Source organism: Triticum aestivum, chromosome 5D, assembly GCF_018294505.1.
Source record: "Triticum aestivum cultivar Chinese Spring chromosome 5D, IWGSC CS RefSeq v2.1, whole genome shotgun sequence".
NCBI lineage: Eukaryota > Viridiplantae > Streptophyta > Magnoliopsida > Poales > Poaceae > Triticum > Triticum aestivum.
The window spans coordinates 136,573,092-136,644,690 of NC_057808.1; the positions used below are offsets into that span (position 1 = coordinate 136,573,092).

A 71,599-nucleotide genomic window follows, 5' to 3' on the forward strand; every position below is an offset into this window, starting at 1 on the left:
AACGCCTTAAGTAAGATGACATGATGTAGAGGAATAAACTCATGCAATATGATGTAAACCCCATCTTTTCATCCTCGATGGCAGCAATTCAATATGTGTCTCGCTGCCCCTACTTTGTCACTGGTGAAATCACACAAGATTGAACCCAAAGCTAAGCACCTCTCCCATTGCAAGAAAAACCAATCTAGTTGGCCAAACCAAACCGATAGTTCGAAGAGAAATACAAAGATATCAAATCATGTATATAAGAATTCAGAGAAGATTCAGATAATATTCATAGATAAGCTGATCATAAGTCCACAATTCATCGGATCTCGACAAACACACCGCAAAACAAGATTACATCGGATAGATCTCCAAGAACATCGAGGAGAACATGGTATTGAGAATCAAAGAGAGAGAAGAAGCCATCTAGCTACTAGCTATGGACCCCGTAGGTCTATGGTAAACTACTCACGCTTCATCAGAAGGGCAATAGGGTTGATGTAGAAGCCCTCCGTGATCGAATCCCCCTCCGATAGGATGTTGATACGTCCATTTTGTATCATGCTTTTATATTGATATTTATTGCATTATGGGATGTTATTACACATTATATCACAATACTATGCTTTTTCTCTCTTATTTTATAAGGTTTACATGAAGAGGGAGAATGACGGCAACTGGAATTCTGGACTGAAAAAGGAGCAAATATTAGAGACCTATTCTGCACAACTCTGAAAGTCCTAAAACTAAACGGAGAATATTTTTGGAATATATAAAAAATATTGGGCGAAGAAAGTACCAGAGGGGGGCCACCAGCCAGCCACAAGGGTGGAGGGCGCGCCCTACCCCCTGGGCGCGACCCTCGTCCTTGTGGGCTCCCTGGCAGGCCTCCGACGCCCATCTTCTGCTATATGGTGTGTTTTGACCTGAAAAAAAATCAGAAGGAAGCTTTCGGGATGAAGCACCGCCGTCTCGAGGCAGAACCTGGGCAGAACCAATCTAGGGCTCCCGCAGAGCTGTTCTGCCTGGGAAACATCCCTCCGGGAGGGGGAAATCAAAGCCATCGTCATCACCAACAATCCTCTCATCGAGAGGGGGTCAATCTCCATCAACATCTTCACTAGCACCATCTCCTCTCAAACCCTAGTTCATCTCTTGTATTCGATCTTGGTCACAAAACCTCAGATTGGTACCTGTGGGTTGCTAGTAGTGTTGATTACTCCTTGTAGTTGATGCTAGTTGGTTTATCCGGTGGAAGATTATATTTTCAGATCCTTAATGATAATTAATACTCCTCTGATCTTGATCATGAATATGCTCTGTGAGTAGTTACGTTTGTTCCCGAGGACATGGGAGAAGTCTTGTTATAAGTAATCATGTGAATTTGGTATTCGTTCGATATTTTGATGAGATATATGTTGTCTTTCCTCTAGTGGTGTTATCTGAACTTTGACTACATGACACTTCACCATTGTTTGGGCCTAGGGGAAGGCATTGGGAAGTAATAAGTCGATGATGGGTTGCTAGAGTGACAGAAGCTTAAACCCTAGTTTATGCGTTGCTTCATAAGGGGCTGATTTGGATCCATATGTTTCATGCTATGGTTAGATTTATCTTAATTCTTCTTTCGTAGTTGCGGATGCTTGCGAGAGGGGTTAATCATAAGTGGGAGGCTTCTCCAAGGAAGGGCAGCACCCAAGCACCGGTCCACCCACATATCAAATTATCAAAGTAACGAACACAAATCATATGAGCATGATGAAACTAACTTGACAACAATTCCCATGTGTCCTCGGGAGCGCTTTGCTTTATATAAGAGTTCGTCCAGGCTTGTCCTTTGCTACAAAAAGGATTGGGACACCTTGCTGCACCTTGTTTAGTTTTGTTACTTGTTAGCCATTATGAATTATCTTGTCACAAAACTATCTGTTACCGATAATTTCAGTGCTTGCATAGAATACCTTGCTGAAAACCGCTTGTCATTTTTTTCCGCTCCTCGTTGGGTTCGACACTCTTACTTATCGAAAGGACTAAGATAGATCCCCTATACTTGTGGGTCATCAAGACTCTTTTCTAGCGCCGTTGCCGGGGAGTGAAGCGCATTTGGTAAGTGGAATTTGGGAAGGAAACATTTATATAGTGTGCTGAAATTTACTGTCACTTGTTACTATGGAAAATAATCCTTTGAGGCGCTTGTTCGGGTATCTTCACCTCGACCGGAAGAGAAAAGAGTTGCTCCTCAACCTACTGCACCTACTGAAATTATTTATTATGAAATTCCTTCGGGTATGATAGAGACACTGCTAGCTAATCGTTCTGCAGGAGATGGAACATTACATCCCGATATGCACCTAATCTATGTGGATGAAGTTTGTGGATTATTTAAGATTGCAGGTATGCCTGAGGATGTTGTCAAGAAGAAGGTCTTCCCTTTATCTTTTAAGGTAAAGGCATTGACATGGTATAGGCTATTGGATGATGTTGGATCATGGAACTCCAGCCGATTGAAATTGGAACACTGGTACAGCGAGATGCTATACAAACGATTTTTAACCCCTTTCCGTGACGGCGTTCAGAACCGTCACCTAGTGAGTGACTGTGATAGGGGGGTCATTCCCACACGACCCAAAATCCGTCGGGGATATGCCCTCCTAGCACACACGCTTGGCAAAATGAGGTCGTGTGCGACCGGTGAGCGACCAAATACGGTTATACGTACGGTAGTGCTAAAAAATACAATTATACAGGTGAAATCATTTCCGGTCGTAAGTACATCCCACATAGTCAGTCCCAGCTAAACGTTTCCATTAGTATATACATCCCACACAGTCACTCCAAGGAAAACCTTTGCGCAAGGTGGCGTTACGCAAACAGTTTTCAAGAGAATGTCGTGTGTGATTGTTCATTGGTCCAACACAGTTTATTCCTAGAAACTGTGTGCGTTGCCTGAGGTCATTGCCAACGGTGTTTTCTCATTAATCGTTTGCAATAGGAAAACCCAATTAGCAAGCTAATTGGCCAATTAGCGGGCTAATTGCCCTATTATTAATAATCCATTTACTAATCTAATTGACATTCATATTAAGCACATAATATATTCCATTTCCATATTAAGGAAGCAAGATTTCATAATTGAAATACATCGTAGTACAACATGATATAGCTTCAGCACTCAGCCACCCCATTACACAACTGCACCGGCAGCAAGTTTCACATGCAACATCTAGAACCTTTCAAAATTAGCATCATAGACGGTACATAGAGAGATGCATCTCATCTGGAAAACTGCTGAAGCGGAAGGCGAATATTGAGCCTTCATTCATGTTGAAGGTCTTTGCAACTTTAGGCCAGTGCCTGTCGATGATTGACCGTCCATCCTTAGACCTCTTCAGGAACACTTCAATATTGAACTCTTGGGTGTTGTATGAAAACTTTCCTCGCCTCCTGACCACAGAGGTGGTTTGAGAGGTTATCATCAGTGAAGCCTGAAAACAAGGATGTGCATAAATATCTTCTCTATATTGGAAATGGGGCAAAGGAATAAAAAAAGGCAAGGTATAATAGTTAGTACCATCTTGTAAACCTCAGTGCTTCCCATTGTTTCCCTGCAACACAAATAAGGTAGTTAGTCATCAGGTTAAGTAAGGGTTCGCATGCTATCAGTAAAATATGTTGATGAAAAATAAGCACATTGCAGATTCATCAGATTAATTCAATCCACATGGAAAACCCATTTATCCAAACCAAGCATGACTAAGAACTAGGAAATATAGCACTTGTATATGTTTCTCATGTATTAAGTGCAGCAAAATTCGATTTATTCCTCACATGGTATACAATAACAGAATCCAGCCACAACAATTGAACATCGCATTGCAGAATTGAACCAAGCAGTTAACTAAACACCACAACAAATGAACCAAACGTTAACTGAGCACCACATTGCACAATATAACATACTCCTAATAGAAGATCAGACAGTGAACTAAACCAAGCATGCCTAACAACTTGGAAATATAGCAATTGTATTTGTTTCTCATGTATTTAGTACAGCCAAATTCGATTTATTTCTCACATGGTATACAATAACAGAATGCAACCTCAACAATTGAACATTGCATAGCAGACTTGAACCAAGCAGTTAACTAAACACCACAACAAGTGAACAAAATGTTAACTGAGCACCACATTGCACAATATAACATACTCCTAATAGAAGATCAGACAGTTAACCAAACCAGGCATGCTTAACAACTTGGAAATATAGCAATTGTATTTGTTTCTCATGTATTTAGTACAACCAAATTCGATTTATTTCTCACATGGTATACAATAACAGAATGCACCCACAACAATTGAACATCGCATTGCAGAATTGAACCAAACAGTTAACTAAACACCACAACAAATGAACCAAATGTTAACTAAGCACCACATTGCACAATATAACATACTCCTAATAGAAGATCAGACAGTTAACCAAACCAAGCATGCTTGACAACTTGGAAAATTGCACCATGAAGAATTGAACATCACATTTGGAGAATTGAACCAAACAGTTAACTGAACACCACATTGCACGACATATAGAACATATACACTAGAGAAGAAGATTGCATGGTAAAAGTAGATAGCACAATTCACTAGAATTTGTTAAGGAAAGGCAATAGTTGGCAAACTGAACATGGGTCAGAGATATCGATGACGATTGGCTCCTTGGACATGGAAGAGGGCGAGGCCTCTCCATCGTGGGTGCCCTCGTCGTAGTGGTGAGTTCCTGAGCCGCTCCGGGCACCAACCTGCTGGCTCTCGAGATGAGGTAAGCACGCGCACACTGAGAAAACACCTCGTAGTCTTCGTCGAAGGCACCGACTATGGCCTCGAGAAAACGCCATGAACTGTCGTTTAAAGTAGCCAACCGCGTCGTGGCATTGGCGCATGAGGCGTCAACGGTGGCCTCGACGGCGAGGTGCTTCTCCAAGATCTGGGGGTTGGCACGAATGGCAGCCATCGCGACCTCATCCGCGCATGCGGTCGTGATTTGCTTCTCCGCTGCCCAATGCTCCTCGAGATCCTGGCTATACGTCGTGCACCATGGCTTAGGGCGGCGCTTATTTGGTGGAGGGGTCGATGATTTGGGAGGAAGGTGCCGTGCTCGCGCCGACAGTCGGGGCATGTGGGATGTGGAAGGAGGAGGAGGATGGGGGTCGGGTGTGGATTACCTGCCTGGATAGATGAGGCCGGGCAGTGTGAAGGAGGGTTGCCGATGAGGAGGCGGCGCTACAAGCAAGGAGTGAAGGTTTCATCTTGGAAAGAAAGGCGGAAATAGGGGAAATGTGGCTTTTGGTAAGGGGGAGGGGCGGGGAGGTAGATATTTCCGCAGAAGCCGAAAATTTGGAATCACTTCAGCAAAAAAACTGGCGTGCAAAGTGTCATCAGACACGGTCCCTTATTCAGAGCGGGCCGTGGACTGTAGCCGTCGCACCTTCTCGCGTAAGCCGTATGCGTACTATACTCCGACGGTGCTCCAAGATATTTTGTGCTGCATCGCACACGGTTGATTATAATAAACTATGTGGGATCTACTTGATTTTTCTTCTTGATTTGAATTACATAACGGGGTCACAGTGGCAATGGACGGTGTTTGAAAATTCAAATATGTGTCCTTGGTTGCATGCTTAGGTCCCATGCAAGAAATGGGAATGAATGTCAAACACCCTGCCACCGTCACTTGGCCGCAAACATTGAGATACATGGTTTTTAAATTCTAGTAAATCCAAAACTTGTCTGAAATTCATGAAACTTGGCATGCTATCATGGAGCGGCACCAACATGCCGTGGTAAATTTTTTGTCCCTTTTGGGGCAGGTTTGGCTATATGCTTCTCACAAACCAGAGCTTCTCACAACAAGCATGATGGTTTCGGTAGGGAACGTCCCACCTTTGGGGACGAAACGATATCCATTGCCTCTTATTGCTTTCAAAAATTTTCTTGTGTCAACATAGAACAACAGGAGTGTTGTGTCATTTTTTGGGATTTTTCGGGGTTCGTTTGGACATTTTTATGTATTAATTGAGTTTCCAATGCATTTATGCGCATAATTCAAATTTGAACTACATGCACATGCTCCAGTGCATATAAATTGGTTGAAAAATCAAATCTTTGTCCTTGGGTGCATTCTTCGGTCCCATGCAAGAAATGGGAATGAATTTCAAACACCAGGGCACCATTGATTGCCGACAAAATGTTGAGATACTTTGTTTTTAAATTCTAGTAAATCCAAAACTCGTCTGAAATTCATGAAACTTGGCATGCTATCATGGAATGGCACCTGACATGCTGTGGTATTTTTCGGTGTCCATTTTGAGAGAAGGCGCACTCGAATAACAGCCAATAAAGGAATTTTGAAAAAATAGCTGCCACTTTAATATCTCAAACGTTTGTATAATTCAAACCATGTGCATTCTGTTTACCATTCACGTGACACCACATGTCTTGGTTTTAGTGGCTCTTGATCGCAAACGTTTTAGACAGAACACCCGTATGCAAAGTGAGAGCAGGATTTGTGCATCTCTTCAACGCAAACGGTTCTTTCGGATGACCCGTGTGCAACCACTTACGAACAATTTGGTAAGATTTAAATCTGTCATATTGGGTATGTTGCCATTTGTCAAATTGGAAAGATTGACATTTGTTGATCTAGTAACATTGCCATTTGACAACCTTGTAACACTATGATTTGTCAAAATATGAAGCTAAAAATCACTAGCAGTATCTAACTTTTGCAACCAAAATTCAGTAATTATGCATAGATGGAGGCGAGGATGTGTGTTTAGCCGGGCGTGCAGCGGGCGGCGCAGTGCTATTTGATTTGACAACGGGCGTCGCAGTTCCCGATACGGCTTTAATGCAGACGAGGGAGAGGGTAGCGGTTCCCGAAATGTTGAACTACCAATGATGCATCCTCCTTCAATTAGCATCGCGAATGCATGAGGGAAGTAATGGGAGGAGGACCAGGAAAAGAGGCAGCACGATGTGAATGCAGCGCAGTTTGCACTCATATAAAGGCGCCTTTCCATTCCAATGCATGTACCACATCGTACGCACCTAAGCATTTGCCTAAGCACCTACACTAAGCGCAAAAGTGCTCACTCCAAACCCATGGCGGCAATGCGCGCGAGCGGCTAGCGGCTGTGCCAGATGGTCCACGACGCCAGCCTGCAGCATGGCACAGAGGATCGTCTCCAGACGGTGTTGGCGACCGGCAGGTGGAAGGCCGCCGTCGATGCCAGCTACGACTCTCAGTTGGACGAGATGATCGTTGCCACCACCAACAAGTTCACCGTCATCAAGAAGCTCGCGGACGACATCGCCGTAATCTTCCAGCCCGCGCGCCCGGGCTCCGCATTGCCTGCCACCCTAATCGGTCTCCATGGTCGGAACCTCTTTCAAGTAGTAGTGGCCCTGCGACTGCCCACCGATGCCACGAAGAATGTCCACCTGGAGGTCGCGCTCGCCGCGCGAGAATTCGTCGACCTACACATCCACATGTCCAAGCAAATCATGTACATAGGTATCTACAAGGCCAGTGAGGACGCTACGACGTTGGCCTTCTTCAACCGGCTGGAAGCCTTGGATGCCTTTGCTGAGAAGCACCTTGACCTCGCCACAAAAGTCACCGCTCCTTAGCCACCGGTGGGTGGCCCAGTGCACTGAGTTGAGGAGGAGGAGGTCGTATGTTGATGGATGCATCTTTCTTCTTGCCTCGTGTAACCACCACTGCGATTGCATCATCATGGCCTTAACTCTTATTGTGCTATTGCATTCTTGTTCCAGTCAATACAGACATGTGCGATCCCTTTGCTTAATTATAGGCATCACTGTAACTAGTACTCCATCCGTCAATTTATAAATTGTGCTACCAGTGTTTGGAGGCGGCGCACGACACAATAAGCACACCCACGATGACACATACAGAGGGGACATCCAGCGGTTCCAATGGCGATCCCCGTGGCTCAATGGCGCTCCCAGCGGCCGACGACGACAACATCGGGTAGTTCACCACGCATCACGTAGTGGACACCCATGTGAGGGGAAGGCCTTCTCGGTGGTGTACACGAATGATCCGGTCGGTGGAGAGCTCCATCCAAACTATGGAGCAGTTCCTTGTCGAGGACAAGTACCAAGTGGTCGGCTTCGACCTCGAGTACACCATGGGTCGTGCCGGGCACATTCGCGGGGGACGTGGCATTTACCATTGGGCGGCAACAGTCGGTCATCCGGGTGCCCAATAAAGGATGCAAAGAGGGATCCTACAGCAGCAAGGACCAGCTTCCCTACCGATAGCTCATCTAACAGAACTCCCAAGTTAACTGTGCTGAGGCTTGAGTAGTCATCAGATGGGTGGCCGGATGGGAAGTGGCCTCGATGTTAAATTAACTGATGTGATGGGCCACTGTAAACATTTAATTGCGTTGAATGTATATAGTGCTCCATCATATTAGTTGAATTAACCTCGAGGTCCTTGTTTTGTAATTTTTGACATTTTTTTTGTACACGTGTTGATTGGCTTGAAGAAGGTCTATCTCGTTACTTTTTGATAATTTTTGTTTTTTTAACACATGTTGATTGGCTTGAATGAAGGTCTATCCCGTTACTTTACGACATGTTTCCAAAACATGGACCTCGAGGTTAATTCAACTAATTGGATGGAGCACTATATACATTCAACGCAATTAAATGTTTTCCAAAAAAAGTGATATGATTTCTGTGAAACTTATAAGTCATGTATGTCAAATTAACCTCTGTGTACTTGTTCTCGAATTAACATCCGGGCCTTTTTCCCGCGTTGTCAGGACCCCGATTCCAAGTCACATCGATCTAGCCGGTAACACCTCATATCACTTTGCGGCCTCACGCACGGTATTCCCATGGGTGTCGCCTTACCATGGCCCGGGACCGTTTGCGCCTTTTGGCTCACGTATATGATAGTGTCACTAGCATCCATATGACAGAGAACCCGGGCCGACATGACTAGTCGTGAACCCAAAGTGGCACTAACTTACGGGGACAGGCATACATGAATCAACATCGAGCATGTCGGTCAGCAGCGTGTGAATCCGGGCTGTAGCACTGGGCTAACAGGACTCCGGGAACTCGGGCTGTAGCAGGCTAGGCAGGACTCCGGATGTCACCGCGTGACATTTCCCCGAAGGGACAGACACAGGAACGAAGTGAATCACATGCCGGCCAGTCAAGTGTTCGGAGCAGTAGTGCTGGGCTAGCAGGACTCCGGTGAACCGGGCTGTAGCGGACTACTATGGCTCATGGAAGCACAAGACTACATTTCCCCATAAGAGAGGCTACCAAGGATAAACAACTAGGTTGTCGGATCCCACACATACCAAGCATTTCAATCATACACATAATATGCTCGATATGTGCAAATACAACATGGCATCACAACAAGACTCTACGACTCAGAGTATTTATTCATTAGGCTCCGAAGAGCCAGATATTACAAACATGGGTCTCATGACCCAACATTCAGAGCATACAAGTCAAACACATGCGGAAGCTTAACATGTCTGAGTACGGACATCTACAAATGAAAAAGGCTGAGAAGCCTGACTATCTACCAGATCCTACCGAGGGCACAAGATCGTAGCTGAGGTATCAAGCTAAACGACGAAGTCCACACGGAACTACTAGCGAGACTGACGTCTCTCTGCAAAACATAAAATAGGCAAACGTGAGTACAAATGTACCCAGCAAGACTTACATCAGAACTAGCTACATATGCATCGGTATCAACAAAGGGGGGTGGTGGAGTTTGACTGCAGCAAGCCAGCTTTGACTCGGTGGCTATCCTAAACTATGACTGCAAGTAACTCTTTTGAGGTGGCGCACACGAGTCCACATATTCACCATATCAATACACCACTATGGATCCGCTCCCGTCTCCCTACGAGAACGCCATCCATAGCACTCACGCTTATCTTCCGCATTTTAGAGTACCCACTTTCACTTGTCTATGAACTGTACAGGCAACCCAGAAGTCCTTTACCGCGGACACGGCTATTCGAATAGATGATGTTAACCCTGCAGGGGTGTACTTCGTCACACACGCTCTCGCTACTTACCACCATGTACACGTCGTGTACCTCGGCAACCTTCAAGCGGAAGCCTGGCGAGGGAGTCGGCCACGACCTGACTAACCACACAAGTCTCTAGTCCAGGTTTATCGCCTATTCGGGTTCCATCCGCAAGGAGATCCGGCCGGGGTGTCGCTCATGGCCCCAAACGATGTGTGCAGGGTTCCCGAGCCCACCATCCGGGTGCCACTCGGTACACCAGGCCACGTGTGCCTAGTCTGTCCCAAGCCCACCTGTACCGGGTGCCACTTGGTAGACTACTAACACTACCTACAAACACCAGAAACTAATTGCAACTCCTGGACAGAGATCATGTTGATTAATAAGTCGAGAGGGGCACTTAAGCATTCCAATGCGTGGTAGTAACTGTTCATGGATCACAAACACAGAGCTCAGTTCCTGAGGACGGTTTCAATGAGACAACCCACCATGTACTCCTACATGGCCTCTCACCGCTACCTTTACCAAATCGTGTTCACACACTTCGCTCTCACACAGTAGGACATATTCACAACTTTCCAATTCATTCCCGATGAATCAGACCTGACACAACTCTAAGCAATAGCAGGCATGACAAACAAGCATGAATGAGTAGGCACATCAGGGCTCAAACAACTCCTACTCATGCTAGTGGGTTTCATCTATTTACTGTGGCAATGACAGGTCATGCAGAGGATAAAGGGGTTCAGCTACCGCAGCAAGTAACAGATGAATCGTTGTTGTCCTAATGCAGTAAAAGAGAGCAGGAGCGAGAGAGTGGGATTGTATCGGAATGAGAAAGGGGGTTTTGCTTGCCTGGCACTTCTGAAGATAGCATTGAGTCTTCATTAGTGTCAACGATCACAACGTCGGAACAGCGTCTACCGAGGGGAACAAATACCGGCAACAGAGAAGGAAAACACAATCAATGCAATGCACAATATGATGCATGATCATGACATGTCAATATGCTGTGTTTTAAGCTAATGCAACTAGCAACATGTTAAATGGAGTTGGTTTGAACCCTAGGTTCAAATTCAAACTCCATATGTGAGGGTTTAAATGCCATTTATATGATTTGGCCTAAACAGCAGCCATAAGTTGTTCTAACATGCATGAAAATGGTACAGATGGATAGATTGGATTTTTCTGATCATTTTTCATATATAACTTGTTTCATTTGGAGTTATGGTTGAATTACTATGAATTTTAGAAGTTTACAGCATTTTCTGGAATTTCCTGTATAAGAATAAGTCCAGAAAATCTATTACTGCGTCAGCGTTGCGTCATGCTGACCTCAGCAGGTCAACAGGCGCCATCCAGGTCAAACCTGACCAGTGGGTCCCACTTGTCAGTGTCACGGTGCTAGTTAGGGTCATTGACATGTGGACCCAGTCAATGGCCACGTCAGCATGGTCAACGCTGACGCGTGGGGCCACTGTGATTAGTTAAAACTAAATAGAACCTAATCTAAGTTTAATTAGTCAGTGGGGCCCTGCTGTCAGTGTCACTAGGTGTTGACTAAGTGCGTCATTAGCCCTAACTAATCTGCCACGTCACCCTCGCCGGAGTTACGCCGGCGGCGACCAAAACGCGGCGGAGGCGCACTGGAGTGACTCGGGTTTCGCCTACAGGCCACCGTTTGACGTGCGGAAGGGCGCGTTTGAAAGAGGGAAGCGAGGCGCATCTGTGGGTGGTCGTGGTTCGAGTGGGGGTGGACGGCGTCAACGGCGGCGAGCTCTTTTGCGGCCGCCGGAGTTCGGGCGTGCACCGAACCGGTGCTACGGAGCACGGCGTGAAGATTTGGTGGGTGTGCTCGGACCCTGGGAGTGCTCTGAGTGCAGCGGTGGGCTCGGACGCGTGCTTGCACGGCAGTAGTCGCGGTGGCGACATGACCGGCGGCGAGGAGCTGTCGGCTCCGATGGCCACGGTGGCTAGAAGGCGCGGACGAGCACGGGGAGAGAGGGGAAAGAGGCAGGGGCTCACGGCGAATCCAGTAGAGGCAACGGCGAGGCCGGGGAGGGACTGGAGCGCGCGAATCCCCGAAGAGTTCGCCGGCGGCCAGAGGTTGAAGACGATGTCGGGGACGACGCTGTAGGGCTTCCGGCGGGGCGCGGCTCGGTGGAGATGAAGAGCGGGTCGAGGCGGAGCCTCTGGGCCGGTCAGAGGAGTGAGGGGGAGGCGATGGCTTCAGCTACGGCGAACGGCAGCGTCGGCTGCGCTCGGTGTGGTGGGGATCAACGAGGCAGAGAGCAGGGGGAGAGTGAAAGGGTTCGAGCGGTTCGGGACAACGCTGGGGCGTTCACCCACGCGTCCAGAGGCTCGGCGGCAAGCAGGAGGAGGCGTGGCGCCTCGCGCGCGCGTGCGCTGTCCCGCCTCTGCCTACTGGTAGAGGTTAGGGATGACTGGCACCAGGCGAGTGGGCTGGGCTGTCCACTGGGCCGGCCAGGTCAGTTCTCTCTCTCTCTAACAATAATTTTTCTGCTTTTCTATTTTTGTTATTTTGTTTTGATTTAGTTTATAGCCCAAATCATTTTAGTAAATCCTGAAAATAATTGTGGGCATTAAACGAATTATTACAGAGGCCCTTAACTATTTTCAGAATTGTTGGAGCATTAGAAAATATTAATAGTATTTAAATGCCCCAATTCAAATACAATATGGATTAATTCAAAGACCATAAATGGCTTGGAAAAATGTGCATGACCTCTGGTGAAGGTTTTAACCTTTTTCCATAAATAATGAACATTTTTGAAGGGCATTTTGGGTTCATTGAAAATATTTTTATTTTGAACCTAGTTGAATTCATTTGGTGCTAGGGTTTAACAATCCCCAATTCAACTTTAAATGAAATTTAGACATGATGCAGCAACCAAGCTAGTCCAAGTGCATAGCAAGGCTAGGGACGTGACACGCGTATCACACACATCTTGTTAAGTTGAACCGTTTACGTTCTCTCCCCTAATCGAAAACAGTTCATTCGACTAAAACGTATGCCGTATATCACACACACCTTGATCTGGCTGACCGTTTCTGTTGCTTTCCCTAATAGCAAACAGTTCATCGGAGCGAATTGTATGCCGTATATCGCACACACATTGATATGGCTGCTCGTTTCTGTTGTTCTATCTAATCGCAAACAGTTCGTCTGGATCAACCGTATGCCCTGCTTCGCACACGCAACTAAAATCCGAATCGTGTTTGATGCATCCGTCATCGCAAACGTTTTGCACCTTTTTTGACAGTTTTTTTACACCACCGTTTGCGATTATTGCATCGCGCACAGTTTCGTCGAAGGGTATCTGATCGTAGTGTCGCGTTAGCAGCATCCTGGAGTAGTGGAATTTCATCAGAAGTTTTATCCTATGCATCTGGTTCATCGTGATTGGAATTATATATATAATTTTTGGCCTCGTGAAGGAGAAAGTATAGCTCAAGCTTGGGGGAGGCTTAAGTAAATGTTATATTGATGCCCCAACCATGAGCTCTCAAGAGAAATTATTATTCAAAAATTTTATGCTCGGCTTTCTCATAATGATCGATCCATGCTCGATACTTCTTGTACTAGTTCTTTTATGAACAAGACTATTGAATAAAAATGGGATTTATTGGAAATAATTAAATGCAACTCTAAAGATTGGGAACTCGACGAAGGTAAGGAGTCAAGTATGTCGGCGTTCTGGGAACAGGGGTCCCCAGACTTGCCTGCCTACGGCCAACGGCGTGGCTAAGCCAGTAGGCCGTACGACCCATCTTCAACAGCAAGGCATCCAAGACCCTCGCGAGGTGCCAAGCCTCGCGAGGCGGACGACGCAAGACCTCCTCGGGAGGGGCCTAGTCAGGCAGGCTCACGAGGAGCGGAGATATCAAGGCGGGGCAAACCTCACGAGGCTCTCGTGATGTGAGCCATGACGATCAACACCAGGCGGGCGCCAGGCGGGTGCCAGCGTGCGCAGCGTCCTTGTTTCCTCTTTGGTGCTAAAGAAGTAGGCGCAGGCGAGGAGTACCGAGGCATCAGGCAAAGGTTGCCATATCGGTGCAACGAGACCAAGACCAGGCGGACGACAAGACGGAGGTCATCGTGGAGCCCAAGACGGCGTCACCACCAGAGCTTTTCGCAGGCGAAGACCACTTTTGTCAGGATAGCTAGCTGTCCCCCTTCAAATTTGCCCACTGTTGTTGGCTCCCTTCCCGCTCAATATTTCAGAAGAGGACCAGGGCCTATGTAAGTAGAGCTAGCCACCACAGTAGGGGCATCGAGCAATTCATCCAGCTCTCACCCGCTAAGTCACCAAGCACAAGAACACCTCAACCTCAGGAGGCTGTTCTTTCCTTTGTACTGTTCTTCATCAGCCCAAGAGGCAATCCACCACCACCACACTGGAGTAGGGTATTAGACCACAACGGTGGCCCGAACCAGTATAAATCTCATGTCTTTCTGTGTTGAGAGTTCGTCGAGTTCGTCCTCGAGATCTTAGCGAGCTAGGGCATAGATCGGTAGGAGGGAAAGACTTCACGCGCACCCCAGTGTTAAAACCTTAAGGGTCTGCCGGAACCCCACATCCGACATTTGGTGCGCCAGGTAGGGGTGTGCCGGAGCTTCTCCTCCGCCAATCGACTTGCCGACGCTCCGCGGCTACGATGTCCGACGAACCAAGAGCTGACTCTGACCGCTGGGCAGCCTGGCCAGCCCGGGCGGCGCCGCCCGCCCATGAAGACCTCAACCCCGCGCTCCAAGCGGCACGAGCGCCGTCCAATCGTGCGGGGCGCGGGCGACGCGGCCAGGTGTCGTCTACCCTCACTCCACGGCAAGTGCGAGCCGCTGCCAGAGCAACAAGCCATGCCGCAGCGACAGCGCCGCACTCGCGGCGGGAACAGGCAAACATGCGGGCAGCGCTCACCGTGGCAAGGAAGCTGCTGCGGTGCCGGCTGATGGAGAGCGGCCGGGACACACTGCTGGAACGCGTTGCCGAACTGCTGGACGCGGCGGTCTCAGGAGCGCCGCCTTTCTGTCATCAGCTACCTCCTCAGGCTGCTACAGGGATTCACGGCGGGCCACGCCACCACCACGCGCCGTCAGGTGCGCCAGGGGGCTTCGTCAACACCAGCATGGCCGGCGGTGCCGGGGGCTCTGCTGCCCCCATACCGCCTGCAACAAGCATGAGAACAAGCGTCGCCTCCCATGGCCCATGTGGGATGCCGTGCTATCACCCTCAGGACGCCGCGCTGGGCCAGGCAACATGGAGTGTGGGGCACTACGGCGAGGTGTTCGGGGTAACAGCCCCGGAAGCCTACGTGCCCCGCATGACGGACCAGGAGTACACACTGGAGGACGACCCCGACTTGTTCGTTGGAGAAGATTGGGAAGAAGGGACGCTAGGAGTCGAAGCCTTCCAGGAGCCGCTGGGGAACCACCACGACCGCGTGTGTGATGACCACTAAAGGGTACCCCTAATCCCTCAGGAGCAAGCTTACGCTAACCATGAGTCGCAGGAGGAACAGATCACCGCAACGGCCCGCGGCCCCAGCTCGACGGCCTCCCTACCGACTGGAGGATCGTGTTGGGGGCTGCAGGAGAGGGGTCGGGAGCCAGGCCCCTCCCCATGGCGTGCGAAGCCAGGGGACACCTGGAGGTAGGCCCTCTGCCGGGGAGGCTTCGACGACCCTTCCCCCGGTAGAGGACCTGTGGTCGCCGAGGGCACCGTTGGCGTCCCCTTTCCCTCTTTTTTGTCGTCCTAGTAACCGGTCGGCTCAAAGGAGGTCAAGGGTGGCGCAAGGCGGGGCCCTCGTCTGGCGATATGAAGCAAGGCCGGTACCTGTGAAGAAGGCCCAGTGCTAGTGAAGCTCGCCGCCCGTGACACTCTCACGTAATAATGAGTTGGGGTTGTACACGCCCCGGAGTCTCAGTAGCGCCGGCCTCAGGCCCTGGGGCTCCCTCCCACGCCTAGTGGAAGCACTTAGCTCCGCGCTGGTGAGAAGACTTGAAGACAGGAAGACTAGAATAGGTGCCGGACGCGGCCTTTTGCTTTGGATCTCTCTTTCTGTAGCTTTGCTTTCTGGATCTGGATTTAAGTTGAAGCCGAATTTTTATTGATGCGCGCGGGGGTGCTTTTTCTCGTTCGAGCAATTTCTTGCCTTCTGGATCTCGTTTTGTATGGGACTCATGTCCGTCGCCTTCCCCTCACGAGCTCCTCGCGAGCTGGACCGCACGAAGCGCACGCTCGCCAAGCGCGCGCCAGTGCTGCGGCTCGTGCTCACCTCTTGTGGGGCCCTTACAGACGGGGCGATAAGCTCCGTAGGATTCTCAGAAACTCATCGCTTCACGACCCAGCTCGAAGCTGGCGCTGACTAAGGTAAACCACGACGGAAAACTCGCCCCCGGATTCACGAGTTCACGGGGACACATGCTCACATCGCATAGGAAAGTAAAAACTGCAATTTGCTTACATGAGGGGCTCCCCCTCTCAAAATGCTCTTACAAGTCTTCCAAGGGCCACGCCTGAGTTTTGTGTGCAGGATGAAATGACAGGAGAACGTGGGATCAGCCAGAAATGTCGCTCGCTACATCACCCACGGACGCGTCACTCGCGTCGTCATCGTCCTCGTCGGCATCGTCGCCGCCGTCGACGACGCCGCCATCGCCGTCATCAACCATGTCGCCTTCGTCTGCGACGACCACCACCGCATCATCCTTCGAAGTGAAGGCCCTGACCAATGCGTCCACATTGTCCTCAACCCAACGCGCCAGGTCTCCCCGGACAGCCGTGGGTACGGGGGGAATGGCGGCGTCGAAATCAAAGTTGGGGTCGGCATTCAGAAGGTGGCTGAAGACACGGGCGAAAGCGCGCTCAAGCAGGCCACGACCCCTTTCCTCCACAAGCTGGCGAGCTTTGGCAGATCGAGCCATCAAGCGCATCAGCACCTCGGTGAAGAAGGTCAGGTGGCTGGCATAGTCATTCGAGTGAGGGGCCGGTGCATCCTCGTCGCAAATATGGCCCAGGGCGGTATTGGCCCTGTTCCAGAGATCCTGAAGCATCGGGGCATGCTCGCGCTCCAGCGTTCATCGTTGGAGCACTTCCTCCGTGTTTTGCCGTGCGACGACCTCAGCGTCATCAACCTGCCTCCGAAGGGAAAGCAGCTCGGCGCGGGCGGAGGCCAAGTCCGCCTGCGCCGTAACCAGGGCGGCGGCCATAGCTTCTGCACGCCTCTCAGCCTCATCCAACCTGGGCCTGAGGGCAGGGGCCCTACCCGCATCCTCCGTACCCGCGAGCTTCAGCTTCAGGTCGTACCTACCCTCCAGGTCTGCGCGAACCTCGGCCACCCGGCGCTCGACCTCTTCCTCGACTCTGGCCTCGCGAGCTCCGACAACATCTTTTGCTTGGGCAACTTGACTCTCCCTCGTCTCCAGTTGCTCGAGCTCGAGGCTCCGCTCCACGGCTTCCAGGGCCAGCGCCTCCTCGCGCTTCTGGATCTCCTCTTCCTCCATGGGCGTCCCCCTCAGCGATGCAAGAGCATCCCTGCGCGCCTCCACCTGCTGCTCAAGGGACGTGCTCCAGGCTTGGAGCTCCCACGCGCGCTTCTCCGCAGCCTCGCGACGGCGGTCAGCCTCGCTGGCCTCTTCCAAGGCCCGCGAGCAGGCTGCGTAGGAAACCTTGAGGGATGCATCGGCCTTCGTGTTATCAAGGTCACGCTGATAGCGGCCGAGGTTGATGGCCACCCTCAGCTTGCGCCGCTCCTCCACCAGCCGGAGACCTTCAGCCTCAAGGCGCGAGTCGACGCCCGCGAGCTCTTCACCAAGTCGACTCATCGTGCCCATCGCCTCTTGGAAGAGCTCGTGACGAACTACGCTCCGCCCATGCTCGAGCTCGAACGCTCGGCCCACCTCGTCCTCCACCTCGGGGGCTGCGGGCGGGGCGCCAAGTGGCGTGCCACCTCCCAGCAGGGGGCTGGGGGCTGACGCCGCACCTGACGTCAGCCAGTCCGCGCGAGGAGCCCAAGCCGATCGGGGCTCGCTGCTTGAAGAGGAGCCGAAGATCGAAGTCAACTAGCTGCTGTCTATGAGCAAAGGAGGAGTCCTTGGCACACCCGCCAAGCTCCACGCCAAACCGTGGGGGAGGGGTGGCCAAGCCGCGGGCTCAGCGCGCCACGAAGGCGGAGATGCTCCCCCAACCAACCCTGCTCCAGGGGCGGCAGGCAGACCAGGAATGCTCAAGGCCGATGGGGGAGTTGATGAAGTAGGAGGCCGCTTCCCAAAAGACGCAACAACTTCAACGGAAGGAGCCCAGAAGGACTGACATCAGGATAAGAAGACTACACGCGGGAAGCCATGACGATAAGATACTTATGCGTCAATGGCGATGTACTTTCGTTGCTTCAACGGCCCGAAGATATTGCTGCCGCTCGGGGATCCTTTCCTCTTGCGGAGCTCCTCTAAATCCACACAAAGACGACCGAAGCACTGGACGTGACGGTCGGTGCGCGGCGAGGCCGAGGAAGAGCTTGGAAGGATGTCTTCAGGGGTGCCCGGTTGCGGCGAACAGCCGGGCACCGTCTCGCCACAACCTCCCGAGGCTCCTGGAGCCTTGGCCTCGGGAGCCGCATGCCGTGCCTCCTCGGTGACCGACACCTCAGGAGGGGGGTCCAGGCCCCCGAGGACGACGCCCCAGGATCACCACTCGGCATGTGCTCCACAGCACTCGAGCCACCGGCCCCCGTCGGAGCTCGCCCTCCCGCACCTTCACCTGGGGCGAGCTCGGCACCAGCGGCAAAGAAGGGAACCACGACGATGGGGTTCTCGCGGGACCCCACCAGGCCGATTGGGTGCAGCCCCCACTCATCAAAGGAAGGCATGCTCGCGGCAAATGCGGCTTTGTTCTCGCAGCGGTACAATAGGCAGCTATTCCTGGGCATCTCATCCGGCAGAGGGACACCCGATAGGACCATGAGCACCGTTTGCCGCGTCGCAAGAGGAAGCCCCTTCTGCTGAAACCTCATGTGGTCTGGCTGCGGAGCAAGTCCCACATCGGGCGGGAGTGGCGCTGAAGTGGTGCGACACGACGCTTGACAAACTCCTTCACCACCATGGGCGCAGTCACGCCAAGGTCCTTCAACCACCTCAGCCTGGCCCAGACGGGGGCAAGGCGGGGGCTCGTGAGCTTCTGATGGCCCCAGCCGGAGTTTGGAACAGCAGGCCCCGCCAGAACTTGGAGCAGAGGGCTGAGCACGCCGGCGTCAACAAACACCCATCGTATGCGGAACTCGTTCATGGATGAAGGAAGCTAGAAGTCAATCCCCGCGCCCGCAGTCGCGGCCACGGCCTGGAAGCCCACGCACCCCGAGCTCTGCCGGGGACCGGTCAGATGCAATGAGAAGAAATGGCGGAGGAGGGCCACGGAAGGAGCGATGCCCACCATGGCCTCGCACAAGAAGGCAAAGACGGCAAGAAGGGTCACAGATTGAGGGTCGAGATGAAGCATGTGGATCTGATAATGCTCGAGCACCGCATTGAAGAAGGCGGAGAAGGGAGGAATCAGACCAGCCCAGGGGGCATCAATGAAGATCGGGACCTCAGTGGCTGTCTGAGCCATGTGAGTGCAAGACGCGGGCCAAGACACCGTCTCTCCCCACTCGTTGAGGCTGGAGGCAAGCATGGGGCGCACCTTGTCCATGGCCTCGTCATTGAGCACCCAAGGCCGACCGAGCGCAGGTCAAAGGACGGAGGCGCAGTTGGCAAAGACAGAGATTTCTTCCCCTTTTCAGCTTGTTTCGGTGCCATGGCGATGAAGTAGGCGGAGCACAAGTCAGATCGGAAGGGCAAAGCAGGGCCTCGAGGAAGTAGGGAGATTGGAAGAACTAGGCGTGGGCGAAGGAAGAATAACTGTGTGAGATGCGGGGGTCGCATAGCCTGGCGGATTCAAGGGCAGTGTAGGGAAGCGGAGACGCCCACGTCCAATCAACCGCCATGCGTCAACCGAGGCCGCAGGCTTTTGGGGCCTTCGGTGCTCCGCACTTGACCCTTGGCTTCGCCGTGAAGCCAAGCCCGAGCGCACCTTGGGCCCGGGGGCTACTGTCGGCGTTCTGGGAACGGGGGTCCCTAAACTTGCCTGCCTGCGGCCCACGGCGTGGCTAAGCCAGCAGGCCGTATGGCCCATCTTCATCAGCAAGGCATCCAAGACCCTCGCGAGGGGCCAAGCCTCGTGAGGCGGACGACGCAAGACCTCCTCGGGAGTGGCCTAGTCAGGCAGGCTCACGAGGAGCGGAGATATCAAGGCGGGGCAAACCTCACGAGGCTCTCGTGACGTGAGCCATGACGATCGACACCAGGCGGGCCAGGCGGCGCCAGCGCGCGCAGCGTCCTTGTTTCCTCTTTGGTGCTAAGGAAGCAGGCGCAGGCGAGGAGTACCGAGGCATCAGGCAAAGGTTGCTATATCAGTGCAACGAGACCAAGACCAGGAGGACGGCAAGACGGAGGTCATCGTGGAGCCCAAGACGGCGTCACCACCAGAGCCTTTCGCAGGCGAAGACCACTTTTGTCAGGATAGCTTGTACTAGCTGTCCCCCTTCAAATTTTGCCCGCCGTTGTTGGCTCCCTTCCCGCTCAATATTTGGGAAGAGGACCAGGGCCTATATAAGTAGAGCTAGCCACCACAGTAGGGGCATCGAGCAATTCATCCAGCTCTCACCCGCTACGTCACCAAGCACAAGAACACCTCAACCTCAGGAGGCTGTTCTTTCCTTTGTATTGTTCTTCATCAGCCCAAGAGGCAATCCACCACCACCACACTGGAGTAGGGTATTACACCACAACGGTGGACCGAACCAGTATAAATCTCGTGTCTTTCTGTGTTGAGAGTTCATCGAGTTCGTCCGCGAGATCTTAGCGAGCTAGGGCGTAGATCGGTAGGAGGGAAAGACTTCGCGCGCACCGCAGTGTTCGAACCTTAAGGGTTTGCCGGAACCCCACATTCGACAAGGTATAAACCTTATATTTGATTGTGTTAAATCTTTTATGGATACCGATACTTTTCATGATTTCGGCACTAAATATGGACTTGACTCTAAGATAGTAGCTTCTTTCTGTGTATCTTTTGCTACTTATGTTGATCTCCCTAAGGAGAAGTGGTTTAAATATCATCCTCCCATTGAAGTTAAAGTAGTAGAACCTATTAAAGTTGAAGAAGAAACTATTACTTATAATGTTGATCCTATTGTTCCTACTGCTTATATTGAGAAACCACCTTTTCCTGTTAGAATAAAGGATCATGCTAAAGGTTCAATTGTGGTTCGTAGGAGTTATACTAGAACACCTACACCCCAAAGAAAATTAAAGTTGAACCTAGTATTGCTATGGTTAAACATCTCTTGGTTGATAATATTGAAGGGCATACTATTTATTTCTGCGATGAAGCTGCTAGGATTGCTAAACCTGATACTAAAGATAAACATAGACATGTTGTTGGCATGTCTGTTGTTTCTCTTAAAATTGGAGATTATTGTTATCATGGTTTATGTGATGTGGGTGCTAGTGTTAGTGCAATTCCTTATTCCTTATATAAAGAAATTATGAATGATATTGCACCTACTGAGATAGAAGATATTGATGTTACTATTAAGCTCGCCAATAGAGATACTATATCACCAATTGGGATTGCTAGAGATGTTGAAGTCTTGTGTGGGAAAATTAAATACCCTATTGATTTTCTTGTTCTTGCTTCCCCACAAGATAATTTTTGTCGCATTATATTTTGTAAACCTTTCTTGAATATTGTTAATGCTAAGATAGACTGCGAGAACGATATTGTTACTATCGGCTTAGGGGATATGTCTCATGATTTTAATTTCTCTAAGTTTCGTAGGCAACCCCATGATAAAGAATTGCCTAGTAAGGATGAAATTATTGGTCTTGCTTCTATTGTCGTGCCTCCTACTGATCCTTTAGAACAATATTTGCTAGACCATGAAAAGGATATGTTTATGAATTAAAGAAGGGAAATAGATGAAATATTCTTTAATCAGGGACCTATTTTGAAACACAATTTTCCCGTTGAAATCCTTGGGGATCCTCCTCCACCCAAGGGTGATCCGGTGTTTGAGCTTAAACAATTACCTAATACTCTGAAAATAAGATATATCCTGTTATTATTAGTGCTAGAGCATGAAGAAAAGAAATTATTGAGAACTCTGAAGAAACACCATGCTGCTATTGGATATACTCTTGATGATCTTAAGGGCATTAGTCCCACTTTATGTCAGCACAAAATTGAATTGGAACAGGACTAAACCAGTTGTTGATTACCAACGAAGGTTGAATCCTAAGGTGAAAGAAGTGGTAAGAAATGAAATACTAAAGCTTTTGGAGGCATGTATAATTTATCCTATTGCTGATAGTAAATGGGTAAGTCCTGTTCATTATGTCCCTAAGAAGGGAGGCATTACTGTTGTTCCTAATGATAAGAATGAATTGATTCCACAAATAATTATTACAGGTTATAGAATGGTAATTGATTTTTGCAAATTAAATAAAGCTACTAGAAAAGATCATTACCCTCTACCTTCTATGGATCAAATGCTAGAGAGATTATCCAAACACACACATTTTTGCTTTCTAGATGGTTATCCTGGTTTCTCCCAAATTCCTGTTGGAGATATGCCCTAGAGGCAATCAAGTATGATGATATTTCCTATGTGTTTATGAATAAAGATAGTCCTTGGACATTATCAATGATGTGTATCAGCAAGTACGTGACTTGTTTGTGGGACTATGCATTGTATGATGACTGTCCTAAAAGGTCCCGAGTCGAAAGGGCTGTGTGGACGCGCAGCCAACTAGACTAGCATATGACACGGTCGATGGCTTGGTCTCACTAGCCATGGAGCATTGGATGCTAACCGGATAATATGGACTTGGAAGGATCTGGTCGGATTCGACGTAGTTAGATCCGAGTCGAGATAAGTTCCGAGTCGGACAGACCCAACTATGAGACGCAACGATATGTCATCTGTGAGTCTCTAGTACAACATACGTTCTATGTCCTAAGACCTGAGCTGGCACATGTACTCGGGATGGTGAAAGACCTGCTTTGGGCCGACCAAACGCTACTCCGTGACTGGGTAGTTACAAAGGTAGGTTTCGGGCTTGTCCAGACCCATGCTGCGAGACATGGTCGAGCAAGATGGGATTTTCCCCTCCGATCAGGAGAGATATACTCTGGGCCCCTCGTGTGATCCGACCAAGATAAGCATGGCCATGAGACATGGATTATGAGATAATCCAATTTGCGGTCGGCATCACTGGAACGAGAAAGAGGTCGGGCTAGCACAAGGATGACAGACTCGCCTTGAGCCCGACAACATATATCGTGTGGCAAAAGGAATGGAAGTATGATGTACAGGCTCGCCTAACCAGCTTCATAGTCTGCTTGGTGGTTGGCCCGCCTTGCTAGAGGCCGCTACCAACCGTGTAGTTCGGAGGTGATCCGAACTGCGACCAAGCCGGCTTCAACCTAAGGGGTTGCGCGCTTAAGGGAAGGAACCTACGAGGCCGGATCTGAGGACACTGATAGGATGTGATCCGAGCTGTATTCGGATTGAGGCCAAGTAGACTTATGGGCTTTAGGATCTGTGCGAGGCCCAAGAGTTGAGCCCGCAACAGATGCCTATATATAGTGGAGTTGCGGGACACTCATTTGGTTGATTGCTTCGGTGCTGTCACTAGGGTTTGCATGTGTTGCAAATAGACACCTCCACTCGTCGCCGACTGTGTGATCGGACCTAGCAGTCCGCCACACGGTGTTCCTCCTGCACGCGCGGATACTGTTAGAGGCGGTGCACCTGCGCTGCTCCGGCGAAATTGTATGTGGGATCCGGCGACTGGCTGTTCGAGGGAGATCGGACGAGAAGGAGACGATCCACGCGGACGCGCTGCCCCAACTCTTCTTCCGCTGCACGGCACTGCGCGTCTAGTGGTAAGATCTGTGATCCATCTCCCGTAGCATGTTCTTGGTTGTTCTGCGCGTAGGAAAATTTTAATTTGCAGTCGACACACCCTACCGTAGAACCCAACAATACCTGTGTCAAAAGATGACCAAGAGAAGACCACTTTTACTTGTCCTTTCGGTACCTTTGCTTATAGATGTATGCCTTATTGTTTATGCAATGCACCTGCTACCTTTCAAAGATGTATGACTGCTATATTCTCTGATTTTTTTTGAAAAGATTGTTGACGTTTTCATGGATGATTTCTCCGTTTACGGAACTTATTTTGATGATTGCTTGAGCAACCTTGATCGAGTTTTGCAGAGATGTGAAGAAACTAATCTTGTCTTGAATTGGGAGAAGTGCCGCTTTATGGTTAATGAAGGTATTGTCTTGGGGCATAAAATTTCTGAAAGAGGTATTGAAGTGGATAAAGCTAAAGTAGATGCTATTGAAAAGATGTCGTGTCCTAAAGATATCAAAGTTATAAGAAGCTTACTTGGTCATGCTGGTTTCTATAGGAGGTTTACTAAAGACTTCTCTAAAATTCTAGGCCTCTCGCTAATCTCTTGCAAAAAGATGTTCCTTTTGTTTTTGATGATGATTGTGTAGAAGCATTCGAAATACTTAAGAAAGCCTTGATTTCTGCCCTTATTGTTAAGCCACCTAATTGGAATTTACCCATTGAAATTATGTGTGATGCTAGTGATTATGTAGTTGGTGTCGTTCTAGGATAAACAGTTGGTAAGAAATTGAATGTTATTTATTATGCTAGTAAAACTCTAGACAATGCCCAAAGAAATTATGCTACTACCGAAAAAGAATTTTTAGCAGTTGTATTTGCTTGTGATAAGTTCAGATCTTATATTGTTGATTCCAAAGTAACTGTTCACACTGATCATGTTGCTATTAAATATATTATGGAGAAGAAAGATGCTAAAGCTAGACTTATTAGATGGGTTCTCCTGCTACAAGAATTTGATTTGCATACTATTGATAGAAAGGGAGCTGAGAACCCCATTGCAGACAACTTGTCTAGGTTAGAACATATTCTTGATGACCCACTGCCTATTGATGATAGCTTTCCTGATGAACAAATTAGCTGTCATAAATGCTTCTCGTAATGCTCCATGGTATGCTGATTATGCTAATTACATCGTTACTAAATTTATACCACCTAGTTTCACATACCAGCAAAAGAAAAAGGTTTTCTATGATTTAAGACATTACTTTTGGGATGATCCACAACTTTATAAAAAAGGAGTAGATGGTGTTATTAGACGTTGTGTACCTGAGCATGAACAGGAGTAGATCCTACGCAAGTGCCACTCCGAGGTTTACGGAAGACACCAGCTGGAGATAGAACTACACACAAGGTATTGCAATTTGGTTTTTATTGGCCTACTCTCTTCAAGGATGCTCGTAAGTTTGTATTGTCTTGTGATGAATGCCAAAGAATTGGCAATATTAGTAGATGTCAGGAAATGCCTATGAATTATTAACTTGTTATTAAACCGTTTGATGTTTGGGGCTTTGATTATATGAGACCTTTTCCTTCCTCTAATGGGTATATACATATTTTAGTTGCCATTGATTATGTTACTAAGTGGGTAGAATCTATTCCAACTAGTAGTGCTGATCATAACACTTCTATTAAGATGCTTAAAGAAGTTATTTTTCCGAGGTTTGGAGTCCCTAGATATTTAATGACTGATGGTGGTTCACATTTTATTCATGGTGCTTTCCGTAAAATGCTTGCTAAGTATGATGTTAACCATAGAATTGCATCTCCATATCACCCTAAGTCTAGTGGTCAAGTAGAATTGAGCAATAGAGAGATTAAATTGATTTTGCAAAAGACTGTTAATAGATCTAGAAAGAATTGGTCTAAGAAACTTGATGATGCATTATGGGCTTATAGAACTGCTTATAAGAATCCTATGTGTATGTCTCCGTATAAAATGGTCTATGGAAAAGCATGTCACTTACCTCTTGAATTTCAAACTTGCCGGTGAAAAGAGGTTATTTGACATTAGCTCACTTGATGAGTGGAGAACCCAAGCTTATGAGAATGCCAAGTAGTTTAAAGAAAAGGTTAAAAGATGGCATGCCAAAAGGATACAAAAGCATGAGTTTAATGTATGTGATCATGTTTTGCTATACAACTCTTGTTAAAGATTTTTTGCAGGAAAAATTCTCTCCAAATGGGAAGGTGTCAGCGTCCAAGGAACGGGGGTACCTAGACTTGCCTACGTGCAGCCCACGGCGTGGCTCCGTCAACGGCCCGGCACGACCCAGCTTCAGCAGCAACAAGTCAAGACCCTCGTGAGGCGAACGACACCAAGACCTCCCTGGGGGCGGCCTCACTAGGCTGGCTCCCGAGGAGCGGAGATATCAATGCGGGGTGCACCTCGCAAAGTTCATATGACGTGAGCCGTGACGACCAAGGCTAGGCGGGCGCCAGCGGGCGCAGTGTACCAGTTTCCTCTTTGGTGCCAAGGAGGCAAGCGCAGGCGCGGAGTCCCGAGGCATCAACTAAAGGTTTCCATATCTGTGCAACAAGACCAAGACCACTAGGACGGCAGGACGGAGGTCATCGCGGAGCCCACCACGGCGTCATCACCAGAGCCTTTTGCAGGCGAAGACTGCTTTTGTCAGGATAGCTTGTACTAGTTCTTCCCCTTCAAATTTGGCCGCTGTGGGATCCCTTCCCGCCTACATTTGGGAAGAGGACCAAGGCCACTATATATAGGACTTAGCCACCACCATAGAGGGGACGGATCAATTCCCACCCGAACCACATCACCAGCTCATCGAGCTCAAGAACACCTCACCTCCTGAGGATGTTCATCCACTGTACTAGTTCATCCTCAGCCCCTCGAGGCAATCCACCACAAAGTTGGAGTAGGGTATCACACCGCAAGATGGCCTGAACCAGGATAAACCCCTATGTCTCTTGTTCTTTGGGTTCATCGAGCTAGGCCGTGGGATCGTTGAGTGGGCAGACTGGGAAGAGAGAGTTCTTCGTACGCACCCAGAGTTCGAACCTCTCAAGGGTCTGCGGAACCCCGAATCCGACATTTGGCGCGCCAGGTAGGGGTGCGTCCACTACAAGAAAATTGAGATACTGTGACGAAAATCCTCGTGATGATGGTGAATAACGTCACACAGATACCCAATGTGTGATGTTTTATAGGTGGCGTCACTGATCACCATGAATCAGTGATGGTTAACGTCACAAAATCGCCTCAATGGTTGAGTGCCACCAGTCCGCCAATTTCTATGACGATTTGGTAATTTTGATGACAAACCTATTAAAGTCACCGATTATTACAAATGTATGATGCTCATTTTTTTGTCATGTGACGTCCAGAAGTGGGACCCATCATAGATGCTTCACATCTTATTGAATGGTAGGACCCACACGTCAATGTTGACAATGGGACCCCACATTGTTTACTCACATTTTATCGAGCGATGTAATTATTTTGTTGTATCTCATAAATAGTCAGTGGCATGGAAAATAAGTTTATTACGGTTGTTCGTGAGGTGATGTGTATGACATTGCGGTTGTTTGGTTCGATCTCAAAAATAAAAATGGTAGGTAGTAGTTGGCAGAAAAATGTGTATATCATGGATAATTATAGGAACAGTAGGCCCAATTCTAGGACAGATTCATTTGTGTGTTTGTGTCGAATGAAAAAAGTTGGGTACAATGATCGGACGACCTCATGTCTAGTTGCATGCCACTACCAACGAGTGCTCTTGATAAAAAAGGAGTTTTATACATCTAAAAAAGGGCTTTATACATCCTAGATCGCTTACACTAGAGGATGGGGACTACGCGGATGAGTAGATTCAGACTCTAAACAGTCGTCGTTGAAAACCATCATCTGACGTTACCAATTTTATTTACACAAGTACTCCTTTCTGTCCCGAAATACTTGTCGGAAAAAATAAAAATAGATGTATCTAAAATTAAAATATATCTAGATACATCCATTCCTCCGACAAGTATTTTCAGACGGAGGGAGTAGTACAAAAATTCACTCGTTTGCATTTTGTTTTATTCCAAGATCACATATTTAAGACACCTCTATACGTTATCTAACATGTACAACTTTCGACATATATATTTACAAGTCTCTAGAAAAGAGTACATGGAAAATACCACATCATAATGTCTATGCAAGGTTTACTTTTTTTAATAATCATTTGCTACTTATTTCGTATTAAATGAATTGCATAACATTATGTGGAAATTAAATTCTGAAAAATAAAACAATCTGCACACCAGAAAAACTCTTTCCCCTCCGTTTCTTTTTCTTTTTCCCGCATCCTGTCCCCACCCGTCAAAGGCCCAGCCAAATTTTCTCCTTCTATTTCGCCCGCGAAGAGGCACCACTAAAGGTCACCGCCCACCCCGGCATTTTTTCGCCAGATTCAATCGAATCTCCTATATCCCACGACTGCGGCGATCAGGGCCGGCAGATTGGGGGTGGCCGCCCGCTGGCCGACCTTGAATCCACCACACAACCATCCCCACGAGCACTCCGCTCTACCCCCCCTGCTCGCAGCGACCGGCGACGGCGGATTGGAGGAGGCCGCCCGACCGGCCGAGCTCAGATCCACTACATCAACCAGCAACAGCGGATTGGAGGAGGCCTCCCCACCTGTCTCTCTTTCCCCACAGATTGCAGCGACCAGCGTCGGCTGACGGTAATTTACTCATCCCGCCCTCCTCATCCCGCAAGATCTAGACGTAAGGGATCACCATGGAAGGGATTTGGGGGAGAAAAGCACACGCGGTCGTGTACATCTCTAAATACAACGACCATGTGGCAAATCCCGTAGCTCTGTAAGTTTTACTCGATTTTTACTCAGTTGTCGTGAGATTTCCTGTAGTTCAGCGACCATGTGGCTTCCCTGTTTGTGGTTCTGCTACCCCATAAATCGTCCTTACCTAGGATGGTCAAAACATAATGTCTGCACTTGTTCTTGATACAATATATTACCATATGGAGTTCACAGTGTATGTTATTTATTTTGAATTCTTGATAAAGACTGGGTCTGCACTTGTTCTTGTTCAAAACTGAATAAAGATTGATTCTGCACTTGTTCTTGTTCAAAACAGAATAAAGACCGAGTCTGCACTTGTTCGAAACTGAATAAAGGCCGAGTCTGCACTTGTTCTTGTTTAACTGAATTCTGGATGCTCCATATTTCAAAGTAAGTTGTTTACTTCGATCTGTTCTGCAACCCTCAAAAGTATCGTACAGTAATGTCTTTGCCATCTCCAGGACCGTACATAGAAAATCAGAGGCCCTGTGCAAATCAAAATTTAAGCCCCGACGTTGGAGTATAGTTTATTAATCACTGCAATAGTATAATTTTCATGTAGAATTCAGCACCAGATGCACAAATTCAAGAAAGAACAAAAAACTGGATGTAGTAGTGTACTTATAAACACGAGTAGTAATAAAAGAATAGGGTGCTGAGAACTCCCACAACCTTCAGAGTAGCATTGTAGTTGTAGATCATGAAAGACTGCACGTAAAGCTCCACTGGGTGATTGCTAGTGTACATGACCATGATCTGCTAGAGTAATTTAATTTGGGCCTTGAGATTGTTTTCTTTTTTGGAATAGTAGCAATGCATTGAGAGAGAGAGAGAGTGAGAGAGAGAGAGGAGGGGGTCGCTGGGAGTAATTTTGATGGATTGGGATTGGAGAGAGAAGTACGAGGTGGCTTGGGCCTTGGGGTCCGATATTTCCATCATTGTTTACTCTCATTAATTCTCTATTTAATTAACATCTTAATTACCTAAAAGGTCGGGAGCCCTCCAATTTTTTAGGCCCTGCTCAACCGCTCCGGTTGCACCTGCTAAAATATTGCCCTGGCCATCTCAAATGACAAGCATCAACTCCAAGTTTGAGTATTAAGGAACACATGAACTACTTAATAGCAGAGCTGCTTGTTTATAACTATTTTACACAATCTAGCCTTTTTTGTCTACTAGCAATGAAAGCCAAGTTTCAAGAGATAAGTTAATGTAATCACGTACGTTACAAGTACTCCTCCAAACAAGTTTAAGCAGATTTCAGTCATCTAGTGTTGATAATGTAGGCTGGTAGATCTTTCGGCAATTCATTAAGTTCGCTCTCTGTCATCTTTTCCAGCTTCAGTTACTAAAATCATGCCACCAGTTCTGGAGAGTGATATGCATAGCAGGGAATATCTTGCGGAACAGAAACGCAAGGGTGAGGCATATTTGAAGGAAAGGGATGCAAGGATTGTGGAACGCAAGGCTGCGGAGTAGGAGTCTCTTAAAGACATACAAAGCATAGCTCGTAGCCTTGTATACCCTAGTGCTCCTAATGCGCAACTGACACAAAAGGCACGAGGTGCTGATGATTGCAGTGACTCAGAGTATGAACCAGATGCTGAAGAGGAGGCCTATGTAGAGGAAGAGGATTTGAGAGATGAAGAGGAGGTCGCTCTTCCAAAGTCCAAAGCAATGGTAATCATGCAGACGTACATCTTAAATAATATGTACAATGTCAATTGACTGACTTTAATTTTGCTTGCTTGTATCATTTGTATGTCATTGTGCACTATAAGTATCACAAATAATTGACTGAAAGATTGATTCACATATTCTGTCAGGAAGCATTATCAAATAAGCCACCCAACATTACTCATGAGAATTGGACTAGCCTTGTCAATAAATGGTCTGATGAAAGAAACAAGGTTTGTAACAAGATATGCGACCAACAATAGTTTTTGCATTCACATCTACTGTACCATATGTAAATACTTATATTCATTTTTTATGTAGAAAATATGTCAAATGAATAAGGAAAACCGAGAAGCTGTCAGGCAACACCAAAAGACGGGATCTATGTCCTATGTTTCCTATTTCAGCAAACTTGTAAGAATTCCAAATATCTTACTTGTAGTCCTATGTCTATTGCATCTGGCCTATATATGTATGTATGTATGTATGTATGTATGTATGTATGTAGTAGTAGTAGTAGTAATGTTACAATTTCATATATCTTGTAGAAAAAAGACAAGTACAATAATCATGACCCAAGTCCCATTGAGTTTTTCAAAGACACCCATACAAACAGCAAGACTGATAGCATGAGCTGAGTCAGGACTTCTAGCTCATGTAAGATTTCTTCCTCTATTATTTCTGACTTGAAATAGATTCTCATATTGCTAGCATATGAACTTTGCCTTAGCATCAATATTTTTCTTTGTACTATAGAATGCGATGGAAAAAAGAAGGGAAGCACAATCAGAAGGTGAGCAGCCAGTATCCGATACATCGATTGTGGCTGAAGTTCTAAAGGAAGAAAGCGCCCATAGCACCGTCCTTTCTAGCATGGGGTATGCATCAAGATCCGGGAGGTCTGGGAGCTCTACTTCATGAGCCTAGATCCGATTTCTAGAAGAAAGAATTGAATAGAAGGATAGAGAGGCAAGAGATGCAAATGACAGGTAATTATCTTATTTCCCTTTTTGTTCTTGTTGTTTCTTTTTTCTTGCTTCTGTGTGCATGGTGCACTCATTGAAGTGAACGAAAGTTCAACTAAGGAGTGCTTCTTTTAACCTGGGTTGTTGACTTGATATCCTTTTGGTGATGCTTCCTGTAATCAAGCTGTTGGTTATGCATATTTTAAAACATTACAAGTTATTCTTGAGTTTACTGTTTCATTGTCCCGTCGGCATGCTTGCCTTGACATTTAATAATGTACTTATCTATTTTAAATTGGTACCCTTGTACCTTGTTATCTTGTATGTTTTCATCTCATTACGATGCAACATTGTTGTGTTTTGTCATTTATAGGCATCGGGAGGAGTTAGTCGCAAGACTTGAAGCACGAGAGAGAGCATTTCAAGAGATACAAAAGAAGCAACAAGAAGAATTGGAAGCTCTAAAGAAGAGCTGCTTGATTTTTTGAGGGCTCAAGCAACTCAGCAAGCAACTCAGCAGTCCCAGTCCCAACCAGATGGTTCATGAATGCCATCCTTACATTGCAATCATCAGGATAACATATGTGGTCTTTAGTTAATATTAGTTTTCATCTTGTCTATTGTCTGTGTTAAACTTGAGTCTGTTTTTTACCGCCATTTTTGTTTACAGAATGATTTGGCTGAGACGATTTCATACATAATATGATTTGTCTTTGATATCAATTTATGATGTGATTTTTCTCTTCAACTTTTTTATATAATCTTATGTGATGTGATGTGAAATAAATACTTATTTTCATCGTAATTTAGATTTGAAAGAAAGTAAATATATTTTGATGTCGTCATCTTCATCCATAATAAAAGTAATGGCACTACTAGTGGGATAGCTGCTCGGGTGTTGATGTGGCGTAAAGTTAGTGACGTTGCCTCGTCACTGAATATGGTACAATACGGCATATTTTCTCCTAACATGTGACATTAATTGGTCGTCATGGAAATAGTAAGTCGATGACGTTCTATATAATGTCATTGAAGGTCCCAATTTTGATGATGTTTTTGCGTGTGCGCCGTCACTAGGAGTAATATGTGACGGGGATTCCGTGACGATGCTTGTGACGCCCATAAAATGTCATCAGGGGGTAATTTGTGACGTTATTAGCTATTCGATGACATTTTTTAGCTCGTCATAGTAGGCCCGATCTCTTATACTGGTCGAAGCCTCACTTCTCCGACCGCTTCTCCTCACCAACCTGCTCCCATGGCGAGCACCGCTTCACCGACCAGACCGATGGGCGTGCACGGAGGCGCTGCGAGCCTCCGAGCTTTCACCCCCGCCTTTCGGCGGGTGCGGTGGCCGCCCAAGTTCAGGCCAGAATTGCCGCCTCGCTATGACAGCGCGGCAGATCCGGCAGGTTTCCTCCAGGCCTACGAGGAGGCCGTTGGGGCAGCCACGGCGACGACAAGGTCATGGCCAACTGGTTCCCCATGGCCCTCACGGGCATGCCGCGCGTCTGGCTTCTCAGCCTGCCACCGTCTTCTGTGGCTTCGTGGGAGGAGTTGCACGGCCTCTTTGTCATGCAGTTCACAGTGCAGGCTCCCCCTGCTATCACAGCCCTCCTCGACGGCTCACAAGCGCCGCCCTCAGACAACCACGTCAAGTAGTTCTTTCGCCAAGTGGGTGCCGCCCGTGTATAGTAGGGTGCTCCTCGAGGGTGGGCGTCGCCCAGCGCCGACCTCACTTTCGTCCAGGGATCACCCCGCAACCACGGCGGGCGCGGGCGCGCTCCTGATGCTTTGCACCCCCACCATCTGCAATGTGGCGGTAACCAAGACCCTCATCGACAGCGGAGCTCGCCTCAATGTGCTCTCTGTGGAAGCTTTCGGCTTGCTTCACATGCTGTTCGGCCGGCTGCGCACCACCAAGCCGTTCTCTGGAGTCGTCGACGGCTCCACCTGCCCCCGGGGCAAATCCGCCTGCTTGTCACCTTCGGCACCCGCGACAACCACCGCACCGAGCTCATTGACTTCGACATCACCCGCATCGGTCTCCCATACAACGCCATCCTCGGGTACCCGGCTCTGGCCAAGTTCATGGCGGCAACTCACCCTGCCTACAACCTCATGAAAATTCCGGGAAGCAGCGGCGTCCCCATCATGGGTGGAGACACCAAGGAGGCGTTGTCGGCTCTCAACCACGCCTTCAGGGCCGCGGCTGCTGCGTGGCCGAAAGTGGGAGGTGCCCCTGAGGCCCAGGGGGCTGCGCCGGCCAAAAAGAAGCAGTTGTTCTCCCAACATTGGGCCAAGACGAAGCAGGTACCGGTCGACGAGGGCGGGGCTTCGGGAGCCACCTTCACCATAGGTGCTGACCTCACCCCGGACCAAGAAGAGGCGTTTGTGAACTTCCTGCGTGCAAACAAGGAGGTGTTTGCCTGGGAGCCCAAGCAGCTGGTTGGGGTCCCGAGGGGGATAATCGAGCACCACCCGAGGGTGGGCCCTAACGTATGCCCGGTGAAGGAGAAGGCGTGGCGGCAGTCCACGGAGAAGCAGTCCTTCATCGTCCAAGAGACTCGCAAGCTGCAAGAAGCTGGTGTCATCCGCGAGGTGCTATACCCAGAGTGGTTGGCGAACCCGGTCATCGTGCGCAAGAACGACAGGAAGGAACGTATGTGTGCCGACTTCACCAACCTCAACAAGGCCTGCCCTCAAGACCCGTTCTCGCTCCCGTGCATTGGTCAGATCATCGACTCCACCGCCTAGTGCGACCTGCTGTGCTTCCTAGATGCCTTCATGGGCTACCGCTAGATCAAGATGGCGGTACAAGAAATCGAGAAGACGGCCTTCCCGACCCCATGTGGGGTGTACTGCTACACCAGCATGCCGTTCGGGCTGCGTAATGCTGGGGCAACCTTCCAGCGGCTGATGCACATCGCTAGGCTGGCAGCTCGGGAGGAACGCTGAGGCCTACGTCGACAACATCGTGGTAAAATCTCGGGAGGCAAAGAACCTCATCCAGGATCTGGAAGAAACATTCGCCAGCCTACGCAGGGTGGACCTGCGGCTCAACCCGGAGAAATGCGTGTTTGGTGTCCCTTCCGGTAAGTTGTTAGGTTTCTTGTGTCACACAGAGGAATTGAGGCGAACCCAGAGAAGGTCAAGGCAATAGAAGAGATGAGCCCACCACAGACTCTCAAGGAAATGCAAAAGCTGGCGGGCTGCGTGACTTCGTTAGGGCGCTTCATCTCCAAGCTGGGAGAGCGCGCCCTCCCGTTCTTCAAGCTGAGAAAAAGAAGGGCCCGTTCGAGTGGACTCCGGAGGCTGACGGGACATTTCAAGACCACAAGAGATACCTCACCAGCCCGCCGGTGATGGTGGCGCCGCGTCCTCTCGAGCCCCTGGTGCTTTACTTGGCCGACACGCCTCATTTTTCTAGCGCAGCACTGGTGGCCGTCCAGGAGGAGCACTGGGACAAGAGCCGACCACACGACGCCACACGTTTGGTTGGGATGATGCAACACGAAGACAACGCCCCTGAAGCCACGACAGCACCAGCAGATAACCAGGCCCCACAAGACGGTGCTCCTGAGGCTGCGGTTGCCCCGACAGGAAACCGAGCTCCTGAGGTCCCCTAGCCTGAAGAGGCGCCCCAGCCTCAGGAGGTCTCGGACTCCACCAACGCTCCCGCTCTCGCCGAGCACCCGGTGTACTTCGTCAGCACGGTACTACGTGACGCACGAGCATGCTACCCCATGCCACAGAAGCTTCTGCCCGCGCTCCTCGTGGCCTCGTGCAAGCTGCGCCACTACTTCCAAGGCCACCCCATTAAGGCAGCTTACCCATTGGAGAGGGTACTCCGGAGCCCCAACACTACGGGAAGGGTCGCCGAGTGGAACATCGAACAGGCGTTCCAGTTGGAATTCAACACCACCAGGGTCATCAAGGGTGCCGCGCTCGCCGACTTCGTGGCGGAGTTGACCGATGTCCCGATGCCCGAAGCAGGCGAGGACCGGTCCCTCTCTTCAGGGAGCAAAGCGCCAAACAGCTGGTTCATGTACTTCGACGGCGCCTTCGCATGCCAGGGTGTGGGGGCCGGAGCCGTGCTCATCTCGCCTACCCAAGACAAGCTCTACTGTGCCATGCAGCTCTGCTTCCAACGTGGCAAGAAGGTCTCCAACAACATCGCGGAGTACGAAGGCTTGATCGCCAGCCTCAAGGCAGCGGCCGCCTTAGGCGTGAAGCACCTCACCATCAAGGGCGACTCCCAGCTCCTCGTCAACTTCTCCAACAAGGTGTACGAGCTGAAGGATGAACACATGGAGGCATACCTGGCAGAGGTATGAAAGATGGAGAAGCAATTCTTGGGCCTGGAACTACAGCACGTACCTCGCGACACGAATAAGGAAGCTGACGATATCGCCAAGAGAGCGTCCAAACGCTAGCCGCAGGAGCCCGGCGTCTTCGAGGAGCGACTCTTCAAGCGTTCGGCAGCCCCTCCGGCTGCGGAGGCAACACCGGCTCAGGAGGAACTTCCCCCGCCACCAACCTCGGGAGCCCCTGCCCGCGGCCCAACCTCAGGAGCACGCCTGCTCCTCGCGCTCGAACCTCAGGAAGGGTGATGGACCGAAGAATTTAAGGCGTACCTGCTGCAGGGAGCCCTGCCGGAGAAGGAGGAAGACACGGAGCGCGTGGCTCAGCAGGCCACAGCCTACTGCATTCAGGACGGTGAGCTATATCGAAAACGGCCAAATGATGTTTCCTTGCGATGCATCTCCAGGGAGCAGGGGTGCGAGTTGTTAACCGACATACACGGTGGGGATTGCGGATATCACTCGTCATCGCGCACCTTGGTGGGCAAGGCGTTCCGCAGCGGATTCTACTGGCCCACGGCACTCAACGACGCGACCGAGCTGGTGAGATCCAGTGAAGCCTGCCAGTTACATGCCAAGCAAATCCATCAGCCTGCTCAGGGCCTCCAAACTATCCCACACTCCTGACCGTTTGCGATCTGGGGGCTGGACAACTTGGGACCGTTCCCTTGAGCGCCCGGGGCTACCGCTACCTCTACGTTGCCATCGACAAATTCACCAAGTGGGCAGAAGTGGAGCCAGTCCGTACCATCCGGCTGGCTCGACGGTTAAGTTCATCAAGGGCCTCGTGAGCCGACCCGGAGTCCCTAATCGCATCGTCACCGACAACGGCTCGCAGTTCACCATCAACCTTTTGAAAACATATTGTGCTAATCTTGGAACGCAGATATGCTATGCCTCAGTGGCACACCCCAGGAGCAATGGACAAGATGAGTGCACAAACGCAGAGGTCTTGAGGGGCCTCAAAGCAAGGACTTTGAAGAAGAAGCTCGAATCCTGTGGCAGGGGCTGGCTGGATGAGCTCTAGTCAGTGTTGTGGTCCATCCATACCACTGCGACCAAGCTGACCGGCGAAACACCATTCTTCCTCGTCTATGGAGCTGACGCGGTTCTCCCACATGAAGTCAGGCATCGCTCTGCGCGGGTCTTGGCGTTTGATGAGGCACGCCAGGACGCCATGCGGGGGATGGATCTTGTGCTGGGGGAGGAACGCCGCCGTCAAGCCTCGCTCCGAGAGGCAAGGTACCAGCAGTCGCTGCGGTGGTATCACTACCACAGCTTCCGCTCCAGGACGCTTGAGGTGGGTGATCTTGTCCTATGGCGGGTGCTCTCCAGGGAAGGGCTGCATAAGCTCTCACCCATGTGGGAGGGCCCGTTTAGGATCGCACGCGTCTCCAGGCGTGGCACCACACGCATGGAGACGCAGGACGGGATCCCCATCCAGAACGCCTAGAACATCCAGCACCTCAGGGAGTTCTACCCATGAAGCAAGGCCCAGTGCCTGTGAAGGTCTCCGCTCATGACACTCTCACGTAATAATGAGTGGGGCTGTACATGCCCCGGAGTCTCCAGAGTGCCGTCGTCCGGCCTCGGGGGCTCCCTCCCACGTCCTAGTGGCAACACTTAGCTCCGCGCTGGTGAGAAGGCTAGACTAGGTGCCGGACGTGGCTGTTCATTTGCTTTCTGTAGTTGATTTGCATCTTCTTAATGAAATTTGGAGTTTGCTTGTTTTCAGTTGCCCAGTCCGCTTTCCCCTTCGTTTTCTCTTTTGTGCTTTGGTTCTGGTTTAGGAGGGGCGGCAGTTGCCCGTCGCTCCTTCTCGTGCGTCTCGCGCGCGGGGGCTGGGCAGGTGTGTGCGTGCGATGGGCTCGCCCCGCACCGCAAACACACTTCGCCGAAGCCCCACTCCCTCAAAGCTTCAGCTTGTTCTATCCTCGTGAGACGCCCTCAAAGACACTCGTGATCTGTGCACCCCCCCTTGAAGTCCATGCCCCCGGGCACTGTGACGCGAATCACCAAGCCACCGTGCCCTGAGGGCTCGTGCAAGGAAGAATAGGGCACCCGACCAAGTTTTTCTAACAAACCCGTAGCTTCATGGTACCTCCTAAGGTGAATGACCCTTGAGCTGTCAGCAAGGAGGGCCTCACCAGGTAATGAAGCATGAGCTCTCGCGAGGGAAACTACTGCGGGCGCATCAAGCTAAATTATCGTACCATACCCATTTGGAGCATGAACACTACAGCACAACATCGGGACAATAAAACATAGCATAGTAGCATAAACACCATGGTTCGTTACACGCCTCTGCAGGTCCCCCTACTTTTTTCAGATGTAGGAAGAAAGGAAAGGTCAAAACAAAAGCGGCCTGCGTGACCGTGGCAGCTCACGAGGCCTGGATCCAAGGGCCTCCCGGACTCAGCCCGAGCCTTCTTCGCGCTTCACCGGAGCGTGGCGCCGGACTCAAAGCGAGCCCAGCGATGTGGCAGCTGGTCATAGCCGCCGTTGCTGGTGCTCTCACTGGAGGAGGAGCCGCCGCCACTGGACGAGCCGCGGCCGTCACCAAGGGCAATCTCGCCCACAGCGTCGTCACTGTCGTCGTCAAAACCAAGCTCGCCGTCGCCGCCGCCATCTTTGGGACAACACCCTGCGGGACGACCATCTCCCCCGAACACTCTCACATAGAGGGTTGTGACGCCGGCGTACTTGAAGTGGAGGGTGCACCTCCTGCTCAGGCCGCGCGCGTGGGCAAACATCTGCCAACCGCGGGTCAGGGCCACGTTGCTCCCGGCGGAGACCTCCACCACGGCCCAGGAGGCCTTGCTGCAGCAACCATCGGCCTGCAACCAGAGGCCGTCAATACCCATGGCCGTCAGCTCACCGGTAAAGAAGTGCAGGAGCTGGAGCCAGGTGCCGACCGGCCTCTCCGATCACACGACGAACTCCAGGAGCACCTCCGCTGAATGGAAGCGTGGCCGGGGAGGTTGGGTGACCACGGCTCGCCTCCCCTCGGTGCAAGGGCTGCTCCGCCCCGGGCGGCTCCCGTCGCGAGAGGAAACACTGCCAGGGCCACCGAGGACGACGTCGGTCCTCGAAGAAGTACGCCTGCACCCCCAAGGAGCCACGGAAGGGATCGTGGCGTATTTGTGGGGGCGGCCCCGCCCCCTCTTGGGCGGTGGTGAGCCGGGCCCCTCCTGGCGAGCCTTCCCCTTCTCCACAGCGGAGAACCAATTCGTCGGCGCCATGGGAGCTGCGGCGAGACGGCAAGACAAAGAGGAAGAAGAGAGAGTGTGCGGCGAGAAGAAGGAGGTGAGCAGAGGTGGCTCCGCCCCTCTCCCCATTTATAGCCGATAGGAGGCCAACCACCGGCCTCCGCGATCACGCGTAATGATGGTTTTCTCTGCATGCAGTAGGGTCTCGTCAAGTCGATCGGTTGCCAAGGCAGCATGGGGAAGCAAAGGCGCCCACGTCCCATCAATCGCCACGCGTCGACCAAGGCCACAGGCGGTTAGGGCCCGCGGTGCTCCACACTTGCCCTTTGGCTTCGCCTAGAAGCCAAGTTCGAGTGCGCCTTGGGCCCGAGGGCTACCGTCGGCGTCCTGGGAACGGGGGTACCCAGACTTGCCTGCCTGCGGCCCATGGTGTGGCTCCGTCAACGGCCCGGTATGGCCCAGCTTCAGCAACAACAACTCAAGACCCTCGCGAGGGGCCAAGCCTCGCGAGGCAGACGACACCAAGACCTCCCTGGGGATGACCTCACTAGGCTGGCTCCCGAGGAGCAGAGATATCAATGTGGGCTGCACCTCGCGAGGTTCACATGATGTGAGCCGTGACGACCAAGGCCAGGCGGGTGCCAGCGGGCGCAGTGTACCAGTTTCCTCTTTGGTGCCAAGGAGGCAAGCACAGGCGCGGAGTCCCGAGGCATCAACTAAAGATTTCCATATCAGTGAAATGAGACCAAGACCGCCAGGACGGAGGTCATCGCGGAGCCCACCGCGGCGTCACCACCAGAGCCTTTTGCAGGAGAAGACTGCTTTTGTCAGGATAGCTTGTACTAGTTGTCCCCCTTTAAATTTGGCTGCCGTGGGATCCCTTCCCGCCTTCATTTGGGGAGAGGACCAAGGCCACTATATATAGGACTTAGCAACCACCATAGAGGGGACAGATCAATTCCCTCCCGAACCACATCACCAGCTCATCGAGCTCAAGAACACCTCACCTCCTGAGGCCGTTCATCCACTGTACTAGTTCATCCTCAGCCCCTCGAGGCAATCCACCACAAAGCTGGAGTAGGGTATTACACCACAAGGTGGCCCGAACCAGGATAAACTCCTGTGTCTCTTGTTCTTTGGGTTCGTCGAGCTAGGCCGTGGGATTGTTGAGCGGGCGGACTGGGAAGAGAGAGTTCTTCGTACGCACCCCAGAGTTCGAACCTCTCAAGGGTCTGCGGAACCCCGAATCTGACAGAAGGCCCTTACATCATCGACGAGGTCTATCGTTCCGGTGCCATAAAAATCAACAATGCCGAAGGTACAAATCTGAAGGTGGTAAACGGTCAAAGAATCAAACATTATATCTTAGGTACTCCCATAAATGTTGAGACCAATATTATTGACACTGTAACACCGGATGAGTACATAAGGGACACTTTCCAGAACATTTCAGACTCCGAAAAGGAATAGGTATGTGGTACGGTAAGTAAACCGACTCCAACACTGTTCTAATAGCAATTTTCCCCCTTTTGGAATATTTAAAAAATTAGGAAAATTAAAAGTACTCCGAAAGTGACACGAGGCGACCACAAGGGTGGAGGGCGCGCCCTACCCCCGGGGGTGCCCCCGACCTTGTGGCCACCTCGTGTGCCCTCCGAACTCTGTTTTCTTGCACGACACTTCTTATGGTCGGTAAAAATTCATTATATAACCCCCGAAGGTTTTGACCACCGTACCACGATAATACCCCCTGTTTTTGTTTCGAGCTGTTTTCTGCCAGAGTTTTCAAGGCCAGGCATCATGTCGTCCCCCTCCTTGAACAACGTGGGCGACGATGTTTGGCTAATGAAGATAGAGATGTAGAGAGAAGAACTCGGGGAAATCAACGAGGGTAATAAGATCAAGAAGGCCGCGGAAGATCTAGTTTCGGCAACAGAAGAAGAAGACATCCTTCAACCTTACTACAAGCATCTTACCCCTATTGTAATTGAAGCTTTCAAGATCATTGAAATAGTTTGTGTGCAAAACAAGTATCTCACTCGTGAAAATATTCTGTTGCAAGAGCATATCACCGCACTCAAGGGACTTATTCGTAAATTGGAGCATCTCCTACGCTCGATGTGCGGCACTACTTCATCAACAGCTCCATCATCACCACCTCCGAAGAAAGAGACATAAGTACATGGGTATGGGCACTCCCCTTGGCAACTTCCAAGCTTGGGGGAGGTGCCCCGGTATTGTATCACCATCACATCTTTATCTTTATCATTTTTCTTAGTTCGAGCCTTTTAGTTATATCTTGATCTAGTAGAATAAAGTTTTAGTATGATCAAGCTTTGAGTTTTATTTTGATCTCTATCTATGTAATCGAGTCCATGAGTTATATATAATAAAGAGTAGTTTTGAGTTGAGGGCTTTTATTTCTTTCTATGATCTTGAGGGAATTAAATAAATGAAGGAATAAAAAGAAATAAAAAGATCATATATTGATCTTATGGAGAGTAATGACTTCACATATAAAGAGTATGATGAACGAAAGTTGTTGAGAGTTTACAAACATAGTTTTGGTCATTGTTGCAATTAATAGGAAGTAACAAAGAAAGAGAGGCTTCACCTATAAATATACTATCTTGGACATCTTTGTCGGATCACGGGTTTCGGCAAAACCCTCAAGGTTCGAACACTGGGGTGCGCACGAAGATTCCCCCCCTACCGATCCACGTCCTAACTGGCTAAGATCTCAAGAACGAACTCACAACATAAGGGACACAAGATTTATACTAGTTCGGGCCACTGTTGTGGTGTAATAACCTAGTCCAGTGTGTGGTGGTGGATTGCCTCTTGGGCTAATGATGAACAGTACAAGGGGAAGAACAGCCTCCTGAGGTTGAGGTGTTCTTGTGCTTGGCGAACTTGTGTGGGTGAGGATTACTCAAGATGAGATGCCTCCTACTATGGTGGCTAGTCCTATTTATAGAGGCCCTGGTCCTCTCCCCAAATATTGAGCGGGAAGGGAGCCAACAACGGCCAATTTGAAAGGGGACAACTAGTACAGCTTATCCTGACAAAAGCGGTCTTCGCCTGCAAAAGGCTCAGGCGGTGACGCCGCCTTGGGCTCCATGTTGACCTCCGTCTTGCTGTCCTGCTGGTCTTGGTCTCGTTGCCCCGATGTGGAAACCTTTGCTTGATGCCTCGGTACTCCGCGCCTACGCTTGCCTCCTTAGCACCAAAGAGGAAACAAGGACGCTGCGCGTGCTGGCGCCCGCCTGGTCTCGATTGTCATGGCTCACATCACGAGAACCTCGCGAGGTTTGCCTTGCCTTGATCTCTCCGCCCCTCGCGAGGCTGCCTGGCGAGGCCGCTCCTGAGGAGGTCTTGTGTCCTCTGCCTCGCGAGGGTCTTGAGTGCCTTGTTGATGAAGATGGGCCGTACAGGCCTGCTAGCACAGCCACGCCGTGGGCCGCAGGCAGGCAAGTCTAGGGACCCCCGTTCCCAGGATGCCGACAGTAGCCCCCGGGCCCAAGGCGTGCTCGGGCTTGGCTTCGAGGCGAAGCCAAAGGTCAAGCGCAGAGCGCCGCGGGCCCCAAAAGCCTGCGGCCTTGGTCGACGCGTGGCGGCTGATTGGACGTGGGCGTCTCCGCTTCCCCAAGCTGCCTCGGCAACTGCCCGACTTGACAAGTCCCTGCAACATGCAAGGAAAACCATCATTACCTGTGATCGTGGGGGGCGCCGGTTGGCCTTCTCCTACTATAAATGAGGAGGGGAGTAGAACCCCCATCGCCATTTCTCCCTATCCTGTTTGCTTCTTCCTCCTTGACCCTCTGCTAGTAGTAATGGTGCCCATCCGAAGGTTTTCTGCTGCGGAGAAGGGAAAGACTCCCCTCGACGCGCCGGCGCCGCTCCCGCCAAAGAAGAGGTCGGTTCACCGCCACGACGCAGCGGCGATGCAGGTGGTGACGAGGCCTTGGTGCGAGCGGCCTCCTCCTGGGTATCCACTGCCCTTGTATGCCCAAGCCGAAGGCTTAGGTGGAAGGAGCGACGAGCGTCGGCGCGCGCCGTGGCCAAGGTCGACGTGCCGCGGTAACGCGCGTTGCTGCTCTTGGAGTCCACGCCACGGACTCCTCGCGCGAGTTTGTGCTGTGGACGGCGATGCCCCAAGCTCTTGGATCCGCTTCCTGCGGTTCTTCTCTGATGTGATGCCACCGAGGGGACCCCTCGAGCTCTGGTTGCAGCATGCTGACTGCGACGCTCCGGCGACCAGAGCAGAGGTTGAAGCGGTCTTCCCCGGCAAGATCTTCATGACCCGCGGCTGGGGCGAGGTCGCGCGGGTTTGCCGTGCGGAGGGTGCCCTCGCGATCCACTTTGAATATGACGGCGCTTCCACGCTGTTCTTCAAGGTCTTCGACGCGGAGGGCCGCCGCCTGGAGTGCTGCCCTGGAGGGGAGCGCCAGGAAGATGTGCGCTCCGCTCGTGGTTACTCCAGCAGCAGCGACTCTTGGGAGTCCAGTGGTTCTCCTGAGCTCTATGAGACTCTGGAGATGAGCGACGACAGCTAAGTGCCCCCGAGCTCTCGCCGCGCCTGGAACAGGGCCGCAACGTCCGGCCGCCGCCATCGCTGATCTAGATGGGGTTGGCGCGGGCCTCCCGCGGCCCACTGTTGATGATGACGTCAGCCGCGGGGGGTGTGTAGATAGGATTCTCCTAGGTTCCCGTCTTTTGTTCCCTGCGAGGAACCAAGAAGTACCCCATGGGGCATGTAAAGGGTTTGTAATGTCTTTTGTTGATATTATCCTGATTATGGAAATCTGTGAATGCAAGTCCTGTATAGGCTCGGTCTCCACTTTCCAACCTCGCGACGGCTTGATGCTCTACGCTGACAGGTCCCGGTCCCCAGGCAAGCTGCAGCCGTCGCTGGTATGCCAGGTTGCGTGCCGTTGTCAAGGCCAGGAGGTGAGCGGCCCGAGGTCCAGTAAGAGCTCCTGAGGCGCGATGCTCAGGGGGTCCCCTTTAGCGTTCAAGCAGCCGTGGTAAAGTAAGAAAGGGAGGCGGCGTCGCCATAACAGGATTGCGGCGAGCACGACTCCTAGGCTCCAACGATTAGCTGGTCTGAGTGCGGGACTTATCTTGGCTATTCGGGGTTAACTCTTCGGGACGCGCGAGGTTTGTGCGCAGGCGTCTGCAGCGTAGCTAAGTCTGGCCCATACGAGTCCCCCCCTCCCCCATGCTCTCCTTCGTGCTCTACGTCCTCAGGTCCCGGCCCTCGAGCGAGCTCAGCCGCCGCTGGTATGCCAGGTCGCGTGCCGTGGTCAAGGCCAGGGGGTGAGGGCTGGAGAGCCAGTAAGAGCTCCTGAGGCGCGATGCTCAGGAGCCCCCCTTTTAATGCGCAAGCGGTTTACATGGAAGAAGTGGGAGCTCGCGGTGCCACCTGCTGCTATCCTCATGAGATTCCTGCAAGCCATCACAAGGAGGAACACGGTCTGCCGTTATGGTTGCCAGCCTGCCACTGGTTGCTCCGTGAGGAAATGAAGGCACTGAGGGCCTGGTGAGGTGACGTGCATAGGGCGTGCCGCGAGCCAGAGCTCGACTGCTCAGGTTTGTCGATGTGACAGGGACGGACGCATGCACCAGCGCCGTGCCGGCGTGCGTAGCCCCCAAGGTGGGTGACGATCGAAGAAGTAGTAATCATACGCAGGTTAAGCATGGAAGCAGCACGCTTAAGTAAATGTGGGAAAGGTACATGCCACTGGGTCAGGCCCGAGCAGCTTGGGGATGATGCAGCCTGAGGGGCGCCCCCAGCAAGGTAAGCTAAAGACATAAAAGGGATACATGCCACAGGGACGGACCCACGCGGCCTGGGAATGATGCAGCCCGAGGGGAGCTCCCAGCTAAATAAACTTGGAAAATGTCACCTGGTTCTATTGACGAAGGAGAGTTGGGGCAGCTGAAGGTACGTGGCGAAGGGGTTGCTCCTCATGAGCCACCGGGGCCCTGAGCCTCGGGAGGCTCTAGGGGTCCCGGTGGTTCCTTGAGGACCATCTCCATCTCCGTCAGCACAGCGTGGTGCCTGGCCTCCTGAGCCGCCAGGATGGTCCGCAGGTTGCGCTGATAGGCGGTCGCCACGCTCAGGAGGCCAAAAGGCATGCGAACGTAGCTGTGAGGTGGGCCCTCGCAGCATCCTACGTGCAAAGGCCAGAAAAGCTCCTGAGAGGCGGACCTGGTGAGCCCTAGGATGTCGATGCAAACGCGCAGCCCGGCATCCTCGCCTGGATGGGGAGTTGCGCCTGGTGAGCGGCGGCCGCCGCGCATGGCCCTTGCATCTTGCAGCTCCTGAGTGGTCTTGGTGATGAACTCCTGAACGGTGGGCACTCCTTGTCCTGTGCCCTCCTGAGGGAAACATGCCGTGAAGCACGCCTCCAAGTGGTGCCCAAGCGCCTCCCTTGTGATTTTGGCAAAGTCTGAGGCCCTCCAGAAGAGAGCCCTCGAGACCTGCCCAAGAGGGGCGCCGGGCGCGCTTTCCTATGCGATGGAGGGAGGTGCCCCAGGTGAGGGCGCCGATCCTGATGAGGCACCGCTTGCCTGAGACCCCGCATGGTGCTGCTGCTTCTTCTTCTTGGGGGTGGCCTCAGGAGGGTGCTCGCCCTTGCTATCGGGGTCGTCGGTTGCTGCGGCTTGGAAGGCACGCTCGAGGGAGCACACCACATCTCTTTCTTCGCACGGGACCGTGATGATTCCGCTGCTTCCCGGCATCTTGAGGACATTGTAGCCGTGATGGGTCATCGCCATGAACTTGGCCAGGGCTGGGTACCCGAGGATCGCATTATATGGCAGGCGGATGTTGGCGACGTCGAAGTCGATGAGCTCGGTGCGGTAGTTGTTGCGTTCTCCAAAGGTGACAGGGAGGCAGACCTGCCCTATCGGTGTGGTGGAACTGTCGGTCACTCCTGAGAAAGGCTTGGTAGGCTGAAGCTGGTCATATGGCACTTGGAGGTTGTCGAACGTGTCGGCGGACAGGACGTTGAGCCCTGCGCCGCCGTCGATGAGGGTCTTGGTAACTTACACGTTGCTGATGACTGGTGAACAAAGCATTGGGAGGGCGCCAGCGGTAGCTGCGCACTTGAGCTGGTCTGCCGAACTGAAGGTGATGGCGCACTTGGACCACCTGAGCGAGCGTGTGGCCTCAAGCTTGGGGAGGACTGCATTCACTACACAAGAAAATTGTTTGAAGATACGCTGTGAGACTGGGGCCTGAGCTCCGCCCAAGATGCAGGCGATAGCACGTGGCTCCTGGAAGCCCCCAGCCCCCTCGTCTTGATGGTGGTCGTCATTCCTTCTTGGCGGTGGCGGTAGTGGAGGGAAGCCAGCGTTGCCTTGAGGACGATCCTCACGAGGCTGGTCCCTCTAGGCGCCCTCGCGAGGCTGATCCTGCCAGCGGTCCTCACGAGGCCGGTCGCGCCACTCCTGGCGCGGGCCACGGTCGTCCCAGCGTCCGCCACCACGTCCTCCTCCTCGGTCGTAGCCCCGGTCGCTGCGCTCGGGGCGTCGACCGAAGCGTCCTTCTCGAATGGCTCTGAGCTCTTGACAGTCGCTGGTGTTGTGGGTATGCAGGTTATGGAAGGCGCAGAACGGTCGGCTGCTCTTGGATGACTCGGGCTGGTCCCTGCCGCGCTTGGTGTCCGGTTCCTCCGCGAGCACGGCTGCTCCCTTGCGCTTCATGTCCTTGGCCTTGGCTTTCTTCTCCTCCTGGTCCGTAGCTGGGAGCTCGAGGAGGGAGAGGCGCCCCTCCTCAGCTCTTGCGCACTTGGTCGCCAGGTTGAACAACTCCAGAGACGTGCACGACTCCTCGTGGATAGCGAGCTCCTCCTTCATCTTCACGTCGTGGACGCCATCAGAGAACGCAGAGATGATGGCCTCATCCGTCACCTTGGGTATCTTGAGGCGGACGTTGTTCAAGCGCTGGATGTACTTCTGGAGGGTCTCTCCTGGTTGTTGCTTGACGCGGCACAGGTCACCCGCGGCCGAGGGGCGGTCGCGAGTGCCCTGGAAGTTGGCAACGAAATGGTTGCGCATCTCGTCCCAGGAGGAGATCGAGCCTGGGGCAGATTCAGGAGCCAGGAGCGGGCGCCATCCTTGAGAGCCATGGGGAACCAGTTCGCCATGACTTTCTCGTCGCCGTTGGCTGCCTCGATGCTCAGCTCGTAGAGCTGCATGAACTCCACGGGGTCGGGGGTGTCGTCGTAGCAAGGAGGCAGTTCTGGCTTGAACTTGCCCGGCCAGGCAACGCTACGCAGCTCGGGGGTGAAGGCGCGGCAGCCGGCCGTGGTCACCGGGGCCTGCCTTGGAGGTGGAGCTTGGTCTTGGTGCCCACGCGCCGCTACGGCAAGCGGCGCGGGGCCTTGCCGCAGCAAACGATCCTCGCGCGGGGGTGCGAGGAGTGGCGGGGCGTTCTCTTGCGGTCGAGTAACTTCTTGACAACTTCTTTCCTCACGCCCGGGTGCCGGACGCGGTGGGTCGTGCCGTGGAGCCGCGCGCCTTGGCGCCGTCTTGGGACAGAGGTGGTGGAGGTGCTCCGTGAGCTACGTCGCCCGTAGCTGGCGGAGGGCGAGGCAGAGAGAGGGATGGCACAGGGGAGCCCCTGCGGCGCGAACAAGCTCGGCGATGCGGTCGAGCCAGTCCTCGTAGAGGTCGTCGACTGGGCGGTAGCGCAGGAGCTCGTGCGCCCATGGGAGCGCGGCGTGCATGGGTCAAGGAACCGGCCGGGGTCAGCGATGGAGTGGCGGTGCGGCCGTCCCGCCGCACTGAGGGGTGCAGCGAGGATGTTTGCTGCTCGTTCCCCACCGGGCCGATGGCGGCGTTGGCCGCAGGCGACGGTGAACGATGAGGTGGCCCACCGACGGGAGCCGTCTGAGCGACGCGGGTGGTGAGGGCAGCCCGGTGCTCTGCACGAGCAGGGCGAGCGTCCGCCATGGAGACGACGGAGCAACGGGACGCGGAGTGACGGAAAGGAAGCTTCGGCGCACCCCTACCTTGCACGCCAAATGTCGGATCACGGGTTCCGGCAAAACCCTCAAGGTTCAAACACCGGGGTGCGCACGAAGATTTCGCCCCTACCAATCCACGTCCTAACTAGCTAAGATCTCAAGAACGAACTCACAACACAAGGGACACAAGATTTATACTGGTTCGGGCCACCGTTGTGGTGCAATACCCTACTCCAGTGTGTGGTGGTGGATTGCCTCTTGGGCTAATGATGAACAGTACAAGGGGAAGAATAGCCTCCTGAGGTTGAGGTGTTCTTGTGCTTGGCGAACTTGTGTGGGTGAGGTTTACTCAAGATGAGATGCCTCCTACTATGGTGGCTAGTCCTATTTATAGAGGCCCTGGTCCACTCCCCAAATATTGAGCGGGAAGGACAATGGCCAATTTGAAAGGGGACAGCTAGTACAGCTTATCCTAACAAAAGTGGTCTTCGCCTGCAAAAGGCTCTGGTGGTGACGCCGCCTTGGGCTCCATGGTGACCTCCGTCTTGCCGTCCTGCTGGTCTTGGTCTCGTTGCACCGATGTGGAATCCTTTGCTTGATGCCTCGGTACTCCGCGCCTGCGCATGCCTCCTTAGCACCAAAGAGGAAACAAGGACGGTGCGCGCGCTAGAGCCCGCCTGGTCTCGATCGTCATGGCTCACATCATGAGAACCTCGCGAGGTTTGCCTTGCCTTGATCTCTCTGCCCCTCGTGAGCCTGCCTGGCGAGGCTGCTCCTGAGGAGGTGTCGGAGTAAATGGACACGGGTAGCCTAACCGACTGCCCCTGGCTCTTCCAAAAAATTATCAGGCCTTTGGGCCTTCAAGCACTACAAGCATTGGACCACCTTCCCTGGTCGGCTACCTATGAAGCCGACTCACGGAAGGCGACCCAGCCTCAGCAACCTCCCCCCCCAGGATAACCACGGGGTGGCCAACTCCAGGAAGCCGGCCGTAAAGGATGCCGACTTCCCAGAAGCCGGCCTCAAAGAGCGCCGACTCCAAGAAGCCGGCCAAGACCGCAACCACCAAAGCTACGCCACATAACGGTGACAAGACGGGGTGTGGCCACAGTGCGGCCCACTACCCCCGAAGCCTGAGGCAGGCATGGCCACAGGACGCCGTACGGGACGGCCATCTCCCGTCCGGCTCGGCACTGTAGCCATGCTAGCCTTGACGTCACCCACGGCAGACGCCAGTATGGCCCACGGGCGGCGGGCCCCTTCAGCCAGAGAGAGGCGCGAAGGCGGCCCGGCCTCCCCCAGTCGGCCAAGGGCGCAGCCGACCCCTAGAAGCCGGCTACCCCCTCCCTCGAAGCATGTGCCACATTAAGGAGACAAGACGAGGTAAGGCTACAGTGAGAGCCCTCGAGGCGGCCCACTGTAGCCACGCTTACCTCAACGAAGCCCTCGTCATCAGGGGCAAGGCTACAGTAAGCAGCCGCCGACAAGACCCTAGGCGGTGGGGCCGGCCTGCCGACCAAGAGGCCGGCAGCCGGCGGGACCCGCCAGTCGGCGGGCCTCAACAGCCGGCGGAGAAGCCGGCAAGCATAGACACTGACGGCTGGGACCAGTGCCCAGCCGGATTACAATTGTACCCCCGTGCGGTAGGCCTATATAAACCCCCCGGGGCACCCATGCAAAGGGTTGGCTTCTTAGCACAGCACACACACCATAGAGAGAGAGAGAAGCAAGAGCTAGCCTTGTACTTCTTCTCCCTTGAACCCCACAGCTCTAGGAGCGATTGTAGCTACTTTTCCTGATGTAGTGATCATGTGGAGACCCCGCAGAGCAGGACTAGGGGTGTTATCTCCTCGGAGAGCCCCGAAGCTGGGTAAGATTCGCTGGCGTGCATGTCTTCGTCTCATCCCGTTTCCAGGCACCGACGACGTCTTATTGGCACCCACAATGATAAGCCACCTGTTGGCATATGTCGCACCTACCACCCGACATTTGGCGCCCACCGTGGGGCCAGGTGCACCGTCGTGCGAAGACCTGTTCTGGACGGGAACCCTCTTCCTCCCCCGCGTGTGCAGCCAGCCTGTTGCGCCCGATGGCGTTTGCCTCGACGCGCTGCAAGGCGTCGACGACGCCTGCGCAGCAAGCTGCCTCGCCGATCTTCTCGGCGAGACTCGCATCTCCGACGAGCCTGCGTCCGACGCAGGCACGGACTACCCCGAGAGCCGCCTCGTCAGCCTCCTCGACCAGCTTCACGTCTCCAGCGACCCTGCTGCAGATGTGGAGTCGGTCGGCTCCACCGACCCGATGCTCGTCGACTCCGACACGGCATCGCTCGACGCTTACCCCTCCGACGTGGTGGTCTTCGACGATCCTCTCCCTCGAGCTGACAGCCGCAGCAGCGCTGTCACCGAAGTGTTGGTCATCAGCCACGTTGCCAACTCGGGCGAGAATGCCCACGACGCCCTGCAAGCGGCGATGCACGACCTCTCCGTCCCCATCCCGGCCGATGCCGACGCCGAGACCCTGGAGGCACGCCGCCTCGCCCTCATCGCGGAAGGCCAGAAGATAGCCTCCATGAGACGCCTCACCGAGGCCCACCAGCGCGAAGTCGACCGCGCCGCCTTCGTTACGCCGCCGCCTAGCGGCCCGAGCCGAGCCGGCTTCGTCCAGAAGCGCGGCGCGGCCGTCGTCAGCATGCTGGGGGCAGATCGCCCCGTCTACGCCACCCCGCTCGAGAATCTGCGAGCCGCTCAGGCGGCCGTAGAAGAGCTCAATGGGCTGGGAGCCGATGAGCTCCCCTACATGACAAGACGGATCCAGCAGCTGATCGATGCGGCTGCAGAACGGCACGAAGCCGGCGCCTGTGCTGATAGTCATCTCCCGCGCCGGGAGCACGCCGCGATGTCCCGCTCGCCGACTGCGAGTGGCGCCCGCCAGAAGAAAGACAAGGAGCCGGCTGCTAGCCGCAGCCGGACTCGCATCATCATCGAGCGCGACGCGGAAGGCCGCCCGCGAGCGGTGGAGCACCAAGGAAATCTGCCTCCTCCCCCGCCTCGAAGAGAAAGACGTCTCACCCCGCCGCCTATCACACACCCGACTCTTGGCGACCGACTCGGCCGCCGAGAAGGAGTCGGCGAGAACGACGCCCGCCACCGGATCGACCGCCTTGCTCGATCCTTGGCGTTAGAAGAAGAAGACGATGTCGGCCCGCCATGCTTTGGCCCCCGCATCCGCGACGAGCCCTTCCCCAAAGGGTCTCGCTCCCCAGAGACACGCCCAAGTACAACGGCTCAGTGAAGCCGGAAGATTGGCTCATCGACTACTCCACGGCTGTCAGCATAGCCAACGGCAATCGGCGCGTCGCCGTGAAGTACGTCCCCCTAATGCTGCAAGGCACGGCGCGCACATGGCTCAACAGCCTCAAGCCCTACAGCATCAACAGTTGGCTGGACTTGACGGAAGTCTTCGTCCGCAACTTCACCAGCACCTACAAGCGGCCTCCCAAGCCTCGCCAGCTCTCCCTCTGCGTCCAAGGGCCCAACGAGTCGACCCGCGACTACCTCACGCGGTGGGCCGATCTCCGCAACTCCTGCGAGGGGGTGCACGAGGTTCAGGCCATCGAGTACTTTACCGCCGGGTGCCGAGAGGGCAACCTCCTCAAGCACCGACTCCTCTGCGACGAGCCGGCTACCCTCGACGAGTTGCTGGTCATCGCAGACAAGTACGCCACGGCCGACTCCTCGATGAAGACCAAGCTTCGAGTAGACGCCTCGGGGAAGGTGATTGCTCCGGCTCCCAAGACGCTGGCTGGCGACCCCAATCGGCGCCCCTACCAAAATGATCACAAGCGCAAGGCCCCCATGCCGACTTCCACCAGTCGGCAGGTGGCCACAGTTGAAGATGAGCAGCCCGAAGAGCGGCCTGCTCCCAAGAAGAAGGGTGGCAGGCCGGCTTGGCAGCCGGCTTTCTCTTATGAGCAGGCTCTTGACGCCCCCTGCAAGTTCCATAGCGGCGCGAAGCCGTCTAACCACACGACCCGAAAATGCCACTAGCTCACGCGAATCACTAAGGGCGAGGGGTTCTTGCCGCCTCCGTCTCCCGGTCCGCCGCCTCCAGCCCCCCAGCAGCCGGCGGCTCGGCCGGCAGTCGGCGCCATCCAAGATGAATTCCCTGAAGAGCACGCCGCCTACGTTGTCTTCACTAGTCAAGCCGACGACAAGCGCAGTCGGCGCCGTCAGCATCAAGAAGTCAATGCAGTCGCCTCTAGCGCCCCCGAGTTCATGCACTGGTCGTAAAAGCCAATCAGCTGGAGCCAGGCCGACCACCCAGAGGTGATGCCCTCTCCTGGCTCCTATGCAATGGTCTTGGATGTCACCCTCGCGACGGAGAGGCGAGCTGCCCGATTCTCCCGCGTCCTGATAGTTGGCGGAAGCAGTATCAACATACTATACCGCGATACCATGGAGAAGCTGAACATCAAAGCGAAGCAGCTTATGCCGAGCCGGACCGTGTTCCATGGTATCGTCCCCGGCTTGTCTTGCTCCCCAATCGGCAAGATTAAAATGGATGTTCTCTTCGGAGATAAAGATCATTTTCGCCGGGAAGCGATCTGGTTCGAGGTAGTGGACTTGGAGAGCCCCTATCATGCTTTGCTTGGCCGACCTGCTCTGGCCAAGTTTATGGCTGTGCCCCACTACGCCTACCTGAAGATGAAGATGCCGAGCTCAAAGGGGATCATCACGGTAGCCGGCGACTACAAGAAGTCCATCGAGTGTGCCATGGCCAGCAGCCGGCTGGCCGAGTCCCTCGTGGTGGCAGAAGAGAAGAAGATGCTAGAGCAGGTTGTGGCCATGGCCGGCAAGCAGCCGACCCTGTCCCCCAACCCCAAAGATTGTGATGCGCAGGGCTCCTTCCAGCCTGCCAAAGAGACGAAGAAGATACCTCTGGACCCGGAGAACCCGGAGAGGTTTGCTGTCATTGGGGCGAACTTGGACAGTAAATAGGAAGGCGAGCTCGTCGACTTCCTCCGTGAGAATCGAGACATTTTTGCATGGTCCCCAAAGGACATGCCGGGTGTCCCAAAGGATTTCGCCGAGCACAAATTACATGTCCGCGCCGATGCGAAGCCGGTCAAGCAACCCCTCCACCGACTGTCAGAAGAGAAGCGAAGAATCGTGGAAGAAGAGATAGCCCGGCTCCTTGCCGCTGGCTTTATCATGGAAGTGTTCTTTCCAGTGTGGCTTGCCAACCCAGTTCTGGTTCTGAAGAAGAATAACAAGTGGCGTATGTGTATAGACTACACCAGCCTGAACAAGGCCTGCCCAAAGGATCCGTTTGCTCTGCCACGGATTGACCAAGTGATAGACTCCAGAGCCGGATGCGAGCTGTTGAGTTTTTTGGACGCCTATTCAGGGTACCATCAGATCAAGTTGGACCCAGCAGACCGCCTGAAGACTGCCTTCATCACACCATTTGGAGCTTTCTGCTACCTGACTATGACGTTCGGCTTGAGGAACGCCGGCGCCACTTTTCAGCATTGCATGCAGAAATGCCTCTTGAAACAACTCGGCAGAAATGCCCACGTCTATGTAGACGACATTGTGGTGAAGACAGAGAAGCGCGGTACCCTGCTGGAAGATCTCAAAGAAACATTCGCCAACTTGCGCCAATTCCAAATCAAGCTCAACCCCGAGAAGTGCGTGTTCGGAGTACCAGCCGGCCAGCTGCTAGGCTTCCTGGTTTCCGAACGCGGCATCGAGTGCAACCCCGTCAAGATCAAGGCCATCGAGAGGATGGAGATTCCCACCAAACTGCGAGATGTGCAGAAGTTCACCGGCTGCTTGGCCTCCCTGAATCGTTTTATCAGCCGACTAGGAGAGAAGGCTCTCCCCCTGTACCGACTCATGAAGAAGTCCACTCACTTCGAGTGGAATGACCAAGCCGACCAAGCCTTCCATGAGTTGAAGAAAATGCTGACCACTCCGCCTGTCCTGGCAGCGCCAACTGAAAAGGAGCCCATGCTCCTCTACATCGCTGCGACCAGCCGAGTAGTCAGTACTGTTGTTGTGGTCCAGCGCCCGGAAGAAGGCCGAGCCCAGCTAGTCCAGAGGCCGGTGTACTACCTAAGCGAAGTGCTATCCAGCTCAAAGCAGAACTACCCGCACTACCAGAAGATGTGCTATGGGGTATACTTTGCCGCCAAGAAACTGAAGCCCTACTTCCAAGAACACCCCATCACGGTCGTGTGCACCGCCCCGCTCGCCGAGATCATAGGCAGCCGGGATGCATCCGGCCAGGTGGCTAAATGGGCTATTGCACTGGCGCCCTACACGATCTTCTACCAACCCCGCACCGCCATCAAGTCCCAAGCGTTGGCCGACTTCCTCGTCGACTGGGCCGAGACCCAGTACCTACCGCCGGCTCCCGACTCTACCCATTGGCGGATGCACTTTGACGGGTCCAAGATGCGCACTGGCTTGGGAGCCGGCATCGTCCTCACCTCTCCCAAAGGCGACAAGCTCAAGTACACACTGCAGATCCACTTCGCCGCCTCCAACAACGTGGCTGAGTACGAGGCGCTCGTACATGGGCTCCGGCTAGCCAAAGAGCTCGGCATACGCCGGATCCTGTGTTACGGCGACTTAGACTTGGTGGTCCAGCAGTCATCTGGCGATTGGGACGCCAAGGACGCGAACATGGCGAGCTATCGATTCCTCGTCCAGCAGATCAGCGGATACTTCGTAGGGTGCGAGTTCCTTCACGTGCCAAGGGCCGACAACGACCAAGCAGATGCCCTAGCACGGATCGGCTCCACCCGACAAGCCATACCGACTGGCTTCTCCCTCCAGCGCCTCCTCAAGCCGTCCATCAAGCCGTCTCCAGAGTCGGACTCTATCTTCGTACCGCCTGCACCACATGCAGCCGGATCCGACTGGAGGAACCCCGCAGGCGGCACGGGGACTTCGACAACTGGCCTGGGGACTGCCGTAGTCGCACCGGCCCGGGGACTTCAGAACCGTGCCCGGGGACTGCAGCAGTCGGCCCGGGGACTGCAACGACACAAGAAGCGGTGGCCGACTCCAATTCCACGCCACCCAACCCACCCACCCGAGTCATGGTGGCTACACTAACAGAAGAAGAAGTCACAGCTCCATCATGGGCCCAGCCCATCCTCAAATTCCTAGTCAGCAGAGAGCTGCCGGCTGATGAGATCTCAGCAAGACTAGTGCAATGACGAGCCGCAGCATATGCAATAATCAACAGAGAGCTTGTGAAGCGCAGCGTCACTGGAGTCTTCCAGCGTTGTGTTGAGTCAGAAAAAGGAGTGGCAATCCTCAAGGATATCCACCAAGGCGAATGCGGCCACCACGCAGCCTCAAGATCACTTGTGGCCAAGGCTTTCCGCCATGGTTTCTTTTGGCCGACTGGCTTGGAAGATGCTAAAGAGATAGTCAAGAGCAGCAGAGGATGCCAAGTTTTTAGTTCCAAGCAACACCTGCTGGCTTCTGCACTCAAGACCATTCCCCTCACCTGGCCTTTTGCCGTCTGGGGACTGGACATGGTGGGCCCTTTCAAGACAGCCCGCGGCGGCTTGACGCATCTACTTGTTGCTGTGGACAAGTTCACAAAGTGGATCGAAGCAAAGCCGATCAAGAAGCTGAACGGGCCGACTGCTGTGACATTCATCACTGACATCACTACTTGGTACAGCGTGCCGCACAGCATCATCACCGACAACGGCACGAACTTCGCCAAAGGAGCACTGGCACGTTTCTGCGCGACGCAGGGCATCCGACTGGACCTAGCGTCCGTTGCCCACCCACAGTCAAACGGCCAGGTCGAGCGAGCAAATGGACTCATCCTCTCCGGCATCAAGCCCCGACTGGTTGTACCACTGGAGCGATCGGCCGGCTGCTGGCTCGATGAGCTGCCGGCTGTCCTCTGGAGCCTGCGCACTACACCCAACAAGTCAACCGGCTTTACTCCATTCTTCCTTGTATATGGTGCCGAGGCTGTCATCCCAACAGACATCGAGTTCGACTCGCCTCGGGTCACCATGTACACGGAGGCGGAGGCCAAGGAAGCAAGAGAAGACGGCGTCGACCTACTGGAAGAAGGCCGGCTGTTAGCACTCAGCCGGTCCGCCATCTACCAGCAAGGGCTGCGCCGCTACCACAACCGTAAGGTCAAGCCAAGATCCTTCCAAGAGGGCGACCTTGTGCTCCGGCTGATCCAGCGAACAGCCGGCCAGCACAAGCTCTCGGCCCCTTGGGAAGGCCCCTTCGTCATTAGCAAGGCACTAGGCAATGACTCCTACTACCTGATCGACGCGCAAAAACCAAGAGCACGCAAGAGAGACGACTCCGGCAAGGAGTCGGAGCGACCATGGAACGCAAACCTCCTGAGAAGATTTTACAGTTGAAAGCAGTATGTATCATGCTACCCTTTTGTATTAAGTACGAACCAACAGGCCCCTCGAACAGTACTCGGGGACTGCCTTTATTTATCTATGAATGACGAGTGTCATATCCATGAATGTATTATTACATTTGATTTCTTTTTGGGCATCGGGTTCGACTAGTCGGCCCGGGGACTGGCCGCCTTGAGCTATACTAAAAGTTCTACCTGAAGTCGGACAAGTAGTGTGCCGGCTCCCGAGTCCTCTCTTGTTGAAACTCGCAGCTTGAAGAACCGACTGTCCGACTAGCAAGAGGCAAGGCAGAAAGGATGCCCACACGAAAAACGGCTAAGGACCAACGAACTTATATAGCAAAAAGACGGCCTCCAACCACGCTTGCCGACTGTCAGAACAGCCGGCTGGCCGGCTTCCTAAACACTTAGCTCTAGTCCAGCAAAGCTAGAGTACTTCCCTCCCCCAATTGGCCAAGCACTCCTCCAGCTACAGATTGCAGAGCAACTGTTTGACTGGGGAGGCGGCAACCAAGGAAGGGCGGCAAAGGAAACAGCAGAAGGATGAAAAGCAAAGTACGAGGAAAAGCCAAATGCATGCATAAGTTATATATACATATAAAGCCCCCAACAGGCCGGCTACGGACATAAGTTCGAATACACCCCCAGTGGGTGGAATTGTGCAGACTTAACAGAATATTGTTCCAAAAGTGACAAGACAGGAAAACAAAAGATGGCAGACTAGACTAGGGCGCGGTGCGGGAGCCAGGCCGGTTGGTGGAAACGGCGTCGCCGGCTGAAGGAGTGGCCGCCTAGCGGGTCTCGGCTTGGTCACCACCAGTGGCAGGCAACGCACTCGCGCGCGACGTGGTGCTGGAGGCGCGGTCAGGCTGAGGCTGGTCGGCTGCTCCACCAGCCGGGTCGGCGTCTTCACCCTCCTCCTCCTCCTCTTCGCCCTCGTCGCTGGAGTCGATCTCCTCCGCCGAGTCTTCACCGTTTGCCGGGTTCAGCCCGAACCACTCCTCCGGCTGGGCGACACCGTTGTCATCTACCTCAGGGGCGAAGACGCTGGTGTCGGTGTAGTCGGCGATCGCCGAAGCCCGCCGGATGATAGCCGGCCGCGCCGACTCCAGCTCCGTGTCGGCTTGCTGCCGCCAGGTAGCCAGCTGATCCAGGCTCAGGCCGGGATACCAGGCCTTGACGAACTCCAGCGCCCGCCTGGCGCCGGACCGAGCCGCCGAGGCCTTCCAGGCTTCGAAGCGGCCGACTGCCACCTCCAGCCAGTCGGCGGTCCGACTGGGGGTGCGAGGAACCACTTGGCCGGGCCAGAGGGCGGCCAATACTTGCGCCCCGGCGCGCTGAAGACGGCGGAGCAGTCGGTGAGCCGGCTGGAGACGGGCCTGGATCGCCAAGAGCTGCTCCTCCAGCGAACGGCCGGCGGTTGGCGAAATCTCGAAGCCAGCCTGCCTTCGCGCTTGGCGGCGGGCCTCGATGATCTGGTTGGCGGCGGTAGAATAGCCAGGGAAGTACTCTGCGCAAGAAAGAAAAAGAAAGAAGAGAAAACACCAAGTCAAAAAACGAGCCAAAAGCGGAGATGGCTAGAAAGGACGAAGAAGTAGGCGGCTTACCATCAACCAGATCCTCGATCTGACCATAGCCAGTGATCAGAGTTTGCCTTGCTTCAGCCCAGCCAGCCGCCTTCGTCTCGTACTCGGCCTGGAAGGCGGCTTCGCGGTCCTGCACTGCATTCAGAGCCGCCTTGGGGCCCTCCTCCTGGTCGGCCAACTTCTTGGCCAGGCGGTCGCGTTCCTGCACCAAGGCGGCGAGCTCGGCATCCTTGGCACGAAGGGCAGTCTGAGACTCTCCCAGCTGTGCCCTCAGACCGGCGTTGGCCGCTGCAGAGACGGCAGAAAAAGAAAGAACAGTAAGAGGAAGTCGTCAAGGAAGATCCGACCCGACTGCTTAGCAGTCGGCCCGAATCTCGGGGACTACACCCAGTGGGTGCGCTGACGCGCCCCCACGTGAGATAAAGAACAAAGCACGTACCCCGGCTCTCAGTAAGGTCGGCAGTCTTCTGGGTCAGCTCCCGAGCCTGGGAGTTGAAGGCGGCTGCACGAAGATTGTGGTAGTCCTGCAAGATAGACAGAAGATCGAAGTAAGAACAAGAATAGCAAAGCCAAATCCACTAAGAAGTTCCAAGCCGCCTGCTCAGCAGCCGACTCGGAACTCGGGGACTACACCCAGTGGGTGCGCTGACGCGCCCCCACGGAAGAAATCAAGATCAAGAAGAAGCAAGATAAGAAGAGTAACCCAGATGGCCGCCCGCGTCGCAAGGAACTCGTCGGTATACTGCCTCAGCGCCGTAGCCTGGGCCTGGAGCCGGGTCCGGACGTCCTGCTCGGCCACGTTCATCACGGCCGTCCCTCCGCCCGGCGTCCACCCCGAGGTAGCGCTGGCCACCTCCACATCCTGAGCCGATGAGCTGGAGCCCGCGGCCGGCTGCGGCTCCGACGCGGCCTACTGTGGCTCTGACGCAGCCTTCCCCGCGCGCCGGCTCGGCGGCATCCGGACCGCCAGCTCAGTCCTCGCAGCCGGCTCGCCCCCCGCCGACTGTGCAGGCGGCAGATCAGGCCGGCCGCCTTGAGCCACCCCAGTCGGCGGGGTCGGCACCGGCGCCCTCTCCAGGATGACGACGTCGTCGTCCCTCTCCAGCCCTGGCTGGTCGCCGCTGGCTCCTTCTGGCGAGGGCTCCGGGGCCCCAGGCGCTGCGACGCGCAGTGGGGTGACCAACAAGGCCCCCTCCGCCGTCGGCGCAGCTGCAGCCTCCGCTTGGGCCTTGGCTGCGGCGTCGGCGCGCGCCTTCATCGCCTCCTCCTCCTGCGCCGCCTGGGCGGCGGCCGCCTTCTGTGCCTCCGCCTCCCGCGCTTCCCGCTCCTCCCGCACCTCCTGCGCGTTCCGTTCTCTCGCCTCCTGAAGGTCGGCATGGGGGTCCATGCGGCGAGTGGTGCTCCCAGACCCCCTCGGCGACTCGACGACGGAGGCGGCAGTTGCCCGCTCAAGCGACAACGGAGCTCTGGTTGTTTGGAGAAAAAAAAAGGATTCAGGAACCACCAGAGAAAAGAAAGAAAAAAGAGTATACAAAAGAGTTCGAACTTACGCCGACACCGTCTGTGGTTACTTCACCGTCTTGCGGAAGCGAGCCGCCTTCGCGGCCGCCTCCTCCCGCCTGGTCGCCGCCGCCCCGCCCCTGGGCTTCTTCGTCCGACTGCCGAACAAACCCTGGGCGGCGCGACGCTTTTGCCCGCCGCCCCGAGCAGGCGGTGTAGCGGAGGAACCCGCGCCGCGTCCAGATGCCGGCCGGCGGCGCGGGACGACTTCGGCCTCATCGTCGTCTGGCCAGTCGTCTAAGGTGACTCCATGCCCGGAGCCGCCTGCTTCGCCGCCTGCTTCGCCGCCGGCTTGGCCACCACCCGGCTCGGTTTTGTCGTCCATAGCGGCCGCCCCCAAGTCGGGGTCCTCCAGGTCGTGCCGCGTCCGGTCGGGGACGAATCGACGCTCCGCATCCGACCCGCTGGCAGGCCGAAGAAGAGGACTCTGTCGAAGACAAGCCGACTAGTCAAAGTCGGCCAAAGAAACTCGGCGACAAAGCTAAGAGAAAAAGAAGAGACAAGGAGAACATACCGTGGGCGGTGGATTGGCTTGGCTATATGGCTCCTTGCCGAACTGCCACTCTTCGGAGAGTTTGCAGTTCGCGAGGTAGTTCACCATATAGGCAACCTCCTCGTGCGGCATGTCCTTGGTGCACATCCGACTCGGATCGAGATGGCCGCTCATCTGACAGATCAGATGAGGGCGGCTCTAGAGCGGAAGTACCCGGCGCGTGACGAAGGCGGCCAGCAGGTCGGGCCCCGTCAAGCCCTCCGACTGGGTCATCGCTCGCACTCGGGCGATGGCTGCAGACCCAGCCGGCGTCAGAGTCACGGCCCGGTAGGACCACTGTGGTCGCCTGCCCTCCGGTGGGCCGGCTACGTAAGCCGGCAGGTTGACGTAGTCGCCCTGCGGGGCGATGGTCCTGACGTAGAAATACGACTTTTGCCATAGCTTCACCGACTGGATCAGCGTGATGATGGGGAAGGGGTTGTCGGTAGCCACCCTTCGCCCCGTGATAAAGGCGCCAGTCTGAGCCGGCACGCCCCGCGAGCGCGTGCCCAGCTTGGACTGGAAGAACTCCCCCCAGAGCTCGAGGGTGGGGAGGAAGCCGAGGTAGCCTTCGCACAGGGTGACGAAGGTAGACAGCAGCACCACCGCGTTCGGGGTGAGGTGGTGCGGTTGGAGCTGGTAGAACTCGAGCCAAGAGCGGAAGAAGGCGCTCACGGGCAGGCCGATTCCGTGCAAGAAATGCAAGCGGAAGACCACCCGCTCGCCTTCCCGCGGCTCCGGCGTAAGCTCCTTCACCGGCGCGAGACGGACCTCCACCTTGTTCGCGCTGGGCAGCCGCCGCGTCTTGCGGAGGAATTCGACGTGATCTTCGTGGACGTTGGAGCCGTCCCAATCCCCGCCATATTGCTCCGTGGCGGGAGGCATGGTGAAAAAGAGCGCGGCGACGGAGGAACGAGTAGTGGAAGAGCGCGGCGGCGAGGCGCTGTTGCAAGAAACGGCAAGAGAAAGAAGATGGTGGAAGGGGGAGGAGCATGCGAGAGCCTGCCGCTCTCCCTCTCCCCCTACTTATAGCCTCGCGAGGTGAAGCAGGGGAGGCCGGACGTGGGGTGCGACATGGGATTAACTGCACCCACTCCCCCCAGGCCTCGCGATTATTACGCCCTAAAGGCGTGCCGAAACTGCCGCAAGGAGACGTGCGGGCGGTTTCGGGCTGCAGAGAATCCGCGCCTGGGCCCGGGCAAGGATGTGGCGGGCCCCCGCCCTGCGGCGACGTCCCGTCGCGCGCGTGGGCTGGCAGGCTTTTTGGCCGAGAGAGGTCACGTGGTTCGCAGACGGCAAGTGGCCAGCCCCCGGCCCGGTGCACGCACTGGCGAGCTCCCGCCCTCCGACTCCGGAATTTTTGATCAAGGCGGCACGTCTAACCAAAGCCGGCTCCCAGCTGCCGACTTGTCAAGATAGGAAGCTGATCGAGCTTCTCAACTCCTACCCAACCTCGAAGCCCAATCAGCTTCGGGGACTACTATCGGAGTAAATGGCCACGGGTAGCCTAACCGACTGCCCCTGGCTCTTCCAAAAAATTATCAGGCCTTTGGGCCTTCAAGCACTCCAAGCATTGGACCACCTTCCCTGGCCGGCTACCTATGAAGCCGACTGACGGAAGGCGACCCAGCCTCAGCAACCTCCCCCCCAGGATAACCACGGGGTGGCCGACTCCAGGAAGCCGGTCGTAAAGGATGCCGACTTCCCAGAAGCCGGCCTCGAAGAGCGCCGACTCCAAGAAGCCGGCCAAGACCGCAACCACCAAAGCAACGCCACATAACGGTGACAAGACGGGGTGTGGCCACAGTGCGGCCCACTACCCCCGAAGCCCGAGGCAGGCATGGCCACAGGACGCCATACGGGACGGCCATCTCCCATCCGGCTCGGCACTGTAGCCATGCTAGCCTCGACGTCACCCACGGCAGACGCCAGTACGGCCCACGGGCGGCGGGCCCCTTCAGCCAGAGAGAGGCGCGAAGGCGGCCCGGCCTCCCCCAGTCGGCCAAGGGCGCAGCCGGCCCCCAGAAGCCGGCTTCCCCCTCCCTCGAAGCATGTGCCACATTAAGGAGACAAGACGAGGTAAGGCTACAGTGAGAGCCCTCGAGGCGGCCCACTGTAGCCACGCTTACCTCAACGAAGCCCTCGTCATCAGGGGCAAGGCTACAGTAAGCAGCCGCCGACAAGACCCTAGGCGGTGGGCCCGGCCTGCCGACCAAAAGGCCAGCAGCTGGCGGGACCCACCAGTCGGCGGGCCCCAACAGCCGGCGGAGAAGCCGGCGAGCATAGACACTGACGACTGGGACCAGTGCCCAGCCGGATTACAATTGTACCCCCGGGGGGTAGGCCTATATAAACCCCCCGGGGCACCCATGCAAAGGGTTGGCTTCTTAGCACAGCACACACACCATAGAGAGAGAGAAGCAAGAGCTAGCCTTGTACTTCTTCTCCCTTGAACCCCACATCTCTAGGAGTGATTGTAGCTACCTCTCCTGATCTAGTGATCATGCGGAGACCCCGCAGAGCAGGACTATGGGTGTTATCTCCTCGGAGAGCCCCGAACCTGGGTAAGATTCGCCGGCGTGCATGTCTTCGCCTCATCCCGTTTCCAGGCACCGGCGACGTCTTATTGGCACCCACAATGATAAGCCACCCGTTGGCATATGTCGCACCTACCACCCGACAGGAGGTCTTTTGTCGTCCGCCTCGCGAGGCTTGGCCCCTCGTGAAGGTCTTGAGTGCCTTGTTGATGAAGATGGGCCGTACAGGCCTGCTAGCACAGCCACGTCGTGGGCCGCAAGCAGGCAAGTCTGGGAACCCCCGTTCCCAGGACGCCGACAATCTTTTGTAATTTTGAGCACTCACGAAAATATGGCATGCTAAAAAGTTGATATTGGACAAGGAAGACAACATAATGGGTTGTGTTTTTTTATATCTAGAATTTATATTGTCATGGATCATCCAACATGTTGAGCTTGCCTTTCCCTCTCATGCTAGCCAAATCCTTTGCACCAAGTAGAGATACTACTTGTGCTTCCAAACATCCCTTAAACCAGTTTTGCCATGAGAGTCCACCATTCCTACATATGGATTGAGTAACATCCTTTGAGCAAGTTGTCATCGGTGCAAGCAATAAAAATTGCTCTCTAAATATGTATGATCTATATATTAGTATGAAGAAAATAAGCTTTATATGAACTTGTGATATGGAAGCATAAAAGTGATGGACTGCGTAAAAAAGTTCCTTATCACAAGCGGCAATATCAGGTGACGTTATTTTGCATTAAGATTTTGTGCATCCAACCATAAAAGCGCATGACAACCTCTGCTTCCCTCTGTGAAGGGCCTATCTTTTACTTTTATCTTCTACCCTTATACAAGAGTCATGGTGATCATCACCTTTCCCTTTTACACTTTTTCCTTTGGCAAGCACTATATGTTGCAGAGATCCGGATATATATCCACTCGGATGTAGCTTAGCATAAAGTACTAATGTTGACATTACCCTTGTGGTAAAAGGTTGGGAGGCGAAACTATAAGCCCCCATCTTTCTCTGTGTCCGATTGAAGCTTTGAACCCATAAATATCGCTTGAGTGTTAGCAATTGTGAAAGATTAAATGATAGTTGATTATGTGGACTTGCTGAAAAGCTCTTATATTGACACCTTCCGATGTTATGATAAATTGCAATTGCTTTAATGACCGAGATCATAGTTTGTTAGTTTTCAATGAAGTTTCTGATTCATACTTTACCTTGTGAACGAATTGTTACTTTAGCATAAGAAATTATATGGCATTATATGTTGCTATTCTAGAGATGATCATGATGCCCTCATGTCTGTATTTTATTTTATCGACACCTCTATCTCTAAACATGTGGACATATTTTTCGACTTCGGTTTTCGCTTGAGGACAAGCGAGGTCTAAGCTAGGGGGAGTTGATAGTCCATTTTGCATCATACTTTTATATTGATATTTATTGCATTATGGGATGTTATTACACATTATATCACAATACTTATGCCTTTTCTCTCTGATTTTATAAGGTTTACATGAAGAGGGAGAATGCCGGCAGCTAGAATTTTGGACTGGAAAAGGAGCAAATATTAGAGGCCTATTCTCCACAACAGCAAAAGCCCTGAAACTTCACGGAGAATATTTTTAGAATATATAAAAAATATTGGGCGAAGAAAGTACCGGAGGGGGGCCACCAGCAAACCACAAGGGTGGAGGGCGTGCCCTACCCCCTAGGCACACCCCCATCCTTGTGGGCCCCCTGGCAGGCCTCTGACGCCCATCTTCTGCTATATGGTGTGTTTTGACCTGGAGAAAATCAGAAGGAAGCTTTCGAGATGAAGCGCCGCCGTCTCGAGGCGGAACTTGGGCAGAACCAATCTAGGGCTCCGGCGGAGCTGTTCTGCCGGGGAAACATCCCTCCGGGAGGGGGAAATCGAAGCCATCGTCATCTCCAATGATCCTCTCATCAAGAGGGGTTCAATATCCATCAACATCTTCACCAGCACCATCTCCTCTCAAACCCTACTTCATCTCTTGTATTCGATCTTGGTCTCAAAACCTCAGATTGGTAACTGTGGGTTGCTAGTAGTATTGATTACTCCTTGTAGTTGATGCTAGTTGGTTTATCCGGTGGAAGATTATATTTTAAGATCCTTAATGATAATTAATACTCCTCTGATCTTGATAATGAATATGCTTTGTGAGTAGTTACGTTTGTTCCTGAGGACATGGGAGAAGTCTTGTTATAAGTAATCATGTGAATTTGGTATTCGTTCGATATTTTGATGACATGTATGTTGTCTTTCCTCTAGTGGTGTTATTTGAACGTCGACTACATGACACTTCACCATTGTTTGGGCCTAGGGGAAGGCATTGGGAAGTAATAAGTAGATGATGGGTTGCTAGAGTGACAGAAGCTTGAACCATAGGTTATGCGTTGCGTCGTAAGGGGCTGATTTGGATCCATATGTTTCATGCTATGGTTAGATTTATCTTAATTCTTCTTTCATAGTTGCGGATGCTTGCGAGAGGGGTTAATCATAAGTGGGAGGCTTGCCAAGGAAGGGCAGCACCCAAGCACCGGTCCACACACATATCAAATTATCAAATTAACGAATGCGAATCAATTCCCATGTGTCCTCGGGAGCGCTTTTCTTTATATAAGAGTTCTTCCAGGCTTGTCCTTTGCTACAAAAAGGATTGGGCCACCTTGCTGCACCTTGTTTACTTTTGTTACTTGTTACCTGTTATGAATTATCTTATAACAAAACTACCTGTTACCGATAATTTCAGTGCTTGCAGAGAATACCTTGCTGAAAACTGCTTGTCATTCCCTTCTGCTCCTTGATGGGTTCGACACTCTTACTTATCATAAGGACTACGATAGATCCCCTATACTTGTGGGTCATCAGATGCCGAAAAAGGCCCCAAGATGGGATCTCACGGGAACAGAAGGTTGCGGCGGCAGAAAAGTATATTCATGGACTCCTCTGAGGGTTTTGGAATATATGTGAATATATAGGACGAAGAGCTCGGTCAGGGAGTCACCGAGGGGCCCACAAGGTAAGGCCCCCCTACGGCGCACCCTCCGCCCTTGCCTCTGCCTCGTGGCTCTTCTGGCTTGGACTGCAAGTCCTCAGGGTGTCTTCTGGTCAAAGACAAATCGTCGTGAAGTTTTATTCCATTTGGACTTCGTTTGGTATTCCTTTTCTGCGAAACTCAAAAACAAGCAAAAAATAAAAACTGGCACTGGGCGCTAGGTTAATAAGCTAGTCCCAAAAATAATATAAAATAGCATAATGACGCATATAACATATCCTAAACAGATAATATAATAGCATGGAACAATAAAAAATTATTGATATGTTGGAGACATATCAGAACATGACGTTGTTTCCTCCGTTCCGACCCAGCCGGTTGGCTGCCGATGAACAGGACGCCGTCGCTGTATGTGTTCGAGACCCCACCCATATGTACGTACGTACGTGGCCGTATTTACTTTCTTGCAGCATGGTTGTATGTACGTGTACACGATATAGACGGGACTGCGTGACATGCTATGTCGGCGACTCTACTACGACACGTGCTGCTCCTTACTCGGCCATGGTTCATCGCTGCAGAGAGACCAATTGACCTGTATGTACGTACACATTCCCGACCAGACTGACAACCCTACGTATGGTTCGACCGGATGGGTCCCAGCTGTCAGGGAGGATAAGGAGGCACTTCCTTGCGTGCGAAGATATAGCTGGTGGGTCCCAGCTGTCAAGGGGAAGAATAATTTTTTCCCGTAATATGGACGCACTTCCTTGCATGCGAAGATGTAGCTGGTGGGTCCAAGCTATCAGGGGGGAAACATTTTTTGCAAAATACAGATGCCCTTTCGGTGGTCCCCGCTGTCAGGTGGAGGAATCATTATTTTGCGCATAATAAGGAGGCTCTTCCTTGCTGCGGTCGTGGACCCAGCTGTCAGCCTCTCCACGTACATTCCTCTTCCGATGGAAGCCGTTCCTTGACCATGTTGACCACGCTGCACCGAGAGCACCAAGGCGATGGACGATGGCGAGGCCTAGGAAGGGACTGACTCAGAGCCGGGGAAGACTCGACAGTTGTTTCCCACGCGGAGGGGACTACGAGAGTTTACTGGTTCGGCTGCAGTGTGAGGTTGCCATCGCTGGAGAATAATAGGAGGTCTGGGTGAGTACAGGGATGGCCAGGCCAACAATAGGAGTAGGGTGGGGCGGTGAGGCCTACGCGGCAGCACAACCGGCCATGAGAGGCAGGAGGAGGCGGCACGACAGGTGCTGGTTTGGGCGGCTAGAGCGAGAAGACTAGAGGCTGAAGAAGAACGACGGCTGTTGGATGGACATCGTACAGTCACTACAGCTAGATTTGTTTATATTGACTAACTTTACAAAGCCCTACGTTCGCGTCAACTTAGTAGGCCCACAAGTCAGCCTCCAAATATGGTGGGTCCCAGCTAGCAGGGGGAGTATTCATTTTTTTGTGCGTAATAAAGAGGTACTTCCTTGCGTGCGAAGATATAGCTAGTGGGTCCAAGCTGACAGCGGGAGGAACTATTTTTCGCAAAATACAGTGGCCCTTTAGGTGGGTCCCTGCTGTCAGGTGGAGGAATCATTATTTTGCACGTAATAAGGAGGCACTTCCTTACATGCGGTCGTGGACCCAGCTGTCAGCCTCTCCACGTACAGTCCTCTTCTCATGAATTTCGTTCATTGACCATGCCGTGATGAGAGCACCAAGGCGGTGGACGACAGCAATGCCAAGTAAGGGAACAACCCAGAGCCGAGGAAGACTTGACAGTTGTTTCCCACGCAGAGGGGGTACGAGGCTTTACTGGTTCGGCTGTAGTGTGAGGCTGCCGTCGCTGGAGAATCACAGGAGGTGTGGGTGAGTAGAGGGATGGCCAGGCCAAGGATGCGAGTAGGGTAGGGCCGTGAGGGCTGCCCGGAAGCACAGCCGGCCACGGGAGGCGGGAGCAGGCGCTTCCACCGGCGCTGGCTCGAGCGGTTGGAGCAGGAAGATCAGAGACTGAAGAAGCACGATTGCCGTTGGATTGACATCTAACGGTCTGGCGCTGACTAAGTTTCTTTTTTTGAGAGACCTTGTGTATGCATGAACTTAGTAGGCCCACAAGTCAACCTCCAAATCTGTGGCAGACAACATAGGGCCCATTTGCTATTTTTTAATAATTTGCAGCCCATTTGCTAATTCTTAAGGAATTTATTACAACCCATTTTCTGCCTAGGACCACGGTCAAAAAGTTCAATCTAATTTTGCATATTTTGGTTGAGTCCAAACTATTTTAATCCAGAAACGATAAACATTTATTTTTTAAGATCTCATTGATTTGCCAAATAAAATATTGTTTTATTTTTGTAAGCTAATAAGACGTGGGACAATTGAGTTGGTTTTAGGGAAAACGAGTGGTAAAAAGATCAGCGCTAGGAGGAAAAAAATAAGGATGTACAGATGAAAAGGGAACTTTATGTATTATCAATATAATAATATATGTATATGAACTAGTAAAATTATAGGTAGAGATTAGAAAACAGAAGTAGGACATGGCGTTTTTAGAGGAAAATAGAACTGGGTTGTGCGTTTTCTTTAGTAAAAACCTGCATGTGGATGTTCTAAGAGAAAATATAACTAAGGCTGGCGGGTTAGAGCCCAGTTGATACCTCCTGGATCTTTGTGCCCCATTGTCGTCATGGGTTGGGCCTGTTAAAAACAAAACCAAGCCTAGGCAGTCTACAGCCCAGTTGATACTTGCTTGACCTGAAAAAACAGTATACCTGCTAGATCCCAGTTATTAGTCTGTACTTATAGAATTCTCTCGTTTATTGACTACATTGAAAATTTCATAGGTTTCTCCATCTCAGACGTCAGCATTATTTTTCCATCGTGATAATAAATGCATACACTTGCTTGCGTACGGCTATGGACCTGCTGGTTCCATACGGTTAGGCTCTATATGGACAGCCGTCTTGTGGTTCCACGGAGGAATTTCATGCAAATCAGATAATTTTCAGTGAAACCGGACTAAATTCATTGCATTTTACATATTTATTTTTATAATGGAATATTTTACATATTTCAAATAATAATAACCGACTAGGCATTTTTTGAGTCCATGGGAGCCGCTTCACGTGATCGAGGTTGCGACACTTAACTATTCTGGAAGGCCCAAATCCGTCACTCCTCAGTTTTAACAATTTGCAGCTGGGCTTGGCATACAATAGCCCAGTCCCGACGTGCTACGTCCAACAATCAGCCCATGAAACCGGATGGAACCCGTGCATACTCGAAGATGTATTTTTTTTGGAGAACTGTGAATTCAAACGGCAGGTGCTTATGCTTTCCATAAAAAAATCAGGTGCCTGAAAATTCGTTTCGAAACAAATGATTCAGCTTTATATCTATGTCGACCCACGACATGATGGTTGGAAGCAAATGCCAAGTTCATACGGAAAGATCCTTAACAAAAATAGCAACTTGCAGATGACCAGGTAGAACAAGTACTAATACCAAACTAACTTCTAATCTTTTTAGTCCTAGCCCCAGTGTTCATGTGGTAGAAAATGTTGCAAACGACCAGCTCCCGCTCATTCTCTTGCTCCAGGTCCCCGAGGTGGTACTGGTGCATCACCCAGTTGGTCCTCTGCTGGTCTAAGTTCTTGTTGGTGTGCAGCACCACAACCTTTTTGCTGCCCGTCTGCCGGCCGTTGACCATCACCGGCAAGGTATTGCCGGTCTTGTGCCACATCGCGTGCATGCTGCACTCCGACTATATCTTGCGACACGTCCGCGTGCCCCTTTTGAATGCCCTGGAATTGTGCTGGAAGAAATGCTTGCTTAGGCCACTCAGTGTGATACCTGCAGTATTGGCGATACAAGTTTTAAGGTACGTAGTTGGCATTTTCATAACATCTTTGGCATGTTGTAGTCACTTGCTTCACTTTTTATTAACTGTTAAATTGTAATTGCTTCACTAGGTCTGCATCTAAAAATAAAATAGAGGTATAAACAAAGGAATATATTTGTCCAAGTAGATGGTCGATCGGTGTCTCACCTGGAAGTTTCTCAGGATGGGTGTAGCATATGTCGTGCTTGCTGTCGATGGTTGGTATGGAAAAAGCGATGAGAGGGTGAGATCTCGCGCTATCAGCACTCACTTTGGCCTCAAGGTGCTCGATCTACTCCTGATCTGTGCGATCGAACTTGACGCCAGCCGGCAACACCGGCCAATCCTTCTTGGACTTGCATCGGTTATTTCCAGTTAAATGGTACTCAATGTATGATCAATCAACTGGTTAAGTAAATGATAAAAGATTTCGATAGATAAGTGCTACTCCAAATATGAAGTCCACAATACCCGAACAAACTGGGGTCTCGGTTTCATTACTACATGCATATTCTAAAGACTTGAAAACCCCCATAAAGATCGAAATCATCATACAGGGCGATGGGACGAATACTCGCAGGAGCGACCTCGCTGGTTCCTTCCATCATCCGACTAGCTTGAAGAGCATCCTTGTTGAGATCAATTTTTTCAGCGTCTTCCTTTTGAATACTTGCAATGAAGTATAGCAGCTCTAGTAGCTCATCGCTCATCGTACCAACTGGTCGGAACAAGGCGGCGGCTGGGAGGCGGGGAGACCGGGAGAGAATGTGAGACTGATTTTGTAGAGAATGGGAGAGTGTTGTTGTAATACGAGAGGGATGAGGCTCACTTTGGTGAACCAAACATGCCGTCAGGACTCTTGTGTCACCTCACGCGCAGCATGTTGTCATGTCGATTCAATGTGAGGACAAGATGAATAATCTGATCAACGTATACTAGTACTACTGTACTACTTACTAGTTACTACTACCTCCTTCCTGGTTTATTGGTCCCCTTCATATTTAGTGTCACATTTTGACCATAGGTTTAACTAACAAAATTTCAATGCATGTCACTGATGTCTACTACGCAACCTTCTTCTTGTAGACTTGTGTTGGGCCTCCAAGCGCAGAGTTTTGTAGGACAGTAGCAATTTTCCCTCAAGTGGATGACCTAAGGTTTATCAATCCGTGGGAGGCTTAGGATGAAGATGGTCTCTCTATCAAACAACCCTACAACCAAATAACAAAGAGTCTCTTGTATCCCCAACACACCCAATACAATGGTAAATTGTATAGGTGCACTAGTTCGGCGAAGAGAGGGTGATACAAGTGTCATATGGATAGTAGATATAGGTTTTTGTACTATGAAAATATAAAAACAGCAAGGTAACTGGTAACAAAAGTGAGCAAAAACGGTATTGCAATGCTTGAAAACAAGGCCTAGGGTTCATACTTTCACTAGTGTAATATCTCTCAACAATGAAAACATAATTGGATCATATAACAATCCCTCAACATGCAACAAAGAATCACTCCAAAGTTCCTATTGGGGAACGTAGGACGTAAACATGCATCAACCCCTATGCATAGATTACCCCAATGTCACCTCGGTAATACGCGAGTTGAGTGCCAAAACATACATCAAGTGAATCAATATAATACCCCATTGTCACCACGGGTATCCATATGCAAGACATACATCAAGTGTTTTCAAATCCAATACTCTATCCAACATAACAAAACCTCAAAGAGCAAGACTAAATTCACCACAAGAATGTAGAGAGGGAAGAACACCATAAGATGCAAATATATTAACAAAGCTCGCGGTACATCAAGATCATGCCAAATCAGGAACACGAGAGAGGGAGATGAAACACATAGCCACTAGTACATACCCTCAGCCCCGAGCGTGAACTACTCCCTCCTCATCATGGTGGCCACTAGGAATGA

General features: G+C 52.5%; 1 protein-coding gene across 2 annotated transcripts; it reads left to right on the top strand.

Moving 5' to 3' along the window:
- Positions 1-28,457: 28,457 nt before the first annotated feature.
- Positions 28,458-32,321, top strand: LOC123119908 (uncharacterized). Of its 2 annotated transcripts, none has more exons than XM_044539875.1 (8): positions 28,458-28,811; positions 29,227-29,321; positions 30,271-30,406; positions 30,512-30,611; positions 30,758-30,841; positions 30,930-31,022; positions 31,365-31,597; positions 31,947-32,321. In XM_044539875.1, exons 3-7 carry the CDS (start codon positions 30,288-30,290, stop codon positions 31,527-31,529), a joined length of 561 nt encoding a protein of 186 aa, XP_044395810.1. In that variant the 5' UTR covers positions 28,458-28,811; positions 29,227-29,321; positions 30,271-30,287; the 3' UTR covers positions 31,530-31,597; positions 31,947-32,321. The 2 variants fall into 2 exon arrangements, 1 of the variants encoding a protein (XP_044395810.1); XR_006459062.1 differs by adding an exon at positions 31,157-31,265 and having other exon boundaries at positions 28,466-28,811; positions 30,271-30,611.
- Positions 32,322-71,599: the final 39,278 nt, after the last annotated feature.

Bases quoted from the DNA above. Each gene is read 5' to 3' on its own strand.
- LOC123119908 (XM_044539875.1), top strand. From the start codon at position 30,288: ATGCCACCAGTTCTGGAGAGTGATATGCATAGCAGGGAATATCTTGCG. The intron at 30,612-30,757 runs GTAATCATGCAG...ATATTCTGTCAG, and splicing joins TTCCAAAGTCCAAAGCAATG to GAAGCATTATCAAATAAGCC. The intron at 30,842-30,929 runs GTTTGTAACAAG...TTTTTTATGTAG, and splicing joins GGTCTGATGAAAGAAACAAG to AAAATATGTCAAATGAATAA.